The 72,089-nt window shown below is 39.7% G+C and overlaps 1 long non-coding RNA gene across 1 annotated transcript; it reads left to right on the forward strand.

The window, feature by feature from the left end:
- The first annotated feature begins 39,670 nt into the window (after positions 1 to 39,670).
- LOC132345974 (uncharacterized) lies at positions 39,671 to 57,689 on the forward strand. Its single transcript, XR_009495621.1, has 2 exons — positions 39,671 to 55,190; positions 55,299 to 57,689. It is a non-coding gene; the product is annotated as an uncharacterized lncRNA (long non-coding RNA).
- The last annotated feature ends 14,400 nt before the right edge of the window (positions 57,690 to 72,089 follow it).

Consider the following 72,089-nt stretch of genomic DNA (forward strand, 5'->3'; position numbering starts at 1 on the left):
ATATAAACAGATGCTAACTTCAGGAGAGACTAGCTGTGGTGGATTGCCAAATCTTCACTAGTTGCCTTTAATAATTAACTACTCATTTGTCCTGTTATATCTAGTTTCCTCCAGCCTTGTATATTTGCCTGCTCCACACTTACTGCTCCCTCTTGTGGCAGAATTCTTAAGTTTTTATGTCCTTGCCTCTGAACTCACCAGGCTGGCTGAGGGAAATCTTTTGTTTTCCAGAAAGTGACACTATAACTTCAGTTTGTGGTTCCTCCCTTGTCCACAAACCTGGTCTGTTTTTCTGAAAGCACTTTGTTATAGGGTCTCACACTCACTGCTGCACAAGGGGTCGGGGTGCCCAAGCAGTTGGGTGCAGAGTGAGAGGAGGTGTAAGTTTAGTACTTGGAGTACTGGGGGTGTTTGCAGACATGGTGTGGGGGGTTTCCTCAGGTGAGATTCCCCCAGAGACATATGGGTGGAATTCCTGCTCAAGTCCAAAGACATGCAGCAAGAACTGCATCACTTTAATGTCTTTTAATCTTCTCATCTGCCTCTTTCCCAATATCTTCATCCTCCCAAGTCATGGAGTTCCCATTGTGGAAGCTGCGGGAAGGAAACAGTTTTCTCCAGCAGTGTCTTGGACAGGTACATTAGCTGGGCACTAACTTTCCTCCTCAGGAGGAGTTGCTGCTGGCTAATTCAGCCATGCACTTTGTCACCCTGGGGAGAAGCAGTGCTGGTAAACTTCCACTCAGCCTCTTCAAAATGTTTGCAACCTAGTATGTTGGAATAGTCCGTTTAGAAGGATGGACGTCTATAAAATCTCTCTCATCAGTATCTCCCTAAGTTAGCACTCTTCAAAATTGCCCTGACCAGGGTGAGTAGGGTTGGGGTGGGTTTGCTGGTTCCATAGCCTGCATGGAGGTCTGTCTGCCTGAGATTCCTCTCTGGTCTTTTGGCTTATGGTGCTGGATCCCACAACTCCCAGAGAGGCACTTCTGATCATGATTGGATGCTTAATTAGTTGTTTAAAATTGGGACAAAGAGCATGGTGGATGAAATGAAAAAAATCGTAATGACTTTTCTGGAACCCTATTAGGGATTTGCAGGGAAAACCACCACCTCAAAATCTTGTACCACTGTGATACTGACATCACTGAGAACCTAATCATTAGTTTAAACACATATTTTTTAGATCATCTAACAGTAAGAAAAATATAAAAGTTTTTTCCCCTCATTCTTTCTCTAGTGCTTTTCCTTTTATTATATGGACCCTCATAGCTCAGTTGGTAAAGAATCCGCCTGCAATGCAAGAGACCCTGGTTTGATTCCTGGGTTGGAAAGAGCCACTGGAGAAGGGATAAGCTACCCACTCCAGTATTCTTGGGCTTCCGTTGTGGCTCAGTTGGTAAAGAATCCTGCAATGGGGGAGACCTGGGTTTGATCCCTGGGTTGGGAAGATCCCCTGGAGAAGGGAAAGGTTACTCACTTCAGTATTCTGGCCTGGAGAATTCCATGGACTATACCATCCATGAGGTCTCAAAGAGTCAGACACAACTGAGCAACTTTCACTGCACTTTCAGTATTTAACACATATCAGTTTCCTTCTGTCCTCAACACTTGTTTTAACATTACTTTTTTGCAGGACAGATGTAACAACAATGAATGACCTGAAGGAGGCTTTATTTTTCCTTTGCTTTTGATAGGTACTTTAACTGGATGTAGATGTTTAGTTTGCTTTTCTTTTAAAAACATTTAAAATAGTCCATCTCATTCTCTTCTGGCTTGCATGATTTTTGATGAGAAGTCCACTGTAGTTCCTGTCCCATTTCCTCTAGAAGTCAGTTTCCCCTCCACCCTCAATTTCTTTAAATATTTTCCTTTGTCTTTGTTTTCCTGTAGTTTGAATACAATTTGCCTACGTATAGATATTTTTGGTGTCGATTCTGTTTAATGGTCTCTGAGTTTCCTGGATCTGTGGTTTGATGTCTGTCATTAGTTTTGGGAAATTCTAAGCCATTATTCCTCCTCTCTGTGACTGCAGAATTCCCAATCTAATTCCTTGAAGCCCTGTGGCGTGTTAACTTTGGTTTTCCACTTATGTGAGATAGGAAGGCTAAAGGGTGCCAGAGCAGGAGGAATGTCAACAGTCCATCTGGGATAATGCTCTGGAAAGGTCTCTTACCTGGAGAGTAGGGCTCTGTTATGGAGAAGGGTCTGGGCATCTTTTGCTGTTGTTGTTGTTGAGTCACTCGTGTCCAACTATTTGTAACTCCATGGACTGCTTCCCTGTTCTTTACTATCTCCCAGAGTTTGCTCATACTCCTGTCCACTGAATTGGTGATGCTATCAAACCATCTCATCCTCTGGTGCTCCCTCCTCCTGCCCTCAATCTTTCCCAGCATCAGGGTCTTTTCCAATGAGTCAGTTCTTTGCATCAGGTGGCCAAAGTATTGGAGTTTCAGCTTTAGTATTGGTCTGTCCAATGAATATTCAGGGTTGATTTACTTTAGGATTGACTGGTTTAATCTCCTTGCAGTCTAAGGACCTCTCAAGAGTCTTCTCCAGCACCACAATTCGAAAGCATCAATTCTTTGACGTTCAGCCTTCCTTGGTCCAAATCTCACAACTGTACATGTTTTACAACGACTATTTTTCCCTTCTCTCATCAGAACCACAAGGTGGTGGTGTTCTTTGTAGTAAAAACCCATGAAAATTGTGTGTGTGGGGGGGTGGATGGGGGTCGTCCCCTGATATTGCTTTCCCTAGCAGTTTTCTTACTCTCACACCAGCTCACATTCAGGCTCCAACAATTCATCAAAATCACCACTTAAGGATTCCTACCAGGTTATGGTTCTAACATCTTCTGCTGCAGATAAACCTATTTTAGATAGGACTCTCTGAATGTAATTCTCTTTCAGTTTGAGGTGATCATTTTCCCTGCAAATTTCAATCCCTTAATGGGTTCAAGAGAAATTATTAGGACTTTTATTTTGCCTAACATGCTCTCATTCTAAGGGCAGGAGTGATGACTTTCAAGGTCTTTACTTGCTGATATTAAACCATTGACACACATCTTTGAGCCAATGATTCTGCTTCTTGGCATAGATGAGGAGGGGGAAGAGCAACTCCTCTTTCTTGAATGACTCAAACATTTTCATCTTTATCCTTTCCTGTTAGTTCTATGAGAATCTCAAGTTTTTCTCTTTATTCATAAATACAGCTTCTATAATAATTAATCAGCTTTTAATTGTCCCAATTATTTTTTCAGAATTAAATATTCTTAGTTTTTGTTAAATTTCCAGAAACTGTATTTGTTAATTTGATGATTTTTCATTTCAGTGAATGTTTCCATCTGTTTAAGACTTTTCACACTTCCTTAAATTTTATTAAAAATAAAAAAAGATGTTTAACAAGTTCCCTTTTTAAAGCTACTATTTAATAAAATAAATACTAGTTTTATTTGACTAGCAGTGTCTAAGTATAAATCTTTGTCCTTGGGACAAATTATTTCTTTAATGGGTTTGTGAGGGTAACCTTCTTTAAATGCCAGGACTGCTTTTGTTATGACATAGTCATCCAACCCCCTGATGCATTTAGCAAGCAACTGGACTATACCTAGTGTAAGGGAGAAATAATCCCTGGAATAGAAAGTTCTGTTTGTCAAAACTGTAGTCTCTCTGATATGTCTTTAAGACCTTAGAAACCAGCATTTGCCCAAAACAGCTACCCCATAAACATATCACTGTAAATTTAGGATAGCAAAGACTGGTGGTTTGTTCCATCTGTTTCCCAGTGAAGGTTTGGCCTTCTTCTTTGATTAATATGAAATTGGCCAACTGTCCATCTCTACTTTTATTTGGTGTATAGTCCTCTCATTTTCTGAAATCATACAGATTTCCCTTTATTTCCTTCTGTCTACTCTAGAAAATAATTAGAAGTGAACAGAGAGGAGGATGGTTTGTAGTCCTGTGTGCTCAGATTTCCATCTAGATCCTTAATCTGTTTATTTTTTCCCTTCGAGTTTCTAGGTTAAATCGCAGATTTGAAGCTTTTCCAGTTACTTGATGAATATCATAATTTTTGTGTATTTAAAATGTTTACAGATTAACAAGGCAGCCCCATCAATGTTAGTCAGAGATTATCAACTACAAAGCAGTGAATTTCACTTTATCTTACATCTACCTGCATCCTTACACTCAAATTGTTATGTATCTTACAAAAAGTTCTCTGTTCTGAGTCCACTCATATACACTGAGACACCTCTAAAGCAAAACCTGAATATTTATAACTATTACCATAAATGCAAGTGTTATGGATTCTTTGCTGCTGCTGCTGCTAAGTCGCTTCAGTCGTGTCCGACTCTGTGCGACCCCATAGACGTGTTAATTTTTATAGTAGTTCTTTACATGTGTCTCACCTTAAAATGAAATCTTTCATGAGATATAGCTCTGAAATTTCTAATTTTGCTATTGCAAGATCTCTCAAGGCTTAAGGATTTATCATAATGCAATTTTGCTGAGCAATTGTCAGCCTGGAAAACCTGTTGTCAGAGAAAATTAGAAATAGCTTCACACGACCAAATTAAGAATGGAAATTGGCAATATATTTTGGTTGCCTGCCCAATATTTAATATTACTTGAGAGAATGTCTGCTTTTAATGAAAAATAGATTTGCAGCACAAAAGAAAATTTTTATTTTCTCCTTTATCAAAATTAAGGATAGGGATTAAAAATAAGTTTTCAGTTTTGCATATTTTTCTTGAATATTGCAGACAGTCTCTGGAGCTAACATATTGTATGTCTTGAAGAAGACTATCCCTATTTTTATTCCTCTCCCACCAAGACTACCCCTGAATAAAACTATGAAGGAACTGAAGCTTATTTCCAATTTTTCCAGAGTAACTAAGAGCATATAATGATCATAGAGTCAGAGAGTGGTGGTGGTTTAGTTGCTAAGTCGTGTCCAACTCTTGGCACCCCATGGATTGTAGCCCTCCAAGCTCCTCAGTCCATGGGATTTCCCAGGCAAGAATACAGGAAGGGGTCTCCATTTCCTACTCCAGGGGATCTTCTCAACCCAGTGATTGAACCCGGTTCTCCTGCATCTCCTGTATTGCGGATGGATTCTTTACCGCTGAGCCACCAGGGAAAGCCAGAGTCAGAGAGACCTCTAAGTAAATCTTCCTGAGCTTTATTTCCTCATCTGGTAAATAAAGATAATATTACATATGTCATAGGATTTTTGAGAGGATTAATGAGAAAACACGTGGAAAATATCCAAAGCTGTGCCTCTTACTGAATCAGATCAGATCAGATCAGATCAGTCGCTCAGTCGTGTCCGACTCTTTGCGACCTCATAAATCGCAGCACGCCAGGCCTCCCTGTCCATCACCAACTCCCGGAGTTCACCCAGACTCACATCCATCAAGTCAGTGATGCCATCCAGCCATCTCATCTTCTGTCGTCCCCTTCTCCTCCTGCCCCCAATCCCTTTCAGCATCAGAGTCTTTTCCAATGACTCAATTCTTCGCATGAGGTGGCCAAAGTACTGGAGTTTCAGCTTTAGCATCATTCCTTCCAAAGAAATCCCAGGGCTGATCTCCTTCAGAATGGACTGGTTGGATCTCCTTGCAGTCCAAGGGACTCTCAAGAGCCTTCTCCAACACCACAGTTCAAAAGCATCAATTCTTCAGCGTTCAGCCTTCTTCACAGTCCAACTCTCACATCCATACATGACCACAGGAAAAACCATAGCCTTGACTAGACGAAACTTTGTTGGCAAAGTAGCTCAGTAAATGATGGTTTTATTTAATTTTTATTGTTTTTATTATGATTTATTAATAAATACAAGTTCCCGTACCCATTTCTTTCCTTTTAGTGCCCCAAAATGTAAGTAAAAACAAGAAGTAAAGAAGAGTTTAGGAATAACAAAGGACTACAACTGTTTGGGGAGAAGGCAATGGCACCCCACTCCAGTACTCTTGCCTGGAAAATCCCATGGATGGAGAAGCCTGGTAGGCTGCAGTCCATGGGATCACTAAGAGTCGGGCACGACTGAGCGGCTTCACTTTCACTTTTCACTTTCATGCATCGGAGAAGGAAATGGCAACCCACTCCAGTGTTCTTGCCTGGAGAATCCCAGGGACGGCGGAGCCTGGTGGGCTGCCATCTATGGGGTAGCACAGAGTCGGACATGACTGAAGTGACATAGCAGCAGCAGCAGCAACATAACTGTTTGGACTTTGAACTAATGATTAGACAGAGTTTCAGATCTGTATTTCCATTCAGCAGTTTTCTGTTTCTACACAGAACAAAGCAGGTACTGCCAACAAACAAATAGAAACACAAAAAACTTTTTAGCATGGAAGAATACTTGATAATACAATGATGGATATGTGTGCATTGTAGTCAACATGACAAAACTGATTATGTCTGTGATTTGAAGTAGAAAGGGCTTCTCAACCTTAATTCCAACAATTTTAGAAATTTCAAGACCGGATTTTTTTTTTAATTTGTTTTTTGTTGTGTTAGATCTGTATCTATCTGGAGGCCTAAATGCATGGATCACTTGCAGTATGGCCCTTTCAATGGAACTGAACCTTTCCCTGAGCACGTGTCAGCATGAGGTGGAGATTTGAAAAAAAAGAAGAGCTTTTTGAAATGAGTGATTAAATTCAGTTCATTGCATTCCACCCACTTTCCCCATTTTTTGGACCAGAGCTGTGGTTTGGATTGAGTTCAGAGGGAGAGGTTTTTCAGAAGTTGAATTGTTTATATGATTTCAGGAATTTGTGTAAACCCATGAGTTGTTCTCTGTAGCCTCGTTTTCTTCACACTTCTCTTAGAATAAAGTCCAAATCCTTTTAACATGGCCTATAAATCTTCCCTCCTCCTTCAGCACCATCTCTCACCTTTACCCTCCTTCAGCCCTCTCATCTTCCTTTACCCTGTATGACTCGGCACTTCTCAGCTTCTCTCAGTTCTTTGAACTGTCATATCCTTTCCTGCAACTAGACTTTCACACAGGCTCTTTCTTCTGTTGGAAAACACTTCTAGGCCCCCTTTGCTTTGCCTTCAGGTCTTAGTTTATAGCTTTCTTTCTCCAGGAAGCTTTCTCTGACAACTGAGTCAGGGTCAGCGTCCCTTCTGTGTGGTTTTACATTTATGTTATAGTAAAACAGCATACTGTCTGTCTGTAATATTCACTGTTCCTGTATTCCCATGTAAGTGGAAACCATGTTCATTTTTGGATCAAACAGAGTGTCCAGTGCCCAGCACAGAGGAGGAACTCAATTAATATTTGTTAAATCAATATACTTGATCTGTATCTCATATAATAAACAAGGAATTTGTGAAGGTAACTTCTGGCCAAGTTATAGTACATGTTTATTTTTTGTTGTTTAGTAGCTAAGTTGTGTCTGACTCTTTTGCAACCTCGTAGACAGTAGCTCACCCGTAGACAGTAGCTCACCAGTCTTTTCTTGCCCATGGATTTCCCAGGCAAAAATACTGGAGTGGGTTGCCATTTCCTCTTCTAGGGGATCTTGTCCAGGGGATCCAACCTGCATATCCTGTGTTTCCTGCATTGGTAGGTAGATTCTTTAACACTGAACCACCTGGAAAGCCCCACCCCTTAGCTATTTCTAGTCCTTTCTTTCCATATCTCTTATCATCCTTTTCTGGAACTTGAATTTTAAGTCAAATGTTAAGAACCTTCACAAAGAGGTATGTTTAAATGTTATTGAGAACTTAAATTGATAAAGTATATGATGAGAAGGCAAAAATAGCTTAGATGTTAAATGCCAGATTTGGAGTTAGGCAAATCTGCATTTAAATCCACCCTTACAGGTGCTGATTCTCAAATATTTACCTTATCTATGCAAGACTTCCCTGGTGGCTCAGACGGTAAAGCGTCTGCCTACAATGCGGGAGACCTGGGTTCCATCCCTGGGTCAGGAAGATCCCCTGGAGAAGGAAATGGCACCCCACTCCAGTATTCTTGCCTGGAAAATCCCATGGACGGAGGAGCCCGGTTGGCTACTGTTTATGGGGTCGCAAAGAGTCGGACATGACTGAGAGACTTCACTATTACTATCACTATGCAAGACCTAGTTTTAAATCATCTATAGAAGCAGAATGATGATGGATTGCTCATAGGATTTCATGACAATTATATGAAATATGTGTAACTGATTGATAAACATTAGGGACTCAATAGAGCATAGACAGAAAGACACATTTCTTTTTTGTTTCCAATGTTTCTTTAAAATTATTCTGCCAATTCCTTCATTTCAGCTGATTGAAATCTCAAGCAAATAAACACAAGTTTTCTGATCATTTTTAAGTGTTAGCATATAGTCTTATTTTTCAGGGCTCTCCAGGTGGTGCTATGGTAAAGAACCTGCCTGCCAATGCAGGAGACATAAGAAACGCAGGTGTTATCCCTCGGTCAGGAAGATCCTTTGAGGGAGGGCATGGCAACCCGTTCCAGTATTCTTGCCTGGAGAATCCCATAGACAGGCTGGCTACAGTCCATGGGGTCACAAAGAATCAAACACCAGTGAGCACAGTGTGGCAGAGAAAAATGCTAGCCCTTCTCTCTTGTGCTCTTTTTCTGTTTCTCAAATCATCTTATTTCTGAGAATCTTCCATCTGCTCATTCCTTTGTCTTCACAGCCATCTGCTGAAGAGCTCCTTCAGTCAGTCTCTATCTACTCCAAACAACTTTCTTGAAGATGACTTATTCTTCCAAGTCTACCTTTGGAACAGGATTCCTTTCGAGTTGACTCATGTCTGACTCCCTGCCCCAGTGCCTACATCTATTCTTGTCCTTGAAACTCTAGAAATTCTCAACATGAAGGATGTTCTTAATGTGACCCCATCTATTCTCTGTCATGCCAATCTTCTCTAAACAGTTTCTTTTCTTTCCAACAAGTTTTTGTCGTAGCTTGTTGTGGGGGTGGTTATAAGCCAGGTACCAGCTCCCTCCCCAAAACTTTAGAGAACACAGGTGCCAAGATTTCTAAACTGTAGTTTATTTGGATGGGGGTGGGGTGGGAGAAAGAAAAATAAGATTTTGAAATGTTCTTGCTAAAGAAATGTGTACTCTCTAGTTGTCAAACATCCTTGGTTGTGTATGCCCTCTACATGGCCCAATGTTTAGTAAGCCTGTTGGTTGGATTACCTGTTAGATGCTCTGGTATCTCTCTTTAGAACTGGGAGTACTCGTTACCTTTTGGTTTCAGGTTTGGAGAACCAGCCAAAATTAACATGAGGAGGAAACATCTCATTCGATATGCTGTTGCACATGTAAAGTTTACATGTAATATAGATAATAAGAGGTGTAGTAATTAGCTTGTTATTAAAGCAAAGCAGATATGTCAACATCAATTCTGTCATACTGAATCATTCCCTGTTTTAAGGACGGTGGGAAGATTTAAGTGCTGGTTGTTAAATAAAATGAAAGATGAAAGAGACCTATGTCTAACCCATGTCGTAATGAAGGATAAAAGAGACCTATGTCTAATCTATGTTGTAATCACCACCTGGTAGCTTTCCATTCCAGTTAGAGAAAGAAAGAAAGCAGAAAAGGATTTCTATTTCCTCAAACATGTTGAGATTTGATTCTACATGCTATTTCTTTGGCTTGGAATCTCCTCCCATCTACCCTTTTGTCCACTTTCTTAGAAAATTCCGATTTATTGTTTGTGTGAGCTCAGTTGCTTCAGTTGTGCCCAGCTCTTTGCTACCCTATAGATCATAGCCCGCCAGGCTTCTCTGTCCATGGGATTCTCCAGACAAGAATGCTAGAGTGGCTTGCCATTTCCTCTTCCAGGGGCTCTTTCTGACCCAGGGACTGAACCCATATGTCTTAATTCTCACGCATTGGCAGGCTGTTTTTTTTACCACTGAGCCATATTCTTTGGGGCATGGCAAATGTTTTGTCATATTTTGAAGCTTCTCCTATTCTATTTCCAAAGTTGGTCTTCTTTTTTATTCAGAATACTCTGTACTCACCTTTATTTTGACACTTGCAAACTGTATTTTATGTTTTTGTGTTGATGATATTCTTAAGGGGAAGAACCTTGCCTTATCATTTCTAGGCTATCCAGCAGGCTTGATGGGGCTTTCAATAAAAATCTATAGAATAAATAAATATATCACTTATATATATCATAACTTAATATATATCACAATATATATCATAAGCTAATTTGCTTCTGCTGTTTCCCTAAAATCAGAATGTTATGCACAAGTTGGGAGATGAAGTAGCACTTTGACTAGATTGTAATATGGGTGGAAATTTTATAGTTAAATTGAAATCTACAATGAGAGATATTTACTTGGTATTCATGGTGTAGTTATTCTATCTTTCTCATCAAGAAACATTTAAGCCTCCTGTACATCTCATGTTTAGTCCATTACAACCTTAAAAACCATTCCAGGCATGCCAGCAGCACTTTTTAATAAACAGACAAAACATGAAGACCCTGTTTCACACAATATAGATTATGGAGAGCCATTTTCTACTTTTGAGATGGGGTTTGTAACATGGTTTATGTGTATCATGATCTTCAGTGGATCAATGGGAATAATAAATAATATTTGCAAAGGATGTTCTGGTTTACAAAAACACTGTTATAGTCATTCTCTTACTCCTTAATATCTTATGAGGTAGCAGTTTTATTAGCCTCATTATAAGAAAATCAAAGCCCATAGAGTTTAGTAACTTGCTCACATCAGTAAGAAGTAATATATAGGTTCATTATTCAGATCAATTCTAGCGAACGGAGGTACCATATTCTTTTCACTGTGGCGTGTGTGCTCAGTTGCTAAGTCCTGTCTGACTCTTTTGCAACCCCATGGACTGCAGTCCGTCAGGCTCCTCTGTCCATGGGTTTTCCCAGGCAAGAATACTGGAGTGGGTGCTGCCATTTTCTACTCCAGGGGATCTTCCCAACCCAGGGATCAAACCCATGTCTTTTGAGTCTCCCGCATTGCATTCTTTACCACTGAGCCACCTGGGAAGCTCTCTTTTCACTATAATAAGGCTCATTTTGTAAGCTATAAAATTAATAACAACACAAACATGGACACATAATTTATCCAGAACAGATATAATATATAATATATTTATAGGTAGCCACTATTCAATATAAGAAACTATATTAAAATATTGTTTAAAAGTATGATAAATTTTCATATTTGCATAGCACTTAATACTTTACAAAATTCTTTAGTTTTTCAACTGCTTCTCACAATGACCCAACTTTGAGGCTTTTCCTCCTTTATTATCTTATTAACTCATAGGTATTCTCAAAATAGACATAAATTCAAGCATTTTGTGACATCTTATAATATGGAAACTTGGTACAAGGTTCTGAGAAAGTGAAACCATAAATTACAATGCCATTTATAGCTTTGAAACAGAGACATCTTTTCTTCTAGTGGTAAAGCAATTGTTCATCCATTTATTCACTAATTAATTGTGCATCTATCATCATCCAGGAATGGCCTTTAGATTTTCAGGAAATATTAAACTTGAGAAAGTTTATCCTTTGCTATCAAGTGACTTATATCAAGTGCCTTCACATATTTACGATTAAAATATATGACAAATATATACAGTTCAAATTTTAGTAGGAAAGGATAAAAGACTAAAAGTAGTGACAGATGCAGAAACAAACATGGTTACCAGAGGGAAAAGGGAGGGCAGAATAAATTGGGATATCGGAAATGACATATACACTTTACTATATATAAAACAGATAATTAATAACGATCTACTGTATAGCATAGGAAACTCGACTCAATACTTCCTAATGACATATATGGGAAAAGAATCTAAAAATAGTGGATATATGTATATGTATAGCTGATTCATGAATAACTGATACTTTGCTGTGCACCTGAAACTAAGATAACATTGTTAATCAACTATATGCCAATAAATTTTTTTTTTAAAAGTGAAATATTGATGTTCTGTGGAAAGAGAGTACTACTACCTTAGGGAATCAAGAAACTCTTCAGAGGAAAGAAGACATTTGAATGGGACCTTGAATGATATAGGTGGAAATATATCACCCACTTGGGCTTCCCTGGTGGCCGAGGTTCGAACCCTGCGTTGGGATGATCTCCTAGAGAAGGGAATGGCAACCCACTCCAGTATTCTTGCCCTGAGAATTCCATGGACATAGGAGCCTGGCAGGCTATAGTCCCTGAGGTCGCAAAGAGTCAGACACGACTGAGCAGCTAACACACACTTGAATGATATAGCAAATGAAAATAATGTGGAAGAATCTCCTAGTCTTAGTGAATAAAAGGATCAAAGGCAAATAAAAAAGCCTAGGCTGAATTTTGGAAATAATTCATCAAATTATAGAATGTATGAAAAGGAGTAGAAGAAGATAGATCTCAAAATATATTTGAGGCCAAAAAGTGAAAGGCATTGAGTATCAAGCAAGGAGGTGGATTTTATTCAGTGCACCATGGGGAGTTACTGAAGAATTTTGATTAGGAGAATGTCACACATTGGGAGCTGTAATATATAAACCTTTTGATATTTAAAAAGTGGAAGAGGCACCATTCTGAGTGACCATTGTAGGCCACCAGGCTCTTCTGTCCATGGAATTCTGTAGGCAAGAATACTGGAGTGGGTAGTCATTCCCTTCTCCAGGGGATCTTCCCAACCCAGGGATCAAATCTGGGTCTCCCTCATTGCAGGTAGATTCTTTAGCTTCTGAGCCACCAGGGCCACCCTAATATATAAACCTTTTGATATTTAAATTGTGCAAGAGGCATCCAGTCTGATTGATCATAATTATAGATCTGATAATATCATCTTTCTTCTTAAATGTGCTTCGGTGATTTTCTTGTCTTTAGGGGAAAATGAAAATTTAACATTTCTGAGCAAATCCCATGTTCCTTCTCTTTTCTATTCTCCATACTCCTTCACTTATCCCAATATACTGTGCTTACTCATTTAACATACCCTTGCACACATGCATGCTAAGTCACTTCAGCTGTGTCTGACTCTTTGTGACCCTATGGACTGTAGCCCTCCAGACTTCTCTGTCCATGGGATTCTCCAAGCAAGAATACTGGAGTGGGTTACCATGCCCTCCTCCAAGATATGTTTACATATGCTATTTTCTCTGCCAGGGAAATGCTTCCTCTGTCTTCTTACTGGAATAGTTTCAAGAATTTGTGTAAACTTTATTACTTCAAGGAGATCTTGTAGTCTATAAAATAATAAAATCCTCCTAGCTATATGTCTCCATAGTACCATAAACTTCTGTTATGATGCTTATTGCATTTTATTATAATTATTTGTTTAATTTTGTGTCTTTCTAGTTCTATTACAAGCTCTCTGGAAGCATAAGCCATGTCTGTTTTGTAGAAATATGTATCCATAGCACAATGGCTGGTTCATGGAGATTTCTTTATATGTCTATATGGAAGAAACCCATGTATTAAAGAAATCCTAGAGCATCAGCAAAGATACACACACTTTCTTATAACTAAGAATGGATATTCTAATAGCAAATAAAACTTATCAAGTTACCTTGTGTGTCCTTCCTTATATAGATTAGAATTACCAAGATGTGTGTCTGAGCCAAGCCAAATCATATCTATTTCTGTCCAGAGTTCTAAATAGTAATATTTTGCCCTTGAGAACTGTTATTTTTTGGGAGTTGGAGGGTGGGAAAGGTGCTTCTTTTCTCTTGTGCATGAATTTATAAGGATGTGCATCCTGTTATCATCACCGTCATCACTATCCTCATTGTAGCAGCTCTCATTTTCTCATTGCCTGCAGTGTGTAAGTTGTGTGCTAGAAGTTTTATTTATCTTATTGCACTTAATTTAAGTAACAATATGAGACAGTCTCTGTTTTATGTAATGGGGAATTGATAGTGTTCCTTTATCTCATGAGTACCTGCCATTAATGCCTTATCAACAGGTTACCTTTCTCTCCAGAGATGAAGCCTCTCATCTGTAGAATTCCCTTTTTTAAGGGACTCCAGACTGTCTTAAGCCATCTGTTCCCCTCCATCACCTCTCCTGTGTGTGTGTGTTAGTCACTCAGTTGTTTCCCATTCTTTGCAACCCCATGGACTGTAGCCTGTCAAGCTCCTCTGTCTGTGGAATTCTCCAGGCAAGAATATCAGAGTGGGTTGTCATTCCCTTCTCCAGGGGATCTTCCAGACCTAGGGCCTAATCTGGGTCTCCTGCATTGCAGAGAGATTACTTCCCATCTGAGCCACCAGGGGAACCACCTCTCCTACCCAGTCCCAAATCTAGCCTCTTTTCTCCTTGGCCTCAAGCCTCCATCACTAGGATTGTATCTCAGATCAGTGGGGCTAAATAAGGGTATAAAGAGGTATTCCTCCTTGGCCTGGGGCCAGAGTAAAGCGTCAGAACACTTTAACATGACCTTTCTCCTTTCTGAATTTTATAAAACCAATATAAAATGAACCAAAGGAGAAGGTTTGCGTCCAAAGATAGCTAGATCTTAGACACAAGGTTAGCACTAACAGTGAGGTAGAACTCAAGTTCACAAGGAGATGGGAGCAGAACCTGGTAGGGAAAAGAAAGGACCATAAAACCCAAATAGAAAGGAATTGGAGGGACTTCCCTGGTGGTCCATTGGCTAAGACTCTGCACTCCCAATTCAGGGGACCTGGCTTGCATCCCTGGTCAGGGAACTAGATCCCACATGCCATGCTAAGAATTCACAGGTCACAGCTGAAGATCTCGGCACAGCCAATAAGAAATAAAATATTTTTTTTTTAAAAGAAAGGAATTGGAATAAAGACTTACAATGGAGGCTAAGACTAAAGCCTAATTAAACAAACCAAGCCTGCAGTGATGGTGAGTCAGAAGGAGTTGAAGATACTCTAAGAATGAGGGAAGGACTAAAGCTTTTGGTGGAAGATCAGCAAACAGAGCACTGAGAACCTGGGGTAACAGCAGAGAGTGAAATCAGGCAAAAGTACTACATTCAGTGAAATGAATCATATCCCTTTAATTTCTAATTTGAAACAAAAGGGAGTTTACGTTGGATGCAGCAGCAGAAATATTTATATATATTTAACTTCATTGGATCTTCAGAACAACTGTAAGTGATGCTGTTGTTCCAATTTTTTAATATTGAAAAGGCACAATTTTCAACATGATTTTTGGTCTCCTGAACAGAAAGTGTGATGTTAAAAGGGTTTCCCATGTGGCTCAGTGGTAAAGAATCCACCTGCCAATCAGGAGATGTAGGTTCAATGCCTCAGTTGGAAAGATCCCTTGGAGTAAGAAATGCAACCCACTCCAGTATTCTTGTCTGGAAATTCCATGGACAGAGAAGCCTGCAGGGCTACAGTCCATGGGGTCACAAGGAGTCAGATGCAACTGAGTGACTGAGAACACATGCACATGATGCTGAAAACATAAGAAACTATGGGGTAGAAAGTGGGAGGGAGGTTCAAGAGGGAGGGGATGTATGTATGCATATGGCTAATTCATGTAGATGTATGGAAGAACCAACACAGTATTGTAAAGTAGTTATTCTTCAATTAAAACTAAATAAAAAGCAAAAGCAAACAAAACATGAGAAACTATGGTGAAAGATAAATTTCCTTTTTATTGTGATCATTTTAGATATGAGCACTGTCATATCACTATCTTTCTCAAGAATTCAGAAGGAAAGAAAAAAGGAAGAAAGCCAGCTCAGCCACAGTCTGATGGTTGGAAGTAGTTTTTCCTTAACACCATGCCAGAGAACATTTTTGCTCTGTGAGCTGTTGCTATGCTCGCCTTAGCCCTGGGATCAAACACTTTACATGTGTTGGCCCTGGGATAGTGCCCATCTCCTTAAATGTTTGGTTTAGTAAAAGCTAGTGTTTGAACTCAATGATGAGGTCATCTGACTACAGTTAATGTTAACATAAGCTGGGGATGAGTTCAAGAATTTGGAACTCTCCCTTACATTGTCTGTTGTTCAGTTGCTCAGTCATGCCTGATTCTTTTCGACTCCATGAACAGCAGCACTCCAGGCTTTCCTGTCCTTCACTATCTCCAAGAATTTGCTGAAATTCATGTCCATTGAGGTGATGGTGCCATCCAATAATCTCATCCTCTGTCTACCCCCAAAAAATTGAATATGGAGAGATGAATTTTGGTTGTCCTTAGACCAAATCTATGCAGCAAGCAAAGATTTTGGTCAGTCTGTGGCTAATTTCTATGTGGCCTGTTCCCTTGTGCTTAGTCGCTCAGTAGTGTCTGACTCTTTGCAACACCATGCCCTGTAGCCCACCAGGCTCCTCTGTCCATGGGGATTCTCCAGGTAAGAATACTGAAGTGGGTTTCCCCCCTTCAGGGGACCTGTTCCCTTACAGAATTGTCAAAACTTGCATAGCAGTATCACAGCATGTGGAGGACTGAGAAACATTATTGCAGTCTTGAGGTTTTTCTACACATTTGCCTACTTTTTCATCATATTATCAGGGACCTGAGTGTCACAAATGTCAACATATTTGGTTTTCTAGGTAGATTTTTTGGTCTCCTTGTTGATGATCTGTCATACAGTATTTCTTTGAGCACAGAATCACTTTGGCAGGATGCTTAGCATTGTGCTGATGAATGAAAGTCCCTAGATTACAATAAGCACCTCTGTGCAAAAAACTGTACTGCAGTATGAATAGTTACTCATATGATGAAAAAAGAACCCAGTGAAAAATCTGGAACACCAATGGCTCTGTTCTTAAGGTCTATCAGAAGTTTTTTGCCTTCAGGCAGTAATTTGGAGTATCTTATAGTGAATGGCAAAGGAACTTAGGCAGTACACTAATATGTGTTTATTCTTGGACTATATTTCCCCCGCTCAGGAAAATGTTTCTCGTAAGATATGATAATGAGCCAGAATTGTGTGGTGAAGTAAAGAGTCACAGTGTAAGTTAGATCTTTAGAAAGTGACTCAGAATGGCAATACTTGGTTTTATAATTTCTAAACCGTGGAACCATTATATTCAATGTATTACAGTATCCAGGACCCTCTGTAATGGATTTTTTTTAAAAGATAGGAAGCTATAGGATTACTTTATAGCCAGGAAGCAGTTTTTAAATCTTTGTTCTATGCTGCACAGCATGTGGGATCTTAGTTCCCCAACCAGGGAATGAATCCATGCCTCCTGCATTAGAAGTGCAGTGTCTTGACCACTGGGTCACCAGGGAAGTCCCCTAGGAAATATTTGTACCATCACAACCATACATGTAAAACTATAATCAGATCATAAGGCAGTTGATGGATATCTGGGATCAGGGAAATGAGAATTTAATAGAGTTTTCCATGTATAAATAATCTCAAACTCAAACTATTCTGGAAGCCTGATATTGACTGCTGCTGCTGCTAAGTCACATCAGTCATGTCTGACTCTTGGCGACCCCATGGACTGTAGCCTACCAGGCTCCTCCGTCCATGGGATTCTCCAGGCAAGAGTACTGGAGTGGGTTGCCATCATCTTCTCTGTGATATTGACTAGTTGGAGGAAAAGAGAAGAATGATTAGGTACAGAAAGGGTAGAGATATTTATAAGGATATAGGACTGATGGATTGACATTTCCTACTCCAGGGAATCTTCCAAACCCAGGGATTGAACCCACATCTCTTGCATCACCTGCATTGGGAGGCGGATTCTTTACCACTGCACCATATTTACAGAAACAATTCTAAAATCTTTATTCACTAACTTTATATTTGTGTTCTTTCTGAGTCTGTCCTTATTGATTGACTTTTCTCCTTGTTATTAGACATGTTTTTCTGCTTGTTTTCATGACTGGCAAAGTGTAATTGTATTTCAGTCATTCTTTGAGGAGATACTCCATGTCCAAGGGCAAAGGAGAAGCCCCAGCAAGATAGTAGGAGGGGCGAAATTGCATTTAGAATCAAACCCCATACCCGCCAGAGATGCTTAGAGGGCTCAAACATACCTTGTGTGCACCAGGACCCAGAGGCCCCACAGACACTGAGACAGAACTGTGTTTGGGTGTCTCCTGAGGGGGTACAGGTCAGCAGTGAGCTGCTGCTGGGACAGAGGCTCTGGGTGCAGTAGACCTAGGTATGACATAAGCCCTCTTGGGGGAGGTCGCCATTAAGCCTGCCATAGAACTGCCAGAACTTACACAGGACTGGGGAAACAGACACTTGGAGGGCACAAACAGAACCTTGTGTGCACCAGGACCCAGGACAAATGAGCAGTGACCCCACAAGAGACTGACCCAGACTTGCCTGTGAGTGTCCTGGTGTCTCTGGCAGAGGCATGGGTTGGTGGTGGCCTGCTACAGGGTTGGCGCACTGAGTGTAGCAGTGCGTGCATGGGACCTCTTGAAGGAGGTCGCCACTAACTTCATTACCTCTACCATAGGAATCAGTGAGCTAAATGGACTGGAATGGGTAAATTTAACTCAGATGACCATTATATCTGCTACCATGGGCAAGAATCCCTTAGAAGAAATGCAGAAGTCATAGTCAACAAAAGACTCCAAAATGCAGTACTTGGATGCAATCTCAAAAATGACAGAATGAACTCTGTTCGTTTCCAAGGCAAACCATTCAATATCACAGTAATCCAAGTCTATGTCCTGACCACTAATGCTGAAAATGCTGAAGTCGAACAGCTCTATGAAGACCAACAAGACCTTCTAGAACTAACACCCCAAAAGATGTCCTTTTCATTATAGGGTACTGGAATGCAAAAGTAGGAAGTCAAGAAACACCTGGAGTAACAGGCAAATTTGACCTTGGAATACAGAATGAAGCAGGGCAAAGGGTAACAGAGTTTTGCCAAGAGAATGCACTGATCATAGCAAACACCCTCTTCCAACAACACAAGAGAAGACCCTACACATGGACATCATCAGATGGTCAACACCAAAATTAGATTGATTATATTCTTTGCAGCCAAAGATGGAGAAGCTCTATGCAGTCAGCAGAAACAAGACGAGTAGCTGACTGTGCCTCAGATCATGAACTCCTTATTGCCAAATTCAGACTTATATTGAAAGTAGGGAAAACCATTAGACCATTTAGGTATGACCTAAATCTAATCCCTTACGATTATACAGTGGAAGTGACAAACAGATTCAAGGGATTAGATCTGATAGATAAAGTATCTGAAGAACTCTGGATGGAGGTTCATGACATTGTACAGGAGGCAGAGTTCAAGACTGTCCCCAAGAAAAAGAAATGCAAAAAGGCAAAATGGTTGTCTGAGGAGGCTTTTCAAATAGCTTTGAAAAGAAGAGAAGCAAAAATCAAAGGAGAAAAGGAAAGATATACCCATTTGAATGCAGAGTTCCAAAGAATACCAAAGAGAGATAAGAAAGCCTTCCTCAGTGATCAATGGAAAGAAATAGAGGAAAACAATAGAATGGGAAAGATTAGAAATCTCTTCAAGAAAATTAGAGATACAAAGGGAACATTTCATGCAAAGGTGGGCACAATAAAGGACAAAAATGATATGGACCTAACAGAAGCAGAAGATTTTAAGAAGTGGCAAGAATACACAGAAGAACTATACAAAAAAGATCTTAATGACCCAGATAATCACGACGGTGTGATCACTCACCTAGAGCCAGACATCTTGGAATGTGAAGTCAAGTAGACCTTAGGAAGCCTTACTTTGAACAAAGCTAGTGGAGGTAATGGAATTCCAGTTGAGCTATTTCAAATCCTAAAAGATGAAGCTGTTAAAGTGCTACACTCAATATGCCAGCAAATTTGGAAAACTCAGCAGTGGCCACAGGACTGGAAAAGGTCAGTTTTCATTCCAATCCCAAAGAAAGGCAATGCCAAAGAATGTTCAAACTGTCGCACAATTGTACTCACCTCAGTTCAGTTCAGTCACTCAGTTGTGTCTGACTCTTTGTGACCCCATGAATTGCAGAACACCAGGCCTCCCTGTCCATCACCAACTCCTGGAGTTCCCATAAACTCAGGTCCATTGAGTCGGTGATACCATCCAGCCATCTCATCCTTTGTCACCCCCTTCTGCTCCTGCCCCCAATCCCTCCCAGCATCAGAGTCTTTTCCAATGAGTTAACTCTTCGAATGAGGTGGCCAAAGTATTGGAGTTTCAGCTTTACCATCAATCCTTCCAAAGAACACCCAGGACTGATCTCCTTTAGAATGGACTGGTTGGATCTCCCTGCAGTCCAAGGGACTCTCAAGAGTCTTCTCCAACACCACAATTCAAAAGCATCAATTCTTCGGCGCTCAGCTTTCTTCACAGTCCAAGTCTCACATCCATACATGACTCACACGCTAGTAAAGTAATGGTCAAAACTCTCCAAGCCAGGCTTCAACAATACATGAACCATCAACTTCCAGATGTTCAAGTTGGATTTAGAAAAGGCAGAGGAACCAACCAGGGATAAAATTGCTAACATCTGTTGGATCATCGAAAAAGCAGGAGAGTTCCAGAAAAATATCTATTTCTGCTTTGTTGACTATGCCAAGTCCTTTGACGGTGTGGATCACAACAAACTGTGGAAAATTCTGAAAGAGATGGGAATACCAGACCACCTGACATGCCTCTTGAAAAATTTATAGGCAGGTCAGCAAGCAACAGTTAGAACTGGACATGGAACAACAGACTGGTTCCAAATAGGAAAAGAAGTATCTTAAGGCTGTATATTGTCACCCTGCTTATTTAACTTATATGCAGAGTACATCATGAGAAACGCTGGGCTGGAGGAAGCACAAGCTGGAATCAAGATGCCAGGAGAAATATCAATAACCTCAGATATACAGATGACACCACCCTTGTGGTAGAAAGCAAAGAAGAACTAATGAGCCTCTTGATGAAAGTGAAAGAGGAGAGTGAAAAAATTGGCTTAAAACTCAACATTCAGAAAACTTAAGATCATGTATCTGGTCCCATCATTTCATGGCAAATAGACAGGGAAACTGTGGAAACAGGGAGATGCTTTCTTATTTGGGGCTCCAAAATCACTGCAGATGGTGACTGCAGCCATGAAATTAAAATATGCTTGCTCCTTGGAAGAAGTCATGACCAGCCTAGACAGCATATTAAAAAGCAGAGACATATCTTTGCCAACAAGGTCCATCTAGTCAAAGCTATGGTTTTTCCAGTAGTGTGAGAGTTGGAGTATAAAGAAAGCTGAGCACTGAAGAATTGATTTGGACTGCAGGGAGATCCAACCAGTCCATTCTAAAGGAGATCAGTCCTGGGTGTTCTTTGGAAGGACTGATGGTAAAGCTGAAACTCCAATACTTTGGCCACCTGATATGAAGAACTGACTCATTGGAAAAGACCCTGATGCTATGAAAGATTGAAGGTGGGAGGAGAAGGGGACGACAGAGGGTGTGATTGCTGGATGGCATCACAGGGTCAATGGACATGAGTTTAAGTAGGCTTGGGGAGTTGGTGATGAACAGGGAAGCCTGGCGTGCTGCAGTCTATGGAGTTGCAAAGAATTGGACATTACTGAGAGACTGAACTGAAATGAATCCAGCAGGTTGGGACTAGCATAAAAGTCTAGGGGGAAGACAAGGACGTGGGTGTATGCTGTTTAGTTGCTTCAGTCATGGTCTGACTCTTGGTGACCCCTTGGGCTGTAGACACCATGTATTCTTGTCCATGGGGATTCTCCAGGCAAGAATACTGGAGTGGGTTGCCATGCTCTCCTCCAGGGGATCTTCCTGACCCAGGGATCCAACCTGCATCTCTTATGTCTCCTGCATTGGCAGGCAGAATCTTCACTGCTAGCACCACCTGGGAAGTACCAGGATTAGAAGGCTGGAGGAAAGGGAGAGTGCACAAATATGATCAAAACTCCCCAGATATATTAGATACTATTTTATGGGACTGAGAGTACTTTCAGTGGCTACTGCTGATCTATTATCTTTCCAGTTTGAAATAGTCAAAGAAACTAACCCAGGCTGGGTCTTTAAATGAGAAGGCGAGGCAGTCAGAAGGCTTTGCCACATATGAGAGAAAGAGTCCTACTTGAATATCTAATTTTCTTCATGGTTATTATCTGTGTTCCCCCTTTATCTTTCTATATTCTATTTTTTTTTTTTTTGGTTTAGAATTCATTGTGCTGGTAATAATTTCCTGTGAAAAATAAAACTTCCTCTTATTCATCTTACAGAAGGGTTCAGTTAATAAATATCAGTAGGGTCTCTTGTGGCTCTGAACATTTATGGTTCAGGATTTCTTTCTTTATATTTATATATCTCCATATATGCTGAGTATATATAGAGTCATACTATCTATATATAGAGATAGAAATAAAAAGGCTTCTCTGTAGCTCAGGTGGTAAAGAATCTACCTGCAATGCAGGAGACCTGGGTTCAATCCCCAGGTGGGAAGATACCCTGGAGAGGGAAATGGCTACCCACTCCAGTACTCTTGCCTGGAGCCTCTCATGGACAGAGAAGCCTGACCGACTATGGTCCATGGGGTTGCAAAGAGTTGGACATGAATGAAGTGCCTTAGCACTAGAGATATAAATGTATGTGTGCGAGTTTGTGTGTTTGAGAGAGATCTAGAACTAGATGTCTAGAAATCTAGAGCTAGAAGAGATCTTACTGATATCTGTTAGTTTCATAAATTAAAAAAATTAAAAACTAACACAACATTGGAAAGCAATTATATTTCAGTAAAAAGAATATAACCAGATAAAATATTAAAAATGCATATCTTAGATGTTTATCAGAGCCTTGTTAATTATAGTAAAAATGTAGAAAGAGTGTAAGCATTCAACATAAGAGATTTTGTTAAAAAATTACAGTATAGGCAAATCCATAGAGGCAGAAAGTAAACTTGGTTTTCAGCAGCTGTGAGAAGGGAGAAACAGGAGCGACTAAATAGGTACAGGGTTTCTTTGAAGAGTGACAAAAAAGTTCTAAAATACAGCTCTGATGATAGTAGCACAAATCTGTGACCATATTAAAACCACTGAATTGTATGTGACTTTTAGTGGTATTGGTTTATATCTCAATAAAGCTCTTTAAAAATTTTTAAAAATCATACATATAAAAGTTATATATACATCTTTATATATAAAATATAGGTAGGGAAAATATATAGAGAGAATGATATCATTTACCTTATAAGAAATATTTTAAGTCACTACTCAATAGCAGGTATTTATGACAACAACCTTTAATATCATCAATTCCTGCCTGTCCCTAGCTTGGCTGGTGAAAATCATTTACTTGTTTTTTTCATTCAACAGTATGACTGAGTATCTACTACACCGTCTGTGCAAAGAATACAAAGATGAGTAAGACATGGCCACTATTGAAGTCTTACAACAAAAAGGAAGAAAAAGGTTTGATTCTGCTTTATTGACTATGCCAAAGCCTTTGACTTTGTGGATCACAATAAACTGAAAAATTATTCAAGAGATGGGAATACCAGACCTCCTGACCTGCCTCTTGAGAAATTTGTATGCAGGTCAGGAAGCAACAGTTAGAACTGGACATGGAACAACAGATTGGTTCCAAATAGGAAAAGGAATACATCAAGGCTGTATATTGTCATCCTGCTTATTTAACTTCTATGCAGAGTACATCAAGAAAAATGCTGGACTGGAAGAAGCACAAGCTGGAATCAAGATTGCCGAGAGAAATAGCAATAACCTCAGATATGCAGATGACACCACCCTTATGGCAGAAAGTGAAGAGGAACTCAAAAGCCTCTTGATGAAGGTGAAAGAGGAGAGTGAAAAAGATGGCTTAAAACTCAACATTCAGAAAACGAATATCATGGCATCTGGTCCCATCACTTCATGGGAAATAGATGGGGAAACAGTGGAAACAGTGTCAGACTTTCTTTTTTGGGGCTCCAAAATCACTGCAGATGGTGACTGCAGCCATGAAATTAAAATACGCTTACTCCTTGGAAGAAGTTATGACCAACCTAGATAGCATATTCAAAAGCAGAGACATTACTTTACCAACAAAGGTCTGTCTAATCAAGGCTATGGTTTTTCCAGTGGTCATGTATAGATGTGAGAGTTGGACTGTGAAGAAAGCTGAGCGCCGAAGAATTGATGCTTTTGAACTGTGGTGTTGGAGAAGACTCTTGAGAGTGCTTTGGACTGCAAGGAGATCCAACCAGTCCATTCTGAAGGAGATCAGCCCTGGGATTTCTTTGGAAGGAATGATGCTGAAGCTGAAACTCCAGTACTTTGGCCACCTGATGCGAAGAGTTGACTCATTGGAAAAGACTCTGATGCTGGGAGTGACTGGGGGCAGGAGGAGAAGGGGACGACAAAGGATGAGATGGCTGGATGGCATCACTAACTCGATGGACGTGAGTCTGAGTGAATTCCGGGAGTTGGTGATAAACAGGGAGGCCTGGCATGCTGGGATTCATGGGGTCGCAGAGTCGGACATGACTGAGCGACTGAACTGAACTGAACTGAGAGGAGATTGGCCTCCTCAATCTGTAATTAAAGCATCTGCTGATGTTACCAGTGTTGCCAGATGATCAGCAGCTTTTGTTGCCTAATCCTGGGCCAGCCCCTTCAATGAGCCCAGTAGATGCCTATTCCAGATAAGGTTCATGTTTGGTTGTTTTGGGCTGATGTTCTTTTCCCAAATGGGGACAATCTTTTCTTCCTAGTAAACGTGTCCTGGTTTCACCTAAAACCAGTCCCAGCTTGCACTCTCCTTTTGGATGGAAACTTCCAGCATGCCATGTGGTTTTAACAAGAGCTGTATTAAAAAAAATGATTACAATTTTATTTCTAGGGCATGAAAAAAAAAGAACAGACATGTAATTTTACAATAATACTTAAATTCATGGTCATTCTATATACAATCTTTTTTTCTTTTTGGTATTTGATTATTACTTTCCTCCTTTCAGAGTAAGAATAAGACATAATGTATCAGTTTGGGTTCTTTCAGAGAAGTAGAACATTGAGTGATAATGGGTAAGATATTTATTTCAAGGTTTAGATTTTATTCAATGGTGGGAACTGGTAGAGGTGTCTGTGCAATGCTGGTGTTTCTAAGGCTGGGCTGATGTGGAAACCATTATAAGTCAACTAGACTGAGAGATAGGAAGAAGAGCTGGGAATGAACAAAAGCAAGGAGAACTGGAACCAGAAAGAATGAATCCATAAGAACAAACTGAAACTTATGTCTATCTCTCATCATTGGAGCTGTTCTCATGGATGACCTTGAAAAGAAGCTGAAACCTACTGCCATGGGCTGTGCAGAGACATTACTTTACCAACAAAGGTCCGTCTAGTCAAAGCTATGGTTTTTCCAGTAGTCATGTATGGATGTGAGAGTTGGACTGTGAAGAAAGCTGAGCGCCAAAGAATTGATGCTTTTGAACTGTGGTGTTAGAGAAGACTCTTGAGAGTCCCTTGGCTTGAAAAGAGATCAAACCAGTCAATCCTAAAGGAAACCAGTCCTGAGTACTCATTGGAAGGTCTGATGCTGAAGCTGAAACTCCAATATTTTGTCGACCAGATGCAAAGAACTGACTCATTGGAAAAGACCCCGATGCTGGGAAAGATTGAAGGCTGGAGGGGAAGGGGATGACAGAGGATGAGATGGTTGGATGGCATCACCAATGCGATGGACATCAGTTTGAGTAGGCTTGGGGAGCTGGTGATGGACAGGGAAGCATGGTGTGCTGCAGTCCATGGGGTTGCAAAGAGTCAGACACGACTGAGTGACTGAACTGTGCATGCCTTTGATGCAGGATTTGGAGCAACAGAAGAAGATCAGGCAGAATCAAGAGTTACTGTAGATTCAGGTACTGTTCCATACCAAAAAGATGATCAGTGAAAATATGTATTATTGACAATGTGTATGAGCTGCACTTGACCTCTCTCCAATCTTCAGAGAGTAACAAAATGACCGTGACTCCACACTTACTTTCCAAATCTTGTGCAAATATTGACCAGTCCTTCAGATCAGATCAGATCAGATCAGTCGCTCAGTCGTGTCCGACTCTTTGTGACCCCCTGAATCGCAGCACGCCAGGCCTCCCTGTTCATCACCAACTCCTGGAGTTCACTCAGACTCATGTCCATCAAGTCAGTGATGCCATCCAGCCATCTCATCCTCTGTTGTCCCCTTCTCCTCCTGCCCCCAATCCCTTTCAGCATCAGAGTCTTTTCCAATGAGTCACCTCTTCGCATGAGGTGGCCAAAGTACTGGAGTTTCAGCTTCAGCATCATTCCTTCCAAAGAAATCCCAGGGCTGATCTCCTTCAGAATGGACTGGTTGGATCTCCTTGCAGTCCAAGGCACTCTCAAGAGTCTTCTCCAACACCACAGTTCAAAAGCATCAATTCTTTGGCACTCAGCTTTCTTCACAGTCCAACTCTCACATCCATACATGACCACAGGAAAAACCATAGCCTTGACTAGACAGACCTTTGTTGACAGAGTAATGTCTCTGCTTTTGAATATGCTATCTAGGTTGGTCATAACTTTCCTTCCAAGGAGTAAGCGTCTTTTAATTTCATGGCTGCAGTCACCATCTGCAGTGATTTTGGAGCCCAGAAAAATAAAGTCTGACACTGTTTCCACTGTTGCCCTGTCTATTTCCCATGATGTGGTAGGACCGGATGCCATGATATTCGTTTTCTGAATGTTGAGCTTTAAGCCAACTTTTTCACTCTCCACTTTCACTTTCATCAAGAGGCTTTTGAGTTCCTCTTCACTTTCTGCCATAAGGGTGGTGTCATCTGCATATCTGAGGTTATTGCTATTTCTCCCGGCAATCTTGATTCCAGCTTGTGTTTCTTCCAGTCCAGCATTTTTCATGATGTACTCTGCATAGAAGTTAAATAAGCAGGGTGACAATATACAGCCTTGATGTATTTCTTTTCCTATTTGGAACCAGTCTGTTGTTCCATGTCCAGTTCTAACTGTTGCTTCCTGACCTGCATACAAATTTCTCAAGAGGCAGATCAGGTGGTCTGGTATTCCCATCTCTTGAAGAATTTTCCCCAGTTTATTGTGATCCACACAGTCAAAGGCTTTGGCATAGTCAATAAAGCAGAAATAGATGTTTTTCTGGAACTCTCTTGCTTTTTCCATGATCCAGCAGATGTTGGCAATATGTTCTCTGGTTCCTCTGCCTTTTCTAAAACCAGCTTGAACATCAGGAAGTTCATGGTTCACATATTACTGAAGCCTGGCTTGGAGAATTTTGAGCATTACTTTACTAGCGTGTGAGATGAGTGGAATTGCGCGGTAGTTTGAGCATTCTTTGGCATTGCCTTTCTTTGGGATTGGAATGAAAACTGACCTTTTCCAGTCCTGTGGCCACTGCTGAGTTTTCCAAATTTGCTGGCATATTGAGTGTAGCACTTTCACAGCATCATTGTTCAGGATTTGGAATAGTTCAACTGGAATTCCATCACCTCCACTAGCTTTGTTCATAGTGATGCTTTCTAAGGCCCACTTGACTTCACATTCCAGGATGTCTGGCTCTAGGTCAATGATCACACCATCGTGATTATCTGGGTCGTGAAGATCTTTTTTGTACAGTTCTTCTGTGTATTCTTGCCACTTCTTCTTAATATCTTCTGCTTCTGTTAGGTCCATACCATTTCTGTCCTTTATTGAGCTCATCTTTGCATGAAATGTTTCTTTGGTATCTCTGATTTTCTTGAAGAGATCCCTAGTCTTTCCCATTCTGTTGTTTTCCTCTATTTCTTTGCATTGATCGCTGAAGAAGGCTTTCTTATCTCTTCTTGCTATTCTTTGGAACTCTGCATTCAAATGCTTATATCTTTCCTTTTCTCCTTTGCTTTTCACTTCTCTTTTTTTCACAGCTATTTGTAAGGCCTCCCCAGACAGCCATTTTGCTTTTTTGCATTTCTTTTCCATGGGAATGGTCTGATCCATCTCCTGTACAATGTCACAAACCTCATTCCATAGTTCATCAGGCACTCTATCTATCAGATCTAGGCCCTTAAATCTATTTCTCACTTCCACTGTACTCGAGGCCATATAAGGAGAGAATTCTGGGAAATGTAGTTTTAGTTTAGCTAAACTGACACAGTTCAAAGCCATCACAATTTACCATTTGGTACCCAGACACACTTTTTTTTAACCATATCTAACTTTGAAATAAAGACAATAGTAAAATCATACTTTAATTTAACATGATGCAACTATCTCATGCACACCTAAAAACACACTAACTCTGCCCTCACAAGAGGATACAAAATTATTTTATCTGTCTTTTATATTCATTTATTTTATAACTGAATTCTTCCCCCCCCCCCTTTATTTTTTTTTTTTAGTCATGCCCCAAGGCATGTGGGATCTTAGTTCCCTGACCAGGGATCAAACCTGTGCTCTTTGCATTGGATGGGTGGAATCTTAACTACTGAACCACCAGAAAAACTCCCCTCCGCTTGGATATCCTAGAGTTTTCATCCTTGTATTGTCTCATGTTAGATTGGAGGGAAATGGGGAAGAAAAAGGAAACAAGAAGTGGTTAATAATATACAAAATTAGTGAAGTCACTCAGTCGTGTCCTACTCTTTCGACCCCTTGGACTGTAGCCCACCATGCTCCTCCTTCCATGGGATTTTCCAGGCAAGAGTACTGGAGGGGGTTTCCAGTTCCTTCTCCAGGGTATCTTCCCGACACAGGGTTCGAACCCGTGTCTTCCGCACTGTAGGCAGATACTTTACCCTCTGAGCTACCAGGGAAGTCCCATATATAAAATTATATCACATCAAAATAAGAAATATTATAATTATTGCAGTCCTTATTTTGGAGTTACAGCTGGTATTAATAGGTTTCTTTCCCACTAGACATTTTCCTTCAGCAAGAAACTCAGTTATAGTTCCTTACTGATATGGTGACACTAGTCTTTATTGTTGAAATGTCTGGACCAACAGTCCTGTCTCTCTTAGATTGTTGTAGTTTCTATTGATTTTATTCTTAGCATATGGGAATAATATCAAGTCATCCCAGGGGACCTCCTACTTTACAGACATACTCCCCAATATTCCTCTTTTGTTATAGCAACTCAATTTCCCCTTGGGTTATAAACAATAACCCCCACCATTATAGTAACTTTCTTTGCCTGTTTAATTTTTGGAGTGAAGAGCCCAAAGTGGCCAGGTGGTAGTTTCATCTTTGTGTTTAATAGAACAATGCTGTGTCTCCTGGTGGAAACATTCCTTCTTTGGTGATGAAGCCTTCTCCTCCAGTAAAACTCAAAGTCATAAGGATGGGAAGCAAATATCTTGTTCTAGGATAAACCTTTAGTGGTAAGAGTTTGTGAAACCATGCTCATGTTCATCTCTAGACTCCAAGATCCATGAATCTTGGTGATAGGAGAAGTAACATCATGTATTGACCACTGATTTAAAGCCTAGATCACATTCTAGTGATATTATTCTAGCCCTGCAAGGGGAGTGAGTAAAAAGGCCATTCTACTCTTCTAACACATTTCAAAGTGATAGAAACATTATAAGTCCACTGAATTCCATGTGAATGGGCCATTGTCACATTTCACTTGAAATAAAATGATTTCTTTGATCACAAGCTATGCTATCTAGGCTATCATGACTGTGAATAAGTTAAGTTCATGGGTGGTAGTGTTTTTTAAGTTCATTGGCAAAGGGAGGTAGGCAGAAAAGCAAATTCATATCCAGAAAAAGTGTCTACTTTCTAGTGAGAACTAAATACTGTTCTTCTATGATGGATGTTGTCCAGTATAATCAGCATGGTAGCTGGCTACCAGGTAGCTGGCTAATCCTTTCTGGGAATGCAATACTGTAGGGTATTATTGGTCTACAGTGTTGGCCAGTTGGGCTCTGTTACCAGATCAACCTTGGTGAATATATTAGTCAGAATTCTCCTGAGAAACAGAACCCATAAGATATCTATATGGGAAGATATTTATTATTAATATAATGAAATGGTCATGCAATTGTGGAGACAAAGACATTCCACTATCTGCCATCTGTAGGCTGTAGATCCAGGAAGGCTGGGGGTATAACTCACTCTGAGTCTGAAGATCCAAGAGCTGGGAGCAAAGAGGACAGGAGAAGACTGACAGCTCAGCTCCTACATTCAGGCAGGAGGGTCAAAGATTTCCTTCCTCCATCTTTTTGTTCTATTTATGCCCTCAATGAATTGAATGATGCCCATCCACACTGGGGATGGTCATCTGCTTTACTCACCAGGTCACCTGCTTTACTCAGATAATTTCATCTAGAAACACCCACATGGACACACCCAGAAATATCTGGGCAAATATCAGGGCACTGCATAATCCAGTCAACATGTAACATAACTATTACAGTGAGTGGAAGTCTGCATTGTTAAGCACATGCATAATGTATTGATATATGATGTTACCATACCATACATGATGTATCATCATGTACCATACTCTATCAGTTCACTGGGCAAGGAAAGTGATAGTTGGGAAAAGAGGTTGCTTGATGTTCATAAAAAAGGAAAATTTCATCCGCCTGATTATCAAGGTCCTCCTCTGTTGAGGGCACCCATTGGTGAGCATTCATAAGGGAGACAAATATTTCTACACTGTGCCCATTTGTAGTGTTTTCTCCACATACTTCTTTTCCAGGTTTCCTTATTGCCAGGTTTCCAATCTTGTTCCTACAAAGCCCCTGATGGTCCAACTAAACCATTAATCACCGTCCATAAACCAGCTATAACTGGCAACCTTTTCCTAGGCCTTCAGGATCTGCTTAAATTTCTTCTTTTATATCACATTTATTGATTATTGAATGCTACTACACAGATTTATGGCTTTGTAGGTCAGTCTCTTAGTTGTATTCAATTCTGTGACCCCACAGACTGTAGCCCACCAGACTTCTCTGTCCATGGGATTTCCCAGACAAGAATATTAGAGTGGGTTGTCACTGTGTCCTCCAGGGATCTTCCTGCCCCAGGGATCAAACCTGTGTCTCCTGCATCTCCTGCATTGGCAAGTGGATTCTTTATCACTGAGCCACCTGGGAAGCCCTTTGTAGGTCAGACAACCCCAATGAATGATGGTCAGCTCAAGTCACATGGTAACTTAGTGGCCCTTGATTAAGCATTCAATTTATACCAGTGTCCAGCAGTGAGCCAGAAGCTGTTCCTCCAAATAGAGGTTATTGATAGAGGATGGCAGATCTTTGCTCCATCATCCCCAAAATTTGTACTGTAATTCACCTAGAGATCTTGCCCAACACTCTGCAGCATACCTGTCTGCGTCATACATTTCAAGCACCCTTATATCTGCTGGATCATACCGCCGAACTGAGAGCAGTTTGCTTGTGAGCTTGGACTGGCTGCACATCCTTTTCTTATTCTCTGCCCCACTCAGAGTGCTAATTGAAAGTCTTCTAAGTTTAGACTAAAGGACTAAACTGGATTTAAAATATTCAACAGGTTATGGATACCTATGAAGCTTGGGAAAAATAGCTGGTCAGCTTTTTATTTGTCAATGACACATTCACATTGCTTTTTCTGATCACTCTTTGAGAGTTGTTCTTTTATTAATTTTCTATTTTTTTTTGAGTTTTCTATCAACTAAAAACCTTAGAGTGTTTTTAAAGTTGCAGATGAATAAAAAAGAGAACAATTGAGTCTGTATGGATCCCCCTAAACCCTGAGCATGTGGTCAGTTGATAAACTGGTTGAATTCATTCTTGAACAAAGAATGAATCAATAAATATAAATGGGACAAATGCTCATTTGTATGAATAGGTAGAAGATATGGATTAAATATACATGACAGCTTATATAAACACTGCTACACTTAGGTACCCAGATAAATTATCGTTTTTCTTTAAACAGTAATTTTTATCTATTATATGGAATGAATGTGATCAAATAAACCTTATTTTTAATACAGTTCTAGATTTACAGAAAAGATGTGAATGTATAGAATCTAGAGAGTTCCCATATACCCTTCATATAGTTTCTTTAATAATTAATATCTTCCATTAATATGGTGCATTTGTCATAATTAGTGAACCACTGCTGATACATTATTATTAGCTAATGTCCATATTTTTTAAAATTTCCATAGTTTTTAACCCAGTGTCATTTTCCTTTTCTAGAATCCCATATAGGAGCCAAGCTTACATTTAGTTGTTATGTCTCCTTAGTCTCCTCCTGGCTGTAACAATTTCTTAGTCTGTTTTTGATGACCTTGAACATTTTGAGGCATATTCCTCACGTATTTGGTAGAATGCCCTTCAACTGAAATTTGATATTTTTCTCATAGGTAGATTGGGATTATATGTTCTTGGGAAGAAGACTGTAGAGGTAAAATGTCATTCTCATCATATCTTCTCAAGATAATACACAAACATCAACATGACATCACTGTCAGCATTAACCTTGATCTTGTGACTGAAGGAATGTCTGTCAGGTTTCCCCTCTATAACATTAACCCTTTGCTGCCTTTCTTTTCTGTGTTCTTGGGAGGGCAGTCACCATGCAGAGCCCATATTTAAGATGTAGAGAGTTATGCTAACTGTGGATGGAGTATTTAGATAGACTATTTGGAATTCTTCTTCATGGAGATATATCTCTTTTCCCTCATTTATTTATTCAGTTTTTATTGAACTACATATGGGGTCATGAGTATTTACTTTGTACTTTGAGTTATAATCCAAAACTATTAATAGATTTTGTTGTTCGAATTGTTTCCTGTTTGGCCTTTAAGAGTTCTTTGAGTTGATCTCTGTGTTTCTTTGACATAGAACAATCATTGTGGATTTTTTGAATACTTCCTCACTTTCCATCACTACAACAGGCTCCAGGCTCATCTTGTATTCAGTAAGTCCCCTGCATATGAATGAGTTTCATTCCAAGAGTGTGTTCATAAGTCCAATTTATTTATAAGTCCAACAGAGTTAATCTAGGTACCCCACTAACACAATCAGCTATATAGTACTGTACTGCAATAGGTTTATAATACTTTCCAAACAAGGCATAAAAACCAAACATAAATAATAAAACATTTTTAGTCTTACAGTATAGCACCTTGAAAAGTACAATAGTACAATACTACAATACAACAGCTGGCATACAGGGGCTGACATCAAGTGAACAGACAAGAAGAGTCATTGACTAGAGGAGGAATAGGAGGTGGGAGATGGTAGAGATGAAGGATCATCAGCAATAGGAGATGGAGTGCAAGCTGTAATTTCACTCACACCTGACATTGATGGCACAGATTCTGGTTCCTTGCTGGAACCCAATGCATGTTTGAATCTTTGAAAATTTGCATCCTGAAGCCTCTTGATGAAGGTGAAAGATGAGAGTGAAAAAGTTGGCTTAAAACTCAACATTCAGAAAATGAAGATCATGGCATCTGGTCCCATCACTTCATGGGAAATAGATGGGCAAACAGTGGAAACAGTGTCATACTTTATTTTTTGGGGCTCCAAAATCACTGCAGATGGTGACTGCAGTCATGAAATTAAAAGATGCTTACTCCTTGGAAGAAAAGTTAAGACCAACCTAGATAGCACATTCAAAAGCAGAGACATTACTTTGCCAACAAAAGTCCATCCTAGTCAAGGCTATGGTTTTTCCAGTGGTCATGTATGGATGTGAGAGTTGGACTGTGAAGAAAGTTGAGCACGGAAGAATTGATGCTTTTGAACTGTGGTGTTGGAGAAGACTCTTGAGAGTCCCTTGGACTGCAAGGAGATCCAACTAGTCCATTCTGAAGGAGATCAGTCCTGGGATTTCTTTGGAAGGAATGATGCTAAAGCTGAAACTCCAGTACTTTGGCCACCTGATGCGAAGAGTTGACTCATTGGAAAAGACTCTGAGGCTGGGAGGGATTGGGGGCAGGAGGAGAAGGGGACGACAGAGGATGAGATGGCTGGATGGCATCACTGACTCGATGGACGTAAGTCTGAGTGAACTCCAGGAGTTGGTGATGGACAGCGAGGCCTGGCGTGCTGCGATTCATGGGGTTGCAAAGAGTCAGACATGACTGAGCGACTGAACTGAACTGAACTGAAAAGTTTCCTATGTAGGAATCTTACTGTGTTTCCCGCCTCAGTCTGAGAATCAGATGTTTCCCCAAGGCCATGGTTTCTTTTATTAGAGAATGGTGTTAGAAACCAAGATCTGGGTACTAGATGTACTTAATCAATGCTTCTATAGTGTCATTGCTTCTAGGCCCTCTTAGATGAAAGAACAAGAAAATATATGTGTGTGTCCTAAATTGTATATATACCTAACATTATATGTGTAATGTGTGTGCGTTCAGTTGTGTCTAACATTTTCCGATCCTGTGGACTGTAGCCCATCAGGGTCCTCTCTCAAAGAAATTCTCCAGGCAAGAATACTGGAGTGGGTTACCTTTTCCTCCACCAGAGAATCTTCCTGACCCAGGGATTGAACCCACATCTCCTGTGTCTCCTGCATTGCAGGCTGATTCTTTACCACTTGAGCCATTGGCACATATTCACAAATATAAATATATGTAACCATTTGTTTCTATATTAAGCTAAGGATGAGTTCATATTAATGAATTACCATCTATTATCACATGGATCATTTTAGTCTTCTTCCCTTGCTGTTTTATAAACTCCCATTCCAAATATGGGAAATCTTACTTCCATCATTTTTGGTACACTTACCTAATTATTCTGTCCCAGCAAAGAAGTGTATGAACTAAATGTTTTTGCCCCCCTCACACAAAAAAAATCATACATGGAAACTCTAATCCCCAGTGTGACTGTATTTGGACATAGAGCCTCTAAGGTGATAATCAAGGTTAAATGAAGTCATAAAGATGGAGTGGCTCAAATGGTAAAGAATCTATCTGCAATGCAGGAGACCCAGGTTCAGTTCCTGGGTTTGGAAGATCCCCTGGAAAAGGGAATGGCCACCTACTCCAGTATTCTTGCCTGGAGAGTTCTATGGACAGAAGAGCCAGGCAGGCTACAGTCCATGGGGTCGCAAAGAATTGGATACAACTGAGTAACTAACACTTTCACTAATCTAAAAGGATTGATGTCCTAATAAGAAGAGTAAGAGAAGCCAGAGATTTCTGCCCATCCCCATCCCCAGACCCCATGCAGATACACAGAGAAGAAATCATGTAAACATACAGTGAGCTGGTGGTGGCCAGAGAGGCGGCAATAGAAGTCAACACTGATGGCTTGATCTTGGACTTCTAGGTTCTAGAACTAATCAATTAATAATAAATATTTAAATTAATTAATTAATATTATTCTAGAAAAAAATAACTATTGTTTAAGCCACTTAGATATTTTGGTTATAAAAATTTGAGGAAATTAAAACATATAATGATTTCAGAATTGCTAACACATATTTCCAGGGGACACAAATTTATCAGCTAAAATGAAGTTCTTATGTACATTTTTTGCTTTAGTTTTATAGTTACTTAGATCAGTACTCCCCCCCCCCAACTCCTTTTAATAAAGGAAGGAACTTTGTTTCATACATTTGTAATATATTGAGATCCTTTTGTCACAGTCTGCATAAAATTCCCCAACATCCTAAATGATTTTTAAATGATTACACAAGATTTACTCTTTGTGTTATAAAATTCAATGAATTTTGACAAATTCATAGTGTCGTGTATCAGCAATTACAGTATCAGACTGGATAGTTTCACTGCCAGGACAAAAATGCCCTGTGCCTCAACTATTCACAAATTTCTGGCTGGCACCTATTGATTTGTTAACTCTCTCTGTAGTTTGCCTTTTTCAGAATGTCATATAAATTGTATTGTACAGCTTTTTCAGACTGATTTCTTTCATTTAGTAACCATGCCTTTGAGTCATCCATGATTTTGCAGGACTTTATAGTATGAAGCTCAACATTTAGAAAATGAAGATCATGGCATCTGGTCCCACCACGTCATGGGAAATAGATGGGGAAACAGTGTCAGACTTTCTTTTTGGGGGGCTCCAAAATCACTGCAGATGGTGACTGCAGCCATGAAATTAAAAAATGCTTACTCCTTGGAAGGAAAGTTATGACCAACCTAGATAGCATATTCAAAAGCAGAGACATTACTTTGCCAACAAAGGTCTGTCTAGTCAAGGCTATGGTTTTTCCTGTGGTCATGTATGGATGTGAGAGTTGGACTGTGAAGAAGGCTGAACGCCGAAGAATTGATGCTTTTGAACTGTGGTGTTGGAGAAGACTCTTGAGAGTCCCTTGGACTGCCAGGAGATCCAACCAGTCCATTCTAAAGGAGATCAGCCCTGGGATTTCTTTGGAAGGAATGATGCCAAAGCTGAAACTCTAGTACTTTGGCCACCTCATGCGAAGAGGTGACTCATTGGAAAAGACTCTGATGCTGGGAGGGATTGGGAGCAGAAGAAGAAGGGGATGACAGAGGATGAGATGGCTGGATGGCATCACTGACTTGATGGACGTGAGTCTGAGTGAACTCCAAGAGTTGGTGATGGACAGGAGGCCTGGTGTGCTGCAATTCATGGGGTCGCAAAGAGTCAGACACGACTGAGTGACTGAAATGAATTGAACTGATAGTGTGAAGAACAGGGAAGCCTGGCTTACTGTAGTTCATGGGCTCACAAAGAGTTGGACATGACTTTGTATTGACCAGGTTTCTTTCTTTTTTAAAAAAAAATTATTGCAGTGTAGTTGCTTTACAATGTTGCATTAGTTTCTACTGTATAGCAAAGTTAATCAGCTATTTGTATACATTTACTCCCCCAATCTTTTTTTTTTTTTTTTTTTTGCTTTCCTTCCCATTTAGGTCACCAAGGAGCATTGAGTCGAGTTCCCTGTCCTGTGTAGGTTTTCATTAGTTATCTGTTTTGTATATAGAAGTGTCTATTTGTCAATCCCAATCTCCCAATTCATTCCCCCCATCCATTGTCACCCTGCTTATTTAACTTATATGCAGAGTACATCATGAGAAATGCTGGGCTGGAAGAAGCACAAGATAGAATCAAGATTGCTGGGAGAAATATCAATAACTTCAGATATGCAGATGACACCACCCCTTATGGCAGAAAGTGAAAAAGAACCAAAGAGCCTCTTGATGAAAGTGAAAAAGGAGAGGAAAGTGAAGAGGAGAGCTTAAAGCTCAACATTCAGAAAACTAAGATCATGGCATCCAGTCCCATCACTTCATGGCAAATAGATGGGGAAACAGTGGAAACAGTGTTAGACTTTATTTTTCTGGGCTCCAAAATCACTGCAGATGGTGACTGCAGCCATGAAATTAAAAGAGGCTTACTCCTTGGAAGGAAAGCTATGACCAACCTAGACAGCATGTTCAAAAGCAGAGACATTACTATGCCAACAAAGGTCCATCTAGTCAAGGCTATGGTTTTTCCAGTAGTCGTGTATGGATGTGAGAGTTGGACTATAAAGAAAGCTGAGCACTGAAGAATTGATGCTTTTGAACTGTGGTGTTGGAGAAGACTCTTGAGAGTCCCTTGGACTGCAAGGAGATCCAATCAGTCAATCCTAACGGAAATCAGTCCTGAACGTTCATTGGAAGGACTGATGTTGAAGCTGAAACTCCAATACTTTGGCCACCTAATGGGAAGAGCTGACTCATTTGAAAAGACCCTGATGCTGGGAAAGATTGAAGGCAGGAGAAGAAGGGCACGGCAGAGGATGAGATGGTTGGATGGCATCACCGACTCAATGGACATGAATTTTGGTAAACTCCAGGAGTTGGTGATGGACAGGGAGGCCTGGTGTGCTGCGGTCCATGGAGTTACAAAGAGTCGCACATGACTGGGCAACTGAACAACAACAACTACAAGAGAGAGAAAACACATCCCCTTTGAATATACATTTCATATACAGACTAACCAATCCAAAGCCCACACCTCCAACTGCCTTTGTTGGGCTTTCACATTTTGGCTATTGTCTCCTTGCCCTAATGACACAGGGCCAGGTACCAGACAACTAGGGACTGTCTTCCATGCCAGTCTGCTGATATGATTCAAACTAGGTAATCCTAAACCTGCTTAGCCTGCTTACCTTACCTTACCTTACTGATTCCTTCTTGTGAAAATCAGAGTAAAACTTCTTGCCTACACTTGCTTCTTACTCCTTCTGACTCCCTGACTCCTAACTGGTGATGTTCTGCCCCCCACCCCCCAACATGATGTGCCATGACCCTTCCTTTTGAGATCTATATACCAGGTTGTCTTTTTTGTTTGTTTGACCTTGACCTTGGATTGTGCTTGTCTGCTCAGTCATGTCTAACTCTTTGCAACCCTGTGGATTTTTGCCCACCAGGCTTCTCTGTCCATGGAATTTTCCAGGAAAGAATACTAGAGTGGGTTGTCATTTCTTACTCCAAAGGATCGACCCAGGGATTGAACATGTGTCTCCTCATCTACTGCACTGGCAGGCAGATTCTTTATTTCTGTGCCACCTGGGAGTTTCGTGTTTGTTTTTTTTATTGGAGTATAATTGCTTTATAATGCTGTGTTAGCTTCTGTTGTACAGCAAAGCAAATCAGCTATGAAAGTGAAAGTCTTTTAGTAGTGTCTGACTCTTTGCGACTTCATGGATTATAGACCACCAGGCTCCTCAGTATGGACTATAAATCACAGCAAGATCCTCTATGATCCAGCTCCCAGAGTAATGGAAATAAAAACAAAAACAAACAAATGAGACCTAATTAAACGTGGAAGCTTTTGCACAATGAAGGAAATAATAAGCAAGGTGAAAAGGCAACCTTCAGAATGGGAGAAAATAATAATGAATGAAACAACTGACAAAGATATAATCTCCAAAATATGCAAGCAGCTCATGCAGCTCAATACCAGAAAAATAAACTACCCAATGAAAAAGTAGGCCAAAGAACTAAACAGACATTTCTCCAAAGAAGATATGCAGATGGCTAAATTAAAACACATGAAAAGATGCTCAATATCACTCATTATTAGACAAATGCAAATCAAAACCACAATGAAGTATCATCTCACACTGGTTAGAATGGCTGCCATCAAAAAGTCTACAAACAATAAGTGCTGAAGAGGATGTGGAGAAAAGGGACTCCTCTTACACTGTTGGTGGGAATGCAAACTGGTATAGCCACTATGGAGAATAGTGTGGAAATTTCTTAAAAAACTGGAAATAGAACTACCATATGATCCAGCAATCCCACTGCTGGACATCCACATTGAGGAAACCAGAATTGAAAGAGACACATGTACCCCAGTGTTCAGTGAAACACTGTTTACAATAGCTAGGACATGGAAGCAACTTAGATGTCCATCAGCAGACCAATGGATAAGGAAGTTGTGGTACATATACACAATGGAATATTACTCAGCTATAAAAAGGAATGCATTTGAGTCAGTTCTAATGAGGTGGATGAAACTGGAGCCTATTATACAGAGTGAAGTAAGTCAGAAAGAGAAACATCAATACTGTATAGTAATGCATATACATAGAGTTTAGAAAGATGGTGGTGACAATCCTATCTACAGGGCAGCAAAAGAGACACAGGTGTAAAGAACAGACTTTTGGACTCTGAGAAAAGGCGAGCATGGGATGATTTGAGAGAATAGCATTGAAACATGTATATTACCATATATGAAATAGATGACCAGTGCAAGTTTGATACCTGAAGCAGGGCATTCAAAGCTGGTGCTCTGGGACAACCCAGAGGGATGGGGTGGGAAGGGAGATGGGACGAGGGGTTCAGGGTGGGGGGACACATGTGCACCCATGGCTGATTCATGTCAGTGTATGGCAAAAACCATCACAATAGTGTAAATTAATTATCCTTTAATTAAAATAAATTAATTAGTTTTTTAAGAAAAATATTACTTTAAAAAGAAAAAGTAGAATACTGAAGTGGGTTGCCATTCCCTTCTCCAGGGGATCTTCCTGACCCAGGGATTGAACCCAGGTCTCCTGCACTGGGGGCAGATTCTTTACCATCTGAGCCACCAGGGAAGCCCATGTATACATATATTCTCTCCCTCTTAGACCTCCCTCCCACCCCTCTAGGTCATCACAGAGCATTGAACTGAGCTCCCTGTGTTACATAGCAGCTTCCCACTAGCTATCTATTTTACACATGGTACTGTATATGTGTCAATTCTAATCTCCCTATTTGCCCCACCCTCCTTCCACCTTGTGTCTGCATGTTTACATCTGAGTCTCTATTCTTGCCCTGGAAACAGGTTCATCTATACCATTTTTCTAGATTCCACATATATGTGTTAATATAGGATATTTGTTTTTCTCTGACTTTACTCTCTGTGACAGACTCTAGGTTCATCCATGTCTCTACACAGGCTATTTTTTAAACTGCAATCATCTCCAACTCTGTTGGCTTTGCCATATGTGAATAATAATAAAACCTGTATTTTAAAACACATAGATCATTCCTTTTTATTACCAAATATAATTCCACTGAAGAGATTCACTACAGTTTTTTTATTCATTCATCCACTGAAGAACATATTTGTTGCTTCTAGTTTGGGGAAATTCAAGTAAAACTGCTCTAAACATTCATGTGGAGTTTTTTGCCTGGGCATGGGTTTTAAGGTCAGTTGGATAAATAAATACCATTGATTTCCAGTGCTGGATTATGTGTAAGACTATGTTTTGCTTTATAGGAAATTAGCAGGATGTCTTCAGGGGTGTGGTGGCTAAGATTCCACACACCCAGTGCAGGGACAAGGTTTGATTCCTGATCAGGGAACTAGATCCCACATGCCCCAACTAAGACCTAGTATAGCCAAATAAATAAATATTTTAAAAAAGAAGGAAACTACCAATCTGAATCCCAAATTAGCTGTATCATTTTGTATTCCTGAGAGTCTTTACTGCTCCACACTTTTGCTGAAAGCTAGAAATTTGTCTAGCAACAGAAACTGAGGTAGACAGGCCTTTAGTGTGATCTTGTATGTTAATAGGGATATGCACTGGATTGTGTTTAATATTTTCTCTGTTGGTGCCAGAAGCTTTAAAGTCCTTGTTTATGTTTCCTTTGTTTTCTCTGGGTTTTCTTAAGTACTCTATCTTAGATAAGGTCTAGACCTTGGTGCTCTTTGAGCTGTATTATACTACTATGTCATTGTCATTATACTAGAGACTTGTTGGTATCATGTAAGATATGGGGGAGGGAAAGCACTCTATAGTCTTACAAATAAATCTCAGCCTTTTCTTGTTCTGTGATATCTTTGTCTGGTTTTGGTAACAGAGTGATGCTGGGCATATGCCCAGAGAAAACCATAATTCAAAAAGACACATGCACCCCAATGTTAACTGCAGTGCTATTGACATGGAAGCAGCCTATATGTCCATCAACAAAGGAATGGATAAAGAAGATGTGGTACATATATACAAAGGAATATTACTCAGCCATAAAAATGAACAAAATTTGGTCATTTGTAGAGACATGGTTGGACTTAGATGTGGATGGACCTTACAGAGTGAAGTAAGTCAGAAAGAGAAAAATAAATACTGTATATTAGTAACATATATGTGGAATCTAGAAAAATGGTATAGATAATCTTATTTGCAAAACAGAAGTAGAGACACAGATCTAGAGAACAAACAAATGGACACTAAGGGGAGAAGGGAGCTGGTGGGTTGAATTGGTAGACTGGAATTGATGTATATTCACTATTGATACTATGTATAAAATAGATAACTAATAAGAACCTAGTGTAGCACAAAGAACTCTACTCAGTGCTCTGTGGTGACCTAAATGGGAAAGAAATCCAAAAAAAGGGGTATATATATGTACAGATATAGCTGATTCACTTTTCTGTATAGCAGAAACTGACACAATATTGCAAAGTAACTATCAGTTCAGTTCAGTCACTCAGTCGTGTCCGACTCTTTGCGACCCCATGAATCACAGCACGCCAGGCCTCCCTGTCCATCACCAACTCCCGGAGTTCACTCAGACTCACGTCCATCGAGTCAGTGATGCCATCCAGCCATCTCATCCTCTGTCGTCCCCTTCTCCTCTTGCCCCTAATCCCTCCCAGCATCAGAGTCTTTTCCAATGAGTCAACTCTTCGCATGAGGTGGCCAAAGTACTGGAGTTTCAGCTTTAGCATCATTTCTTCCAAAGAAATCCCAGGGCTGATCTCCTTCAGAATGGACTGGTTGGATCTCCTTGCAGTCCAAGGGACTCTCAAGAGTCTTCTCCAACACCACAGTTCAAAAGCATCAATTCTTCAGCGCTCAGCCTTCTTCACAGTCCAACTCTCATATCCATACATGACCACAGGAAAAATCATAGCCTTGACTAGACGGACCTTTGTTGGCAATGTCTCTGCTTTTGAATATACTATCTAGGTTGGTCATAACTTTCCTTCCAAGGAGTAAGCGTCTTTTAATTTCATGGCTGCAGTCACCATCTGCAGTGATTTTGGAGCCCCCAAAAATAAAGTCTGACACAGTTTCCCATGAAGTGATGGGACCAGATGCCATGGTCTTTGTTTTCTGAATGTTGAGCTTTAAGCCAACTTTTCACTCTCCACTTTCACTTTCATCAAGAGGCTTTTTAGTTCCTCTTCACTTTCTGCCATATTCCAATAAAAAAAAAATCTGTCTTTTCATGGGCCAGTCTCTCAGGGCTGTGAGCTTCACAAGTGTTTCTTAGCTTCTGTCTCTTTAGACAGTAGGTCTAAAGGAGGCTTGAGTCAGAGAAATGACCTTATTCTAAAGGGAATAAGGCTGTGCTAAAGTTTTTCCTTCTGGAGAATAGACCTTGTTATGGAGAAGGCCTTGGTTGTATTTCACAATGTTTATTCTTTCTTGACCTCTGATATAGCCATCCTTCTTGGATTTTCACATTGAGAACCTATGTGTGTCTTGAAAATAAAGCCTAGGAAAGTGTGGCATTCTTTTCAGACTGGCTTCCAGGAGTTTCTCTCTTGAACCCAGGTCTCCCACATTGCAGGAGGATTCTTTACCAACTGAGCTTAGGGAAGCCTGGTCTACACTTAGCTTCCAGTAATCCATCAAAGGACTTTTCAGGTGGCACCACTGGTAAGGAACCCTCCTGCCAATGCAGAAGACATAAGAGACCCAGGTTCGATCCTTGGGTTGGGAAGATCACCTGGAGGAGGGCGTGGCAATCCTGTCTAATATTCTTGTCTGGAGAATCTCACAGACAGAGGAACCTGGTGGGCTACAGTCCATAGGGTCACAGAGTCAGACATGATTTAGTGACTCAGCATGCACTCATGCACTTATATCCAAGATGTTTTTCAGGTTTTTAAAAATCTTTATCCCTCAGTTGATACCATTCTCTGGGTTGGATTATAACTCTGTGAAGTGGCTACAAATGTGGGTAACTAAGTAAAGTGGCTTTTCCATGAAGTTTACTCTTTTTTTTTATTCCTCTAAAAGTTTACTTTGCTGTAGGAATAAAGGAAAAAATAGGCCAGAGAATTAAAATCTAAAATGGATCAATGTTATAACGAGAAAACTTCAAAGTTTTTTCTATGTGGCAAAGCATACATCTGTATCTTTATTAAATGGAGTCACTGCCCAGAAGGTCATAAAATTACATGATATAATTTCCCTGAACCACAGTACTTCCTATGACTCACAGATATGAACTACTTTGTGTTCAACTAGTATTTTTTTTTTTTCTAATACAAACCAGGAGCCAAATTAATTATTAAGCTTTTATGAAAGTGGACAAGATTGTCTTCACTCTTATGCTCTCTCATTAAAATTACAATTTTACTTGATGCTACATCTTTTTTTCTTTTCAAATAAGAGTTCCTTGCCAATTTTGATAAAAATCCAAAGCAATTGGCAGGCAATGGTATTTCCTTCCTCCTCTGCATGTCTTATGAAAATGACCCTCCAATATGGCTTTGTGCAATTTACTTCCCCATTTCTGAAAACATCATTATTAATATTAGCACTCTTTTGAGAAATAGGAGTTTCATCTGTTTATCAGCTAGCTTAACAACAGTCTATCTGAACATATCCAGCACTGTTTCTGGTTATAGGAATTTTACTTCTAATAATGCTTGAAAAGTGAAAGAAAAGTGTTAGTCACTCATTTGTGTCCAACTCTTTGTGACCCCATGGACTGTAGCCCGCCGGGTTCCTCTGTTCATGGAATTCTCCAGGCAAGAATATTAGAGTGGGTTTCCCTTCCCTTCTCTAGGGAATCTTCCTGACCCAGGGATGGAACCCGGGTCTCCTCCATTGCAGGTGGATTCTTTACCATCTTAGCCACAAGGGAAGCCCTTAATACATGCTTGCTTATAGAATGTAAGTCTTATATGTATTCTTTTAACAGGGCAGCATGATGATACTAGTTTATTAGACAGCTCTAAAAATTTTAGTATATAATTCTTTTTTTTTTTTTTTGACTTTCTTTTTTTTTTCTCTAATTTTATTTTATTTTTAAACTTTACATAATTGTATTAGTTTTGCCAAATATCAAAATGAATCCACCACAGGTATACATGTGTTCCCCATCCCGAACCCTCCTCCCTCCTCCCTCCCCATTCACTTAATTATCACTGTAATTTTTGTTAAGTTAGAACATTAATAGGACTGAATATCTTAGTATGGCCACATGGATTGTTTTGAGCATTACTATCCCATTTTTAAAATGACAAAACTGTCTTGAGATTAATGACCTTACTCAAGACTGTGCAGCAGAACAAATGTATTAACCAACTTGTCACGCCATGCCAAGTTATTTCAATATGCAGGAAAGATAAGGAAAGATAGCACTAAGTCATGTCTGACTCTTGTGATCCCATGAACTATAGCCCGCCAGGCACCTCTGTCTATGGGATTCTCCAGGCAAGAATACTGGAGTGGGTTTCCATTTCCTTCTCCAGAGGAACTTTCTGACCCAGGAATTGAACCAGCTCTCTTCTGCATTGCAAGCAGACACTTTACTGACTGAGCTACACGGGACCTCTTCACTCTGCAGGAGAACAGGGTTTTCTGCGGCAAGTGAGTATTTCAACTGGAATAGCAAACAAAAGTGCAATATTTTGATACAAAGACTGGAGAAGAGCTGTAAAAATATAGATACATATGTATATATGACTCTTTTTCGCCATAACATATTACAGAAAAACCCAAACAAAGTTATATATATACATATTTGTGTATGTGTGTGTATACATATGCTGAAGAATAGTTGCTTTTGAACTGTGGTGTTGGAGAAGACTCTTAAGAGTCCCTTGGACTGCAAGGAGATCCAACCAGTCCATCCTAAAGGAAATCAGTCCTGAATATTCATTGGAAGGACTGATGCTGAGGCTGAAATTCCAATACTTTGGCCACCTGATGAGAAGAATTGATTCATTGGAAAAGACCCTGATGCTGGGAAGGATTGAAAGCAGGAGAAGGGGACAATAGAGGATGAGATGGTTGGATGTTATCACAGGGTCAATGAACATGAGTTTGAGTAGGTTGGTGATGGACAGGGAAGCCTGGTGTGCTGCAGTCCATGGAGTCGCAAAATGTCGGACATGACTGAGCAACTGAACTGAACTGATATATACATATATATACATATAACATATTGTACATACATACATACACCTTTCTCCTTCTTCTTTTCATCTATTTATACTAAAAAAACGGAAGGAGGGATTGCATTTGGCTAAGTGAGCTGACAGTTGTTAATATGATAAATTTTGAGTTCCAGAGCATGGGTCACCATATTATGGTCCCTGGGCCAAATCCTACTTGCCACCTGTTTTTATATGACCACATGAGCTAAGAAGGATTTTTACATTTTATAATGGTTAAACAAGAAGAAGAATCTTCTGTGACACACGAGTATGATACAAAATTTAAATTCAGTGTCCATAAATAAAGTTTATTGGAACACAGCTATGCTCACTCATTTACACATTGTCTCTGGCTTCTGTCCCATTTCAATTCAGAGCAGAGTACTTGCAATAGAGACCACATGGCCCATAAGACCTAAATTTTTACTATCTGGCTTTTTATAGAAAAGTGTGCTGATCTCTTTTTAGAGGACTAAACTTCATCCTCACAGTCTTCACCAATGCTTGAAATTCAGTCTTTCAGCTTTCCTATTTTGAGTGGAGAAATTGTTATTTATTAAAATGTACATTTTTCTGCAAGGTAAATACAGTTGACTCATGAATAATGTGATGGTTAGGGTGCTGACCCTCTGTGTTGTAAAATCTACCTATAATTTATTTATGGTTTTCTATTCATATATACGTGATTCTTTGGTGTCTATAGTTCGCATCTGCTAGTTCAACCAACTGCAGATCACATAGTATTGTAGTACTTAATATGGAACAAACTCTGCATATACATAGACCTGTGCAGTTCAAACCCACGTTATTCAAGGTCAACTGTATTCCTATGATTTCCTTTAGGATTAGTAAGACTAAAGACTATTAGGAATACAGCCCTAAAATATATCTAAGGACTAGTTAGAACTAATAGTTGAAAGACTGGAAAGAGCATACAGTGTTCTCTAAATCACTCCAAAAAGATGGGGTTAATAGGCTCTGAATGAGGTGCTGAGTATACACTGAAAAATACAAAGCATATACATTTATGGCAGACTTAGGACCTAGGGTTCAACCCAGGTCTAACTCCCAGATAGCCATAATCACAGTTTTCTTTTCCTGTTACACAATTTTGCTTAAGGTTGGCTCCAATTATATTATTGTAATATTAGCCTAATTTTTATATTATCATGTTGCTGCTTGTAATAATGAACTTGCTCTCAGTTAGTTAAATTTTTTTTTTTTTTAGGAGATGGTGGGCTTTTGACCCAGACCCATACACTTTTGCTGTACCTTATGGTTCCCCTGTGGAGAAGGAAATGGCAGCCCACTCCAGTACTCTTGCCTAGAGAATTCTGTGGACAGAGGAGCCTGGTGGGCTGCTGCCCATGGGATCACACAGAGTCGGACACGACTGAAGTGACTTAGCAGCAGCAGCTGCAATGTGGTTCCCCTGGGGGTGGCCGTAGGAGGGAATGATCCCTACCCAAGTCATACCGTGTTCCACCTTGTATCTCCTCTACTCCAGTTTACCAGGTTGAATCTTATGTGTGTGCATGTGTGTGCTCAGTCACTCAATCGTGTTTGACTCTTTGCGACCCCATGGACTATAGCTACCAGGCTACTCTGTCTGTGGGATTTCCCAGGCAAGAATATTCGAGTGGGTTGCCATTTCCTACTCCAGGGCATTTTCCCGACTCAGGGATCAAACCGCATCTCTTGCATCTCCTACATTGGCAGGAGGGTTCTTTACCACTGCACCACCTGAGAAACCCAAACCTTATGGAATTATCATTCAAAAAAAAAAAAAAAATGAAGTTCAAAAACAGTTCCATGAGATGCAACCTAACGTGTTCATTCTGAGATGCTCTTGTATGGGAAAGGGCTATATAATTCTCTCTCAGCATGTTGTTAGGGGAGTGGGTTGCAAATTAGACACTTTCCTTTTAGTGCCAGTAGGAGAAAACACACTTTTTACTACTCTCTGTTTCTCTCTTAAGGCACAGGTCCCTGCAACATCTACCATGTACACCTATTCTCCAAAAACTCAGTGAACCAGAATAAATGTTTTTATTAATTTAGGTATGATCTTATATTATGATGGCAGTCATATGATCAAATATGTGTGTGTGTGTCCATATCTTTAATTATTTCCTGTGTTAAGAAGGAAACGCATCCAGATTCACTGGACTTAACTCCCACACAATTTTCTGACCAAAATGCCATGAGTTTAATATTGACTTCTTATCTAAAATTAGAGGCAATTGAAATGAATTATAAGGTGTTTCATAAGATTCTTTTAAAAATAGTTCTTACCTATGTTTGTAATTCTTCATAATATCCTTTTCCCTTCACCTCTACTCTGTGTGGGGCTATTTGTCCCTGCAGATTTTCTCATATCCTATTTTTTTTCTCCTTTAGCTTTCATTAATTCTGGGCTGTTGATACTGGTTTAAATTGTGGTTTTACTTTTTCCTGGTTGAAAAAATAAAACAACATGTAAGGAAAATTATCCATACAAATGACTCAGTGTTTATAGATCTTTTGCTGGAGAAAGAAAATACCTGGCCTGTTGGCACAGAGAAGAGTTAGGGTTAGTGTGGACTTTGAGAGAGAAAAAGAGAATTTCTAAATATTGCATGCACTGGGTTCAATCCCTGGGTTGGGAAGATCCCCTGGAGAAGGGAATGGCTACCCATTCCAGTATTCTTACCTGGAGCATTCCTTGGCAGGCTACCGTCCACGGGGTCACAAAGAGTCGAACATGACTGAAGGACTAATACATTTACTCTTTTTCATGAGCTTCCAGGGAGAATCACTATGGTGAAATTTACGTGGAACCTGTCTGAACCTTAGCTGCTCACAACACAGATGAAAGGCTTGTGAGAACCAGATCTCTCTTAAGTTAGAGAAACAAGCAAGGTTGATTTTACAGGTGATTTTAGCTTTCCCTCTTAAACTCAAGTGGCAGTTTAATTTAAAGGCAGTTAATTGCCTTTCCTATGTTCATGGTTAGGCAATGGCACCCCACTCCAGTACTCTTGCCTGGAAAATCCCATGGATGGAGGAGCCTGGTAGGCTGCAGTCCATGGGGTCCCTAGGAGTTGGACACGACTGAGCGACTTCACTTTCACTTTTCACTTTCATGCATTGGAGAAGGAAATGGCAACCCACTCCAGTGTTCTTGCCTGGAGAATCCCAGGGACGGGGGAGCCTGGTGGGCTGCCGTCTATGGGGTCGCACAGAGTCAGACAAGACTGAAGCGACTTAGCATAGCATGGCATGTTCATGGTTAGATAACAACCACAAGTATTTATGTTATGATTAAAATTCACAGACTAGATCATTGAACATTTTGCCTAAAATGCACCATATAACTGGAAACCAAATTTACTGACCCTGTCATTCTTTGTTTTCCTAACACTATTGTTTAAAACTAATAGGCACAAAACTCTATGCTCTGGGATGACCTAGATGAGTGGGATGGGGGTGATTGGGTGGGAAGAAGGTTCAAGTTGGAGGGAATGTATGTATACACATAACTGATTCACACTTCATTGTATAACAGAGACTAACACAATAGTATAAAGCAATTATGCTCCAATACAAAATAAAATTAAATTTAAAAATACCCCCAAACAAAAAAGACACTTAATAGGCTTTTGGGATATGCATTTTACCACTGTGAGCTTCCCAGGTGGCGCTAGTGGTAAAGAACTTGGCTGCCAATGCAGGTTAGAAGGAAGAGATGTGCTTTTTATCCTCACTTGGGTTGGGAAGATCCCCTGGAGGAGGGCATGGCAACCCACTCCAGTACTCTTGCCTGGAGAATCCCATGGACAGAGGAGCCTGGTGGGGTACAGTCCATGGGGTCATAAGGAGTCAGACATGACTGAAGCAACTTTGCATACATACACATTAACTAAACTACAGATTCTATTTGGATGTCACCAGTTGATCAACTGATGTTCTCATTCTATTCCAGGATCTAAGCCAGGATACCACATTGCATATAGTGTATTACTTTTCTAAAAAGATAAAGCCTCCAAAACTCACTGAAAAGTAATAACAATATAAAACCTCCTAAATGAGGAAAGTCTGCTTCCCTGGTGGCTCAGAGGATAAAGGGTCTGCCTGCAATGCGGGAGACCCAGGTTCGATCCCTGGGTTGGGAAGATCTGCTGGAGAAGGAAATGGTAACCCACTCCAGTATTCTTGCCTGGAGAATCCCACGGACAGAAGAGTCTGGCGGGCTACAGTCCACGGGGTCACAAAGAGTCGGACACGACTGAGTGACTTCACTTTCACTTGAGGAAAATGTCAACATTTGAGCATAAACGGGCTGTTTTCTAGGTTCAGTTGCTGAAGAAAAAGGGAGTAAGGTGATAAGAAATGTAACTATTCATTGTCTGGTACTGTTTCCTGTACATTCTTTATGGCAATGAGGAAACTGGGGGGAGATATTTGTATACTTTTTCAAGGAATTTGATTGAAAAAATGTATATTTCTCTGCATGACAACTATCCAAAACAACATAATGTTAGTCTGGTTAAAACTATATCGACCAAGTATACTTTAATCCTGCTTAGAAACTCTCACTGCTGCTGCTGCTGCTAAGTCGCTTCAGTCGTGTCTGACTCTGTGTAACCCCATAGACGGCTTTATGAGAAACTAAACAAAACAAAATGTGATTTTGTACATTTTTGTGTTCTGTGCAGGGGGTGGGGAACAAGAAAGAGATATTTTATGTTTAGGAATACCTATGGCTTAAAGAGGGATGTATTGCCAACTCTACTTAAAAGAAATCAAATTGTGCTGTTTGATTCCATTTATCTTGCTTGGACCCCCTTCTAGACAAGAGGTATTTCTTTGCAAGGTTGCCCATGCAAGGTTCTGAGACAGAGTAAAGCTATAAAAGTCATTCAGGTTTTGTGTATCTGAGTACTTTCTTACTGATGCATATGACACCCAAGGAACTCACTTATTTCTTGTCCAGAAACCTGAATTTATTCAATGAAAGAATAAGTATTAATTGACCTATTTCTTTTCCCCAACTGCAGCACTCCCTTCCCTAAGATAGGACTGTATCTGAGGATTTGTCTGGCCTTATGAAACAGAGAGCGGGTTCTACTGGGAAAATTCAGAGACTCAATCTCATTGACTTAGAAAGCCTTTTTTTTTTTCCCCCAGGGTTTTTTCAGTTAGTGGGATGATAAGAAATTCCTGTTGTGGGATGAAACCAAATAGCTGAATTTCAGATAGCTTTATTGGGCTCTTTGATGCCTAAAACAGATGATTGGCTGACATCTTGTACAAATTTGCTATGTTGATTTCCCTGCTACCACATGCTTTGCAGTGGTATCTAAAATAACCACTGGTATTTTAAAAGCTGGGTGGTCTAATTCTGGATAGAGAATAGGGAGGGAACGATAGACTTCCAAACCTATGAAGAATAAGCATCGCTGAGGCAAAGGCACACTTGTAAAGCTAATCTTGCTTAGGAAGCCTTGCTGTATAATGGACCCACATAGACTTTGGAGTAAGGTAGAGCTGGGGCTTCCCTGGTAGCTCAACTGGTAAGGAATCTGCCTGCTTGCAGGAGACCCTAGTTTGGTTCCTGGGTCAGGAAGTTTGCCTGGAGAAGGGATAGGCTACCCACTCCAGTATTCTTGGGTTTTCTTGGTGGCTCAGATGGTAAAGAATCTGCCTGCAATGCCGGAGACCTGGGTTCGATTCCTGGGTTGGGAAGATCCCCTGGAGGAGTGCATGGCAATCCACTCCAGTATTCTTGCCTGGAGAATCCTCATGGACAGAGGAGCTGGCAGGCTGCAGTCCAGTGGGGTTGCAAAGAGTTGGACACAACTGAAGTGCCTTAGCACACATGCAGAGCTGGGTGCAATTCTGGCTCGATCACCTACATGCTGTGGGATTTCAGGTTTGTTCCTTAGCCCCACTGATCTTTCACTTCCTTATTAACTGGTGATCCTATTTCCTCTCTGAAGAATTATGAGGATTAACTGAAATAATGTCTATAAAATATTTGATACATAATAGTCATTCAATTATTTGATTATTCTCTCTTTGGTTCTGCTTCTTCCTTGAAAATCATGCCACATTGATCCCAAAGACATAATTCTAATGTAATCATATTTTTAAAATGTGTGATGTTCTGGTTTATTTACTACTTTTTATTTTAATTTTTTTTTGTGGTAAAAGTCACATAACATAAAACACTATTTAAACCACATTTAACTGTACTTTTAGTGGCATTAAGTGCATTCACCTTGTTGTGCAGCTTTCACCATCATCCATCTCCCCTGTTTTTTACCTTCCTAAACTGAAACTTCGTCCCCATTAAAGTCTACCTCCCCCTTCGCCCTTACCACTTCCCCACACCCTGGCACCTGACATCTACCAGTGTACTTTCTGACTCTATGAATTTGACCATTCTACATACTTTGTGTAAGTGGATTGTTTTGAAGCAAGCAAAGAGTGAAATGAAAACAAGAACACCTCAGTATTTCCCAATAAAGTTCTGTCCATGCTCGTGCTCAATCGTGTCTGACTCTTTGCAACCCTTCAGACTGTAGCCCACCAGGCTCCACAGTCCATGGGGTTTTTCAAGCAAGAATACTGGAGTGGGTTTCCATTTCCTTCTCCAGGGGATCTTCTCGACCCAGGGATCAAACCCTGGTCTTCTCTGTCTCCTGCTCTGCAAGTGGATTCTTTACCGACTGAACCATCAGAGAAGTGCCAATAAAGTTAAGTAACTTGAGAATTTGGGATGTGCATGTAAAGACATACCTTTTTCAATCATGGGATCCCAGAAAGGACACCACCCTTATGGCAGAAAGTGAAGAGGAACTAAAAAGCCTCTTGATGAAAGTGAAGGAGGAGAGTGAAAAACTTGGCTTAAAGCTCAACATTCAGAAAACTAAGATCATGGCATCCGGTCCCATCCCTTCATGGGAAGTAGATGGGGAAACAGTGGAAACAGTGTCAGACTTTCTTTTTTGGGGCTCCCAAATCACTGCAGATGGTGATTGCAGCCATGAAATTAAAAGACGCTTACTCCTTGGAAGAAAAGTTATGACCAACCTAGATAGCATATTCAAAAGCAGAGACATTACTTTGCCAATAAAGCTCCGTCTAGTCAAGGCTATGGTTTTTCCAGTAGTCATGTATGGATGTGAAGAAGGCTGAGCACTGAAGAATTGATGCTTTTGAACTGTGGTGTTGCAGAAGACTCTTGAGAGTCCCTTGGACTGCAAGGAGATCCAACCAGACCATTCTAAAGGAGATCAGTCCTGGGTGTTCTTTGGAAGGAATGATGCTAAACCTGAAACTCCAGTACTTTGGCCACCTCATGCAAAGAGTTGACTCATTGGAAAAGTCTCTGATGCTGGGAGGGATTGGGGGCAGGAGGAAAAGGGGACGACAGAGGATGAGATGGCTGGATGGCATCACTGACTCAATGGACATGGGTTTGAGTAAACTCCAGGAGTTGGTGATGGACAGGGAGGCCTGGGGTGCTGCAATTCATAGGGTCACAAAGAGTCGGACATGACTGAGCAACTGAACTGAACTGAACTGAACTTGAGAATTTGGGATGTGCATGTAAAGACATACCCTTTTCAATCATGGGATTGAAATTATACTGTGACTTAAAGCTCCTATCAGTCAAATTTCCAGAACTAGCTACTCTGTAGATACCATGTACTAATCACTCAGTTTCTAGATTCATTTGTTCTGTTCCCTCACTAAGTCAGAAATAAATGAATCCCAAATGATTTCCAGCAATTCTAGCATGAGTATCATTTTCTTTAAAGTCAGTCATTACACTTCTTCCCCTGATGTGTATCTAACTTTTTTCCTGCCAAGCAATTTCTGAAATAAAGACTACAAAAAATGACAAAAAAAGTTTATTTTCAAAATATTTCTAGCTACTTTAATTGAAAGAAGATGAAATGTAAAACCATCTGATCTAACACTCATATGATATATTTATGAAGATCTAAAAAAATTGTAAGAATGAAAAAAAAGAGAATTTAATTGTATTTTATTAGAGAACAGTTTTGTGCTATAAATGTGCTTTTAAAAAATGATTGCACCATTTCTTAATAGTTTGTGCCTCTAAAAATTGGATCGTTGTTGTTCAGTTGCTCGGTCTTGTCCAACTCTTTGTGACCCCATGGACTGCAGCACACCAGGCTTCCCTGTCCTTCACCATCTCCTGGAGCTTGCTCAAACTCATGTCCATCTAGTCGGTGATGCCATCCAACCATCTTTTCCTCTGTCATTCCCTTCTCCTTCTGCCTTCAGTCTTTTCCAGTATCAGGGTCTTTTCTAATGAGCTGGCTCTTCGAATCAGGTGGCCAAATTATTGCAGTTTCAGTTTCAGCATCAGTCCTTCCAATGAATATTCAGGATTGATTTCCTTTAGGATTGATTGGTTTGATCTCCTTGCAGTCCAAGGGACTCTCAAGTGTTTTCTCCAACATCATAGTTCAAAAGCATCAATTCTTTGGTGTTCAGCCTTCTTTATGGTCCAACTCTCACATCCATATATAACTGCTGGAAAACCATCAGATCAGATCAGTCGCTCAGTCATGTTTGACTCTTTGCGACCCCATGTATCGCAGCACGCCAGGCCTCGCTGTCCATCACCAACTCCTGGAGTTCACTCAGACTCACGTCCATCGAGTCAGTGATGCCATCCAGCCATCTCTTCCTCTGTCGTCCCCTTCTCCTCCTGCCCCCAATCCCTCCCAGCATCAGAGTCTTTTCCAATGAGTCAACTCTTCGTATAAGGTGGCCAAAGTACTGGAGTTTCAGCTTTAGCATCATTCCTTCCAAAGAAATCCCAGGACTGATCTCCTTCAGAATGGACTGGTTGGATCTCCTTGCAGTCCAAGGGACTCTCAAGAGTCTTCTCTAACACCACAGTTCAAAAGCATCAATTCTTTGGTGCTCAGCCTTCTTCACATGTGGTCATCCATACATGACCACAGGAAAAACCATAGCCTTGACTAGACGAACCTTTGTTGGCAAAGTAATGTCTCTTTTTGATTATGCTATCTAGGTTGGTCATAACTTTCCTTCCAAGGAGTAAGCGTCTTTTAATTTCATGGCTGCAGTCACCATCTCCAGTGATTTTGGAGCCCCAAAAAAGAAAGCCTGACACTGTTTCCACTGTTTCCCCAGCTATTTCCCATGAAGTGATGGGACCAGATGCCATGATCTTCGTTTTCTGAATGTTGAGCTTTAAGCCAACTTTTTCACTCTCCACTTTCAAAACCATAGCTTTAACTATACGGGCCTTTGTTGGCAAAGTAATGTCTCTGCTTTTTAATATGCTATTTAGATTGCTCATAGCTTTTCTTCCAAAAACTTAGGTTGCTTAATTTAAAATGTGAATTCTTAGGTTTCACTAACAAAGATGCTGAAAGAGTGGGTTGTGGTGCTGCCCCTGTAATATTATATTTTTTAAAGGTTTTTCTTTTAATGGGGACCTTTTAAAAAATCTTTTTTGAATTTGTTCCAATACTGATTCCATTTTATGTATTGGTTTTTTTTTTGGCCTCAAGGCTTGTTGGATCTGAGCTCCCCTCCTAGAAACTGAACCTACAACCTCTGTACTTGGAAATGAAGTCTTAAACACTGGACTACTGGAGAAGTCCCTATAATATCTCTTTTAAAAAAGCACAAGGTGAATATCTGGTAGATTTTCTTTATCCTATATTTTGTGAAACAGTTGGAGAATGGAATTTTTTGGTGCGCAGGTCTTTGAGAAATCAGTTCTATTTGTTTTTCACAGAATCATTCAATTGGCCTATTATTCTGAATTGTTTCCATCATTGTTAGTCCAACCTTCCACAATTCCAATATCCCAAGGAGTTCAAGATGCTCTCAACTTAAGAAATAAGCCAAGGTAATTTAAAAATTGTAGAAATAGCAAACATCCTTATTTAATAGGTATAGAAATGTTTCAATTATTCAAAGAAAACTGTGGGGAATGCTCAAAGCTAGCACAATGAGTTAATGAAAGACACACTTGGCTAAAGTTACCTAGAATTGTAACTGACATTAGAGAATTGCATCTTGCATGCTGAATCTAGCAGTAAATTTGTTTAGAATTTTAACCTAGAGACTGCTGGTACAGACCAGAGCTTTTCAGTCTGTCATGTGGACTGATGTCCATTCTTGAACTGTTTGTTACCAGTTGGTGACAGAATAAGCACAAAAATTAAAATTCGTTTTTCTGAAACTGGAATAGCCTTTTGAAAGAGTAATTTTATGTTTGTTGTATCTAATCAGTAAAAGAAATTGGTCCTGCATTTCATATGTCTTTCTTACCATTTAACTTTTCTAGTAATTCATTTTGATTGAATTTATAAAGTGATTGAAACTTGATGGATTGGAGATTTTAAATAAAATTGTTCTCTCACCACTGATGGTTTGAGAAGCACGGGTTCTAGATCACCTTATTTGCAGTTTCTTTGAGATGGTTATTTAAGATTACTCAGAAATTGACCATTTCTTCTACTTCCTGACTCACACCATGGTTGTTGCCAACCCGGTTTATAGCTAGATGGTGAAGATAAAGGGAACTATCTATTATATTTATTATAGTATATCCACTTTGTTTCAGAAAGGACTTAAGGAGCCTGGCTTAGGGGCTAAGAATGCAGAGATAGAGTAAGGCTCTCTAAATTTGGAAGACATTTTCTGTTTTCAAGTTAAATTTTAATGCCCTTTAGATGAGGGACCTCCTTCTTTTTCTCCTACCCTCTGACAGATGATTAGTGAATGGGAGCTGGTCTTGTCTGCTTCATATTTGGGTTTATGTGGGTGTCAACTCTGGGTCATGTTTTGACTATGTGTAAGGCTACTTATCAAGTGGAACACAGAGAAAGCTTCTCGGAAAATTAAGTATGAATCATATCCAGTATTATTTACTGGTTTCCCTGGCCTATGTGCAACTTATAACTCCCAGAAATTAAATTTTTTGGGGTGAGAAGCTTTACCTATTAATACTGATGACAAAATTGTTGTTTAATTGCTAAGTCGTGTCCGACTCTTTGGATCTTCAGGTCCAACAGACTGTAGCCCACCAGACTCCTCTGTCCATGGGCTTTTCCAGGCAAGAATACTGGAGTGGGCTGCCATTTCCTTCTCCAGATGAAAAGTACACATTTATTATTGACTTGGCCTAAAACTTCATTCAAGTTTTTCCATAATGTCTTAACCCAAATGAACTTTTTGGCCAAACCAATGTATTTTTGAGTTTCATTCCTCACCAGTTAACTGTACCATGTATTGAAATAGATGATGATAGGGAGTCTTCAAGTCCAAGGCCAGAATTGTCAGAGTCCATTAGATTCTACCTATTAACCTGTAATCACTAGCAGATCTAACTCTTAATTCTGCAATAGATGCTTCCACATAATACTGCAAATAACATACTTTTCTATGTCTCTGTGTTTGTTTCTGGTTTCCATTGAAGCAATTAGCACACATTTACTGGCTTAAAAGAGATGTATTTATTCTCTTATATTTTTGGAGACCAGTCACTTCAGTTGTGTTTGACTCTTTTTGACCCTATGGACTGTAGTCTGCCAGGCTCCCATGTCCATGGAATTCTCCAGGTATGAATACTAGAGTGGGTTGCCATTCCCTTCTCCAGGGGATCTTCCCAACCCAGGGATTCAACCTGGATCTCCTGTGTCTCTTGCATTGCAGGCAGAGAAGCCCTTATTTACTTACAGTCTTGCTAAAGATATATGATAATAGCTATTTTTTCCATGCAGCATTGGTAAACCTATATACTGTCAATTTTTTGTTACCTTGATACAGTTTTAAAAAATAGTAACATAAAAAAATCTCTTAGTCCCTTTTTATTCTTCCTAACACGTTTTTGAAATGTCAAAGCAGAGACTACAGAAAGGTGGTTAAGACTACATACTCTGTAGGCTAAAATTATGTAGGTTAAAATTAGACAATTGTGTTCAAATCCTAACTCTGCCACTTACAATCTATTTAACATTGAAATAAACCTATTTGTGCCTTATTTACTTCATTTGTAAAATGGATAATAGTATGTACTTCCTAAGCTTCTGATGAGAATGAAATGAGTTGTAAATAACAGAATCATACTTGAAAAATATAGTCAGTGCTCAATAAATGTGCTGTGTGCTGTGCTTAGTCACTCAGTTGTGTCTGACTCTTTGTGACCCCATGGACTGTAGCCTGCCAGGCTCCTCTGTCCATGGGGATTCTCCAGGCAAGAATACTGGAGTCGGTTGCCATGTCCTCCTCCAGGCAATAAATGTTAGCTATATCTATTATTACTAAGAAAATATAGATTAGCTCACCCTGGACCAGACACTATGTGAGATCTTAGAGATTTTTTTCATATGTATTATACCATTTCATACTCTTAATAAAAATTACAGTAAATATTGAGTGCTGGCTTGCTCAGTTTTATTCCATCTACTTCTAACATGTTTGTCTTGCATCAGTTCCACAGGAAATAGATTCTAAGGTGAATATTCGTATTCAGAAAGTTGGTATTAAAGTAACCATGAGATCAATAGCTGTAGAGAGTAAAGCACAGAGAATTGGACAGAGAAAGGAATTAAACCTCGAAGCCACAGCCAATCAATTACACGAGGACTTCTGGAGCTGGGATGACCTATAGAGATATACTGCCTTGAGGCAAAGAGTCTGGTTCTTTATACCCTCATGTGTTTATATGTGTGTGTGTGTGTGTGTGTGTGTGTGTGTGTGTGTGTGTGTGTGTGCTCAGTGGCTCAATCATGTCTGGCTCTTTGTGACCCCATATCCTCATTTTGATGTTGTTTAGTGGCTAAGTCATGTCCAGCTCTTTTGAGACCCCATGGACAATAGCCTGCCAGGCTCCTCTGTCCATGGGATTTTCCAGGCAAGAATACTGGACTGGGTGGCCACTTCCTTCTCCAGGGGATCGTCCTACCCAGGGATTGAACCTGTGTCTCCTGCTTGGCTGGCAGGTTCTTTACAACTGAGCCACCTGGGAAAGCCCCATACCCTCATGGGGATCAGTAATTAGAAGTAGTGTGCCTCTGGGAGTGGGCTTGCTCTTGAGTGAGGTAGCTCTCTACCATTGATGGATGGTAATTCCCAGAGAAAGACTTAGCTGGAAAATGTCAGCTACAAATGATCTTGGCAGCTGGAGTAACATGGTCCTATTCCTGAAGGGGCATCTGCTCAGTGCCCCAAATAACCTTACCAACACCGCCCTCCTGAACTAGATGTGCTTTAAGCCCAACATGTCAGGGTCTCCCACTCCCCTGAAGTTAGAGGTCTCAATATGATTTGGAGTCTAGCAATGAGAGGAACTCCTGGGAGATTTTGATTCAGAAACAAGTTAAGGAGGGAAAAGAGCAGACGGCAGACATTCATCTTGCTGAGTAGGGCTGTGGCTCAGGCATGATGGTTTTGGTCTGTGGTTTCATTATAGCGCACCTTCTTTAGCTGCTCCTGACAGCTCTCTTGCCTTCATGGCACAGGCAGTGTGATGCTGGGGACTAGGAAGTGTTTCAGGAAGTCAGCCTAGAGTTGGCTTTTCCAGCTTTCTTATGATTTTGTAAGCCACTTAAGGTGTGTGTGCTCAGTCACTTCAGTCATGTCTGACTCTTTGTGATTCCGTGAACTGTAGCCCACTAGGTTACTCTGTCCATGGGATTCTCCAGGCAAGAATACTGGAGTGGGTTGCCATGCCCTCCTCCAAGGGATCTTCCCATCCTAGGGACCAAACCTGAGTCTCTTATGTCTCCTGCATTCACAGATGGGTACTTTACCACTAGCACCACCTGGGAAGCCCTAGCCACATAATATCTGATAATGAATTTACTTAGTCAGAGGCTAAATATTTTGCAACAGTAACCTAACCAATTATAATAATATTCCTGTATTTTGTTTCATGGATAAAGAAATCAAAATCAGGGAGGTATAGTGATGTGCACAGGATTAGAGCTTGTAAGTGGCAGAAAAGTGTGTTAGTTGCTCAATTGTGTCCAACTCTTTGCAACTCCATGAACTGTAGTCTGCCAGGTTCCTCTGTCCTTGGGATTTTCCAGGCAAGAATACTGGAGTGGGTTGCCATTTCCTTCTCCAAGGGGATCTTCCCAACCCAGGGATTGAATGTAGGTCTCGTGCATTTCAGGCAGATTTTTTACTGTCTGAGCCACCAGGGAAGTGGTCAGGAAAGTGGCAGAGCCCAAATTCAAATCTAGACTCTCTGGCTCCTAACACTGTGCTGTTCATTTATAATAAGGTTAGGGGATACACATTGTGGGTGCCACCACTCTAACTCTCTTATCCAGAAATGGGCTCACAATTCTTAGCACAGAGCTGTCTGCATTAGTTGAAGTTAGTATACAGATAAAATCTATCTTTAATTTGGCTCAATATTATACAATATATAACTTCACTAAAGTAGAATGTATTGTTTCTAGGTTCTCTTTCTACCTTTCATTTCTCTTCTCTTTTAATACGTTTTATTACCTCTTCCAGTCTATGCTCTTGAATGTCAGAAATTCTCTTCTAGAAAGACAGTGTCAATTGAATGTCTTATTCTTACACCAGTAATTTGACACCTAAAGGGGGATCTTTTAAAGAAAGAAAGGCAATGCTTAACCCTAAAGGAGAAACTAATAATAGAGGGAGTTTAGAAAAGTTTAAGAGAGATACATCAATAATTTCTTGGGACTGGCACTTCCCCTAGTATAGCACTTTGTACCATTTTGCTCAATAAATATTTTTTGATTGAATGCTTTTCTAATTTGTCTGCTAATGGCAGTGTGGGCAAAGGCAAAAGATTTGGATTCAAAACAAAGAGCAGTATGAGGGTTAAAATGGTTTCTTCCAGGGACAGCTCCGAGGGTAATATTCTACAGCATAAATTTAGCTTGGCTGATCTTTGTGAAGGAAGTAGAGGAGCCTTTATTTATTTTGAAATGCAATAGCCAAAGATTGAGCCTTTGATTTCTCTCCAGATATGGTTGGAAGTCCTGAATAGGTCTTCTCAGTGCTTGATCTTGCTTGTCCCAATGTGAATCTTCTTGGTGTGTCTGCTGGATAGCTATGCTCTGCCTTAGATCTCTCTCTCTATTTCTGTGTGTGTGTGTGTGTGTGTGTGTGTGTGTGTGTGTGTATTTACAGTTGTACATTTGTTTGCTTTTCTGTTTGCCCAGTTGATCCATTTTTCAGCTGGGGGTCAATAACCAAAAGCCATGACATTTGGTGGCAATGCCACCCACCCATTCTTAAAGTGAACACGTGTGTATTACATAAATAGGATAGCATTACTTTCACTGGGGAATTTATACCAAAGCTCTGTGTTTTTTCAGATGTATTAAATTAAATAAAATTTCTTTAACTGCATTGGTGGTTTAACAATGGATTTAACCTAAAATTGACCATATTTTGATCTCTCACAGTAGGATACAGATAAAGGAGCTAACCCTTGAAACTTAATTATGTTAGTCACTGTGATAGGCATTCAAAACACACAAAATACAGAAGTTTTATTTAATCCAAACCGGGTTTGGTGAGACAAGCATTATTATTCTGAGATTTAAAGTAACCAAAAGATTTGAATCTACTTGTAATTGACATTACAGAACATTATTTTGCCTGCTGGTGGTCTGTGTAGGATATTATGAATTCAATCAGTTAGTAATACAGACTTTCAAAAACCTTTATCTTTTAGTCTGAAATAGAACATTATTTTTTCTCACTCTTGGACTCAGATACATTCTGAAAAAATATTTGTTTATTTATAAAAATAAAATGGCAAACATAATCCTACCAATTAATTGATAGTCTTAACATTCTACACTTATTTGAACAATTTCTGCATAATATGAACAGTTGATTGATTTTTCCATTTCCAACCTGCATATCTTATTTCCATGTCCTACCTCCATATCCCATGAAGCAATCATAAAAATATTTAAATTACTTTTTGCAAAATCAAACCCAAAAATGCCTGCTAGAGGTTAACTATGGAGATTTGCTGACCAGGTGTGGTCTTAGGTTTTACCTTCACTCCATTTTTTCATTTATGTCCAGGTAAGTGAAGGAAAAAGTAGACTCGAAGTGAGGGACCATGAATTCCTGTGCCAGTGTAGCATCAATTTGCTGTATGATGTTGGGCAAAATATTTTACTTGTTTGGGTCTTTTTTTCCCCTCATCTGTAAAAGGGATGAATTGATTAGGCTAAATAATGACCAATTCTCTCATACAGCTCTTCCAACTGCCTAGAATTGGGTGGAGAATGTTTTGTAAACAGTATTTCATTTGACCCGAATCTTGAAGAATGCCTAAGAATTTACCAACAAAGGAGAATTATGGCTGAGAGAGAGATACTAATAATACTGAGCAAACAGAATGTTCACCTCTCCATGTATGGTGTCTTGGAGAATGGTGAGAAACTAAGAGTGTAGGTAAAATACACACTGAGACACAAGAAAGACGGATTATAGAAGTAAGTTGGGGCTGGTTGTAAAGTGCCTTGGACTCTCATTTAAGGAGTTTAGAGAAGAAGAAAAGCTATGACAAACCTAGACAGAGTATTAAAAAGCAGAGATATCACTTTGCCAACAAAGGTCTGTAGAGTCAGAACTATGGTTTTTCATGTAGTCATGTATGGATGTGAGAATTGGACCATTAAAGAAGGCTGAGCACTAAGATTGATGCTTTTGAACTGTGGTGCTGGAGAAGACTTTTGGGAGCCCCTTGGATAGCAAGGAGATCAAACCAGTCAATCCTAAAGAAAATCAACCCTGAATATTCATTGGAAGGACTGATGCTAAAGCTGAAGCTCTAGTACTTTGGCCACCTGATTCAAAGAGCCAGCTCTTTGGAAAAGACTCTGATGCTGGGAAAGACTGAGGACAGGAGGAGAAGGGGACAGCAGAGGATGGGATGGTTGAATGACATCATAGACTCAATGGAGATGAGTTTGAGCAAACTCTGGGACATAGTGAAGGACAGGGAGGCCTGGCGTGCTGCAGTCCATGGGATCTCAAAGACTGAGTGACTGAACAGCAACAAAAGGTAGGAAATCAGTGAAAATCTTTAGTCTGTTCAAGATATTTTCAGAGCTGTTTTAGGAAGGTTAGTCTGACAGCAATACTGAGAATGAATTGAAGAGAGGAGAACTGAGATGGAAAAATGCTAAGTTTGACATATTAATTGTCCAGGGGAAAAGAGATGAATGTTTAAATTGAGATTTTAGCAAAAAGAACATAAAACAGATACAAATTTCTAAAGATACTGAAGGAATAAAAATGTTCCTGTCATATCGATTTATATTTCTTATATATTTCATAGATTCTAAATGCAGAGTTTTAAAAAACATTTTTGAAACTGGGATTCATCTTATCATTGGTTTACCCTGAGTTAATTGGAATAGTATTCTTTTTATCTTTCTAAAAGCAGAAAAATAATGGTACGTGAAGCAATCTATGGTGTCTTGCGTGCTTGCTAAGTCTCTTCTGTCGTGTCTGACTCTTTTCCACTCTATGGACTGTAACCTGCAAGACTCCTTTGTCCATGGGACTCTCTAGGCAAGAATACTGGAGTGAGTAGCCATTTCCTTCTCCAGGGAATCTTCCTGACCCAGAAATCTAACCTGCGTCTCTTACGTCTTCTGCTTTGGCAGGCGGATTTTTTTATCACTTGTGTCGTTTGTTTAACATACGAATCCTTTCTCTATTGAAACTCTTTGTGTCTAGATGAAGTCAATTCTCTTCTCTAAACGAAACAGCCAAATAATGATTCCTGCTGAAGAAAAGCACAAAGGGATGATAAAAAACAATTGTCAGATGCTCTAATTTTGAATTCTATGTCCAGGGCACTAGTTTTGTGATTGTAGACAAGTTTTTAAAGTCTTGCCAAGCTGCTTAATCTCACTAGTAAAATAGTTATAAGATCAGTCTCATAAAATCATTAAGAGGCTCAAATCAGATAACATATTCACATAGATGATACAAGAGAAATTTCTCTTGTTAATCCATTATCTTACGTGAATACTTTGTAAACTTCAAATGGTCATGCAAAACCTAGGCATTAATTGCTGGCCATATCTGAATGCCCTCATGGCATGTTCATAGCCTATCTAACGACCCAGTATCTTAGACCTCCAGAGAGTCATCCTGTCTAACCTGTTTTGTGATTTGGCTCAGAAAGCACATTTTGGTGGCGGATGTGGTATAACGAATGTTCTAGAGGGGAGAGTGGTGTGCCAGGAAGCTTTGCCAATTGAAAGCAAAGGGAAAATTCAGAATTACGGAGGTTTAATTTCCTGCTGAATAATTCTCCACAAGCTGTGTAAACTTCACTGAACAAATACTCCTAATAAAATACCTTAGATGCTCTTTTCCTTTTTAATAAGAAATGTTCATATTATTTGAGAGTGAAGCCAAAGGGAAGAAGAAGGTCTGGCACTCCTGAGGTGAGTTTGTGTAAGTCATCAAGAATCCTGCTGTGCCTTCGACCTGTGGAGTTTGGAAGGCTGGGTGAGAAAAGCTGTTTTCCAAGGGCTTTATTCCAGCAAGAACCCCACAGACTGTCCATGGGCAACTTCTCTGCAGTCTGTTTAACTTTATGGTTCTTTGATGAATTAACCTTTTATAGAAGATGCCTTAAAATAGCGCTTGAGCACCTACAAGAGGCCTTGAATATCAAAATAGGAGTGGTCCTTGACTTCCTAGGACACAATTTAGGAGTGAACCAGCAAATATTCACATAAATCTATGAAAGTGAAAACTGTGATAGGTGTTAGTTTTGATTGGTACATCAGAGAAAGACGCTTTCAAGAAAGGATATTTGAACTGGAACCTGAAGGGTAAATGAATGTTGGCTAGTTGTCAGGCACTTAGTGGATACGAACTTGAGCATACTCCAGGAGATGGTGGAGGGCAGGGAAGCCTGGCATGCTGCAGTCCATGGGGTTGCAAAGAGTCAGACATGACTGAGTGACTGAATAGTAACGACAGGCACTTAGAAGAATGTTTTAGTCAATGGTGGTCTTGTGTGAAAGGTCTCCAAAGTGGGACAAAGTTTAGTGCCTTTGAGAAGCCAAAATGAAGTTGGTATGGTAGGACTTAATGAACATGAGGGAGCACAGTACAAGATGAAGAGAAGGCATCATTTCCCAGAAACCCTGAAGGACCTACAAGGACAGTGGAACCTATTGATGGGTTTAATCAAGGGAATAGCTTGATCAGATTATGTTTATGAAACCACTTTGCCTGCCTGTGGAAACCCTGTGAAGAGCAAACCATACAAGCAAGGAGACTAGTTAGAAAGCTCTTGTAATTGAGATGGTGTCTCAGATGGTAAAGAATCTACCTGCAGTGCAGAAGACCCATGTTCAATACCTGGATCAGGAAGATCCCATGGAGGAGGGCCCAGCAACCCACTCCAGTATTCTTGCCTCAAGAATTCATGGACAGAGGAGCCTGGCAGGCTGCAGTCCATGGGGCCACAAAGAGTTGGACACGACTGAGCAACTAACACACACACACACACACACACAATTTGGTGACAGAGATGATGAAGAGCAGTGTACCACTCTCTGGTATGTTTGAATTAGGATCCACATGACTTGGTTCTGAATTGGACATGAAGAGGGACTGGTCAGAGTGGATTCTCTGATTTCCAGCTTGAGCACCGTCTGGATTTATGGTGACACCTTTTACTGACTCAGTTGCACTGAAGGAGGCAGGGAAGAGTTACAGTTCAGCTTCAGTCATACTGAGTCTGAGCTTCTGAGACTCCCAAGTGAAGCCTTTGGGTGCATATTACCTGCATCTGGAGCTTTCAGTGGAGTCCAAGGTTAAAATTATAAATTAGGCAACTCATCAGCATGTAAACAGTCTTGAAAGACATGGAATGATGGAATTCCAGAGCATCGTTACTAATAGAGGTTGGGTTCTTCCTTCTGAGCAAATGTGTTAGGATTAATTGATGGAGTCTGGTTATTGGGACACAGGCCATGATTGAGAAGGTCAAATTGATCATTATGCAATGAGAACACTTAGGAATCAGACTTCTGTTTTGTTTCATTTTAGTTTTTTTTTTTTTAATTTTGAATGCTTTGAATTTATTTTTTTTATTTTTTAAAATTTTGTTTATTTATTTATTTATTTTACTTTACAATATTGTATTGGTTTTGCCATACATCAACATGCATCAGCCACGGGTGTACATGTGTTCATTTTAGTTTTTAAGCAGCACTATCTCTCATTTGAAACAGATGATATATTTTTTTTAATTTAATTTTATTTTATTTTTAAACTTTACATAATTGTATTAGTTTTGCCAAATATCAAAATGAATCCACCACAGGTATACATGAGCCAGGTAACTGTGCAAGACATTTTATAAACTTTTTTTCCAATTTAAAAGTTTTTAAAAGTTTGTATTTTTATAAAATTTGGAGAACAAACATATGGATACTAAGGTGCAAAGGGGGAGTGGGAGGAATTGGTAGATTGGGATCAATATGTACACACTTTTGATACTATAAATAAAATAAAAAACTAATGAGAACATAGTGCATAGCACAGGGAACTCTACTTAATGCTCTGTGGTGACCTGAATGAGAAGGAAGTCCAAAAGAGAGGGGGCACCCCACTCCAGTACTCTTGCCGGAAAATCCCACGGACAGAGGAGCCTGATAGGCTGCAGTCCTTGGTGTCGCTAAGAGTTGGGGATGACTGAGCGACTTCATTTTCACTTTTCACTTTCATGCATTGGAGAAGGAAATGGCAACCCACTCCAGTATTCTTGCCTGGAGAATCCCAGGGACAGAGGAGCCTAGTGGGCTGCCGTCTATGGGGTCACACAGAGTCGGACACGACTGAAGTGACTTAGCAGTAGCATGGCCAATTCACTTTGCTGTACAGTGGAATTTAGCATTGTAAAGCAACCATACTCTGATAAAATTAATTTTAAAAAAATAATAAATCTTATATATGCATATATATTAAGGAGTCAAATCATTCTACAAAAATTAGTGTAAGAGAAAGTTTTTCTAACTTACTTTGTATCATTGCCCATCATTCATAGGTAACAGCTTTTAATTCTTTTAGCTTTTACACTTGGTATTAGCATGTCTTGAATAACATGTTAATAAAGTTAATTCTTGATTTTTATTATTGTTTTATAGTTTTAGACATTGTACTGAATATTTTGGCTTTTCACTATAGAAGATGAGAATTTAGCCCTTTTTCATCAAGTTTCTTCCTCAGCCACAAAGGCACTGAGAACGTATCCTTTGAAGTTACAGAGTGTAGAGTAGAATTCATTGTAAAAGCCTCTCTGGTAGAGTTTGAATTGTCATTTGGGTCTTGAGGTAAGAGATATGTCTTTTTAAAATTAATTTGATTGGAGGATAGTTGCTTTACAATGCTGTTATTTCTACTATACAGCAAAATGAATAGGCTGTACATACACATAAACCCCATCCCTTTTGGACTTCCTTGCCATTCAGGTCACCACAGTGCATTAAGCAGAGCTCCTTGTGCTACACAGTAGGTTCTTATGAGCGATCTATTTTATATATAGTATCAATAGTGTATATGTGTCAATCCCAGTCTCCGAATTCCTCCCACTCCCTCCCCTCTTGGTATCTATCCATTTGTTCTATATGTCTATGTCTCTATTCTGCTTTGCAAATAGGACCATCTGTACCATTTTTCTTGATTCCACATATATGCGTTAATATCCTAATGGAATGTGAGGGCATGGCAGAAACAGCTCACCTGGAGAAGAAACTTCTCCCTGGAGAGGAGGGTAAGACACTGACACACCGACAATGCCCGTAGCGTCTTTCGTTCCACAGGCTTGATCGCTTCACAGTGCTTTTCGTGCTAAAGGGCTCCTGATATTTTATTGAAGCAGCTTGGGTGGATATTATTATTCAAACTTTTTTTTTCTTTAGGGAAGTAATTGAGGTTTAGAAAGTATGGCTGAACATCCCACCTCTATTAGCTAAATCTCTTATGAAACTGAGAAGGGTTGTTGACGTCTAACTCCTTCCATTAAATTAATAAGTACTGATCTCTTAATGTTTATGTTTACTATCTATTCCTGTAAAGTTCTATATATTTTGTAAACTTTTTTCCTTTAAATACTAGATATCTAAAATCATTGTACATCTGATTCTTTTATATTCCATTGTTCAGCACAATGTGTGGCTTTTATTTAGAATTTAAAAAGGAAATTTGAACAAAAAAGAAGAAAGTTTGGCTGGGTAGGCCAAAATGAATGGCAATTGTGGTCACAGTAATGAGAGAAATAATTGATAACTAAATAGCTATCTATCAAATTCTAAATGAACACATGGGTAATGTTCATGTTTCCAATAATCAAGAAATGTTCATGTAACCAATAATCAAATATATATACATATATATATATATATATATATATATATATATATCCATAATTGGACTTCCCAGGTGTCGCCAGTGGTAAAGAACCCGCCTTTCAATGCAGGAGACATGAAAGACGTGGGTTCGATTCCTAGATCAGAAAGATGCCCTGGAGGAGGAAATGGCAAACCACTCCAGTATTCTTGCGTGGAGAATCCCATGGACAGAGTAGCCTGGTTGGGTACAGTCCATGGGGTCACAAAGAGTCGGACACGACTGAAGTGACTTAGCATGCATGCATGCATCTTCATAATATACATATTATATGTGCATTATATTATATAGGTATATAACAGTGTATGTATCATTTAATTTACTTGTAAAATATCTCTGTGTGTGGCATACATTGGTACAAATATGGTAAAAAATATATAAAAGGTTAAAATGATAGTTGGAAAGATTAGATTGTGAATGATGGTTAAAAAATTGATTTTCCCCTGCTACTATACAATTATATTTTAAAAACAAAAGGTGGTGGAACTTAGTAGATATTGAGACCAAGAGTTTGAATTTTATACTGGAAATGCTTGCTCCAGGTTCCTGTTAAGAGATCCACACAAATAAAAAAAATTTAAAGAAATTACCATGAGCATAATTATAGAATGAGAGAGAGAGAGAGAAAGAGTAAGGGTGCAGTCTTTCCCCAGTTTCTTATACTCCCTTCCCAATTCCTACTTCCCTACATATTTCAAAATTTCAATTTGGGAGAGTATGCTGTCCATTGAATGAGGATTATTTGTGAAACAGACATGTAAACTCATGAAGATATTTACCCCTGCGCTTCTTCAACACACAGACACAACCCATGCTTTTGTCATGGTGACCCTCTTCAGGGCAGTCATAATTACACTTGGTGGGAAAGAGAAAGACTAAATTGGAGAGGAATTTATTGTTGTGAATTAGTCATGAGAGTGATGACTACCCAGATGAAGTTAAGGGTAAGGTAAGAATTTGAAGACACTTATTTTCCCCAAAGTTTAATTAGGAAAAATAAAATTATGAAAGCTGCTTAATTTATGATAATTTCTAAAGCTTCAGGGCAGTAAAAGCAGGCATGTGATTGAAAAACAATTAACTTAGCAATTAGAAGTAATGTTGAGAATAACAACCCCCTTAAGTGTGTCTATGAAAAATGCAAAATGTTTTTTATAGATTTAAACACGAACTGCTTAGTATAACATCCCTCGTGAGAACATAATGCCTATAAATATAATAAAAAATCATGGAAGGCTACATTGTAACTTATTAGCATAACTACTAGAAGAGCGAATTAGAGAAGAAATGAAACCTCCCTGCCTGATTCCATAATGGATATGACACATATTCAGATGACACTCTAAACCCAAGTGAATGAGGAGTTTTACTTTGTTCCCTGTGATATGCTTATCTCTTGCTGATGAATGCATTACTTATCTTTGTAAGGCTCTGTGATTACTCAAAATGAATTCTTCTCCCTAAATAGGAATATTTCCCTACATGCTTTATTATCTCCCCAAGTGAAAATTTGATTTGATGAGAAAGCTGCTTTAAGAATGAATGAAAAAAGAACAGGCTTACAGTTTTGAGTGAGCTAGGAATTTTGCATTTTTTAATCTCTCATTCTCTATTGTTCTAGAGATGAGTTTTCATCCATGGTGAAATATACCCTATATGTCCTGATAAGCACTTTACACCCACAAATTATTGATAAATTGTACATCTCCTTTCTCCTTACATTAGGGATTATTGATAATGCTTGTCAGGAATCATCTGATCCAGAGTATCTTCTGTGGGACTTGAGCCTAACTTGTCATACAAGTTTTCTAGCTAGACTCTTTTCTAGAGTCTCAGCTAGCCTCTTTTCTAGCTGAGTCCATGGCTTCTCAAGGTTTCTGTGTCTCAAATAATGAGTCCGCAGATCAGTAGGTAGATAGAAGAATCCCAACACTGTGCTGAATAAAATGGGCACAGAAAACTGTTACAAGGAGGACCAGTCATCAGGCCTCTTGGACCAGACCTCGTGACCTCCTACACCAGAAAGGAGGGATGATTAAGCTTCTATGTCATGAATTAGTGAGCAGAACTTTATTGCCCCAGGAGATGATACAGGGACATCTGCTCAGTAGCACATCTTTCGTGGGGGTGACCTTCTTCACACAGGCTCCCTCCCACAGTGAGTAAGCCTTTCTCCCTTTGTTATGGTTTTTACAATGGTGGCAGATGTCAGATGGTTGAAGAGAATGAAAATGTTCTCAGTGATCTCTTTCTCAACAGGCTCCTCTAGTCCATCATTTGTCCAGCCAGTACTATTTTCAGGGTGACATGTGTTTGTGCTTTCTTTGGGTTGAATATCCACGGTCTGGCCTCTTTCCCTGGCTATTAGCCCCTTCCTTCTTTGCTCTTCCAGCAGAAACAGAGCAGCTTTTCACCTCTTTGTGACTTCCTAGGGACCAGTGCCCAGCCACACTCTCAGATTCTATGTTACTCCACCATAGGAAAGTTCAACCTTTAATACACACACATATACATGCACACACACACCCTAGGTCTTTGTTGCCTATGGCTGCAGATCAGGATTCAACCCAATATTTTTTTAAAGCCACTCTCTTTCAAGGGATAATCACCTATTACTCATTTTCTCAATCAGTCACGTACAACAGGGTGCCTGTGTGTGTGTATTTAAATCCAATGAACATGAATCTATTCTTCCTACCAAGAACACTGCATGCCCTCCTTTCTCTAATGCTAAATCCTTCCCACTTATCCCCAAGGATACACCTTCCTGCCCCGAGCCCCATACAGACTTGTGTATAAGGTACTCAATTTGGATTTGACAATGTTCTATATGTTTTACTGAGGTATAGTTGATTTACAGGCAAGAGTACTGGAGTGGCCCGTAAATCAACTATACCTCAGTATAGTATTAGTATTCTTGTCCATGGGAGATCCCATGGACAGAGGAGCCTGGCGGCTGCAATCTATGGGGTCGCAAAGAGTCGGACATGACTTAGCAACTAAACAACATATAATAGTTTGCATCTGCTAATATCAAACTCCCAATTCTCCCCTCTCCCAAGCTCTTACTTGGAAACCACCAGCCTGTTTTCTATAAGTCTGTTTTTATTTCATAGATAGGTTTGTTTGTGTTATATTTTAGATTCCAGATGTAAGTGATATCATATGGTATTTGTCTTTCTCTTTCTGACTTACTTTGCTTAACATGATAATCTCTAGGTCCATCAGTGTTTCTGCAAATGGCATTATTTCATTCTTTTTCATGGCTGAGTAGTATTCCATTATATATATATATATATATATATATATATATATATATATATATATCACATCTTCTTTATCCATTCATTTTTTGGTGGACATTTAGATTGTTTCCATGTCTTGGGTGTTGTAAATAGCACTTCCATGAACACTGGGGTGCATGTATCTTTTCTAATTAGAATTTTGGATTTGACAATGTTTGTGGATGCCAAAGCTGTGGATCATTCCAAGTCAATTTTATTATGACAGTGATCCATTTATTTGGAGTTTTAAATCAATTAAAAGTGGAAGGAAACTTAAACAAGTATGAACATATTAGTAGCTCTGGTAAGATCATTTTCTGTGGAACACAGGCAAACCTGAGTACTTTGAGAATGGGTTAATATTTGAACTTTGTCTTGGAAGAGCAGTGCATGGTGTTATTTTTCAGAGAACACAGGGAAGTTGAAGGAAGAAATAAAAACAAAACTGATAATCTTATGTAGAAGGCTTAACTTTGAAAAGCTTTGTATCAGCCAAATTTTTCTTTAAAAATTAAAATTCTTTTCATTATGACTGATCCTGTTTTTAAACACATCTCCTCTTGACTTAAAAGTAATTGATATTTACTTTAGAACATTTGGAAAACAAAGTAAAATATTAGTAAAAATATAAAATCATTAATTACTCAAATTTTAGAAGTAACCACTGTTAGTATTTTGATATGTGTATTTTTGATATATATCCACTATATGAAGCATTGATTATATGCATATTTGACCATATACATATGTGTATAATTGCAGTACATTTGCATTTAAGATATATTTATAATTTGAATTCTGTACCATCTCATTTTCATGGTTGTGTAATAGTCTATCTT

Source organism: Bos taurus, chromosome 8, assembly GCF_002263795.3.
Source record: "Bos taurus isolate L1 Dominette 01449 registration number 42190680 breed Hereford chromosome 8, ARS-UCD2.0, whole genome shotgun sequence".
In the NCBI taxonomy this organism is placed as follows: domain Eukaryota; kingdom Metazoa; phylum Chordata; class Mammalia; order Artiodactyla; family Bovidae; genus Bos; species Bos taurus.